The sequence below is a fragment of the Aptenodytes patagonicus genome, chromosome 4 (genome assembly GCF_965638725.1).
Source record: "Aptenodytes patagonicus chromosome 4, bAptPat1.pri.cur, whole genome shotgun sequence".
Classification (NCBI taxonomy): Eukaryota; Metazoa; Chordata; class Aves; order Sphenisciformes; family Spheniscidae; genus Aptenodytes; species Aptenodytes patagonicus.
In genome coordinates this window covers 60,799,600-60,870,977 of record NC_134952.1, presented here as the reverse complement: position 1 = coordinate 60,870,977, position 71,378 = coordinate 60,799,600, and the positions used below count along the sequence as shown (strand labels likewise).

Genomic DNA, 71,378 nt, shown 5'->3' with positions numbered 1-71,378 from the left:
ACACATTATATCCCTGACCAAAACATACCTTCCATCCAAAAATCATGATTCAGCCTCAGAAAACCTCCCCACTCTAACCTGTGCTTAATGCCATTGGTGTTGGGGGAAGACAGAGTTTTCCTGCACCATTGGTCCATAGGTTGCAGCCCCTAACTGGGGGTCTGGCAGGATATGGCTCTACAGGCTGTACAGATGGCTTTCTCAGAGATGTCTACCGATAATGTGCCATGACGAAGGAAGAAAAGCCCCTCCTTAAGTTTGTTTGTATTTTATACTTTTTCCAGCATTCAGGAACAGGTGCCACACATGCAGATGTCTTGCTAAATGGACATTTGAGGCTCTTGCATATAAATTCCGGACAGGTGCACCCATTACCCAGGACTCTGAAGGCGTGCATGGCAAGCCTCTGTACTCTGTACCTGTTCTTATTCATGGTGTATTTCATTATGAGACACAGCCAGTGACAATTATCCACACTGGAAAAACTAGGACAGTCTGTGGCTCTTCACTGCCAAGCAGGCATGTCATTCAGCTGCATCGAAATTACCTCCTCAAGCACAGGGGTCTTGGCGGGCTGCGAACCACCTGGGTTATCTGCCCTCTGCCACTTCAGGCTGGGTGTGCAGGTTAAAGGGAGAGAGCTTTGCACACAGTAATGCCTGTGGCTTTACTCTGGGTGGCTCAGCAGGGCTGTGTTGCCTGTGAGCCTGACCATCCTTGGAGCTGGCCACCGCTGGCGGTCCCCAACCCCTGGGACGACACATAGCGCCCACCTGGGGCTGCGAGTATGGATGGCTGAGATCCAGCACTGCTGGCAGAGGAAAACCTTGGCAGCTCCGCAGGCTCACTTTCACTCACAGTCAGGATTAGGAGCACCTCTCGTCCTCCTTGATAAAGCCCAGCATGGGAGTGGATTTGACCTGCTCCTAAGCCAAGTGTGGCTCAGCAGCCACAGTCTGGCCAGCTCTGCTTCACGCTGCTGCACCCCACATTTTCACAGTTTTGAGGCTTGCCTCCAAAAACCTGGCTGTAAAGTGGCAGTGTTGTTGATGCCACTTCACAGCTTCAGCTCCTGGATAGGAAGAACAGCAGAAGTGAAGTATTGGAGAAGGGGGCATTACTGCTCTTCTGACTGCAGCTAAGACCCCCTCTGGAAAAATAGCTTATTAGTATTTTACACTAGCGCTTTTAATTGGTAGTGTTACTTGCTAGCTTTGCAATACAATAATCCCAAGGAAGACGGGTTCACATTGAGCTGAGCACTGCTAGCTAGCACAAGGTGAGAAATTCCCTGCTTAGAAAGGCTGCCATTTAAATAGATAAGGCAAATTGTAGGAGGAGAAACAGAGCTAGAGAAAAGTGAAAAGACTTGCTCAAGGTCACATGGCAGATCAGTGGCAGATCAACAAAACAGTCTGGGTCTCTGAACTGCCAGTCTGCTGTCCTGCAAAATCTTTGGAAAAAAGTCTCTAATAGCTGTAGCACCTCGTGCCCATAGTGAGCCTCTGCAAATAATATATCAGAACTCAAATTCTGTCATCCCAGAAATGAGAATTCCGTGTTTTATGCACTCGGCATATGATCCTCTAAGATGGCTAATGTGAAAGTGGAATGGTTGGTTGGGTCGGTCATTTATTTTTAAAAATTAACTTTTGGCAAGCATAGTTATCCTGAAGTCTATTTTTTTCCATGGTGAGAGCAACATGCTGGTGACCATAATCTTGGCTAAAATATAGGATAAGGAACTCTTCGTCCTTCCCCCCCATGTGCTATTTTGAGTTGGCATGTGTTTACAGAGATAACATTTGATGTCATAGTTGCCACATTTGACAGAGAAAAGCCTGAGAGAACCATTAACTATAGGACGAGTCAGCAATCTAAAGCATCTTTGTCCTTTGCTAAATGATTAGCTCAAAGCAATGCTTCTTCTGATGTTTCCACCCCAAGAAAATCCTACAAACAAACACTCTAATAGCTATTATAAAATAAGGAATCCTTTATACATAACAGAATTTTACAACTGTGCAAAATCAACTCATCTTTATTGCCCACAAGAAAAAATATTTATTTGTCATTCACTTCTAAATGCATTATAGCAACGTTAACTACAGATTTGAAAGCATCAGCGAATGAACGAATAGAAACTAGAGACAAATAGGAGTCTGGATGTAAGATTTCTTTTTCCGTGCTACCACTTGGTTGCTTTGTAACCCTGGGCATGTCACTTAGCCTCCCCACCTTAATGCAACCATATGCAAAATGCTACAATGATTTCTAATTCACAGAAAAATGCTTCTCCTTCTGCTGTAGACCCAGTTCCTTGACCCTCCCAGGGATCCCACAATTTGCTCATGAAGATTTTGGGAGAAGTTTTTTTCTCAATGAATCCAGGTAATCCCCAAAGCGCTGTGAATCCTACGGGATCGTATTATTCAGTAGATTAGACGTTGCTGTCAAAAAGAAGAATTGCATGGAAACTACATTCCTAGGATGCTGCTGGTCACAGCTGCTTTGAAGACCCTTGAGGGGGAGGACAATGCTGGCCCATGATGAAGCCCCAGACCACGCTTTATTCTCTTAGATGCCTCCAAGCAAGCAGAGGAGCCACTGATATTTTTGCCTGCAGCTCAGTTGGTTTCTGGACTGTAAAACTCCCTCGCCTTAGCTGCGTCCAGGGGAAGATGGGAACGGGATAGGGACAGCTTAATTTGTCTCTGTAGGAGAGGGGAAGACAGCACACAGGAGGTCCTTTGGATAACGGGATCTGAGCAGCTGGGGGAAGATCCCATGCTGAAGCATATTTAACTTAACTGCTAATGGGTTAAGAAGAGCGAGATTATTTTTAACATGCTACTTGTGAAATATTTTTCCTGTTCCTTGAAGAAGCACTTTGGCAAAAGGTGTGGCACAGATGCCTGTAATAGTAAACGCTGTTACTGGGAAACATGGCCCTACATTGCATCCATAAGAATGTAAAGTTGCTTTTTGTAAAAGATTATTTTAGGCACTCAAAATTTTTCCATACTTTCCTTCATACTAAAAACATCCATGAAAGATGTCTATCTTTGGTTGATGATTTATTTATCTTTTGGTTAAAGATTCAGCAGAAATGGCTCAGCCAGCATTTCCAGGGATCAGGAAATTAATCTGTTATTTGGCTCATTTTCTAAAGGGAGAAAAAGACCTTCATCCCGCTGCAAAGCACTGGCTTGTATGCGCTTAGGAGCAGGGATGTGAATTTGCTGACAGGGTTACTCTGATGTCAGGAACATGCCCTTTGCTTTCCTAAATAATATCTGCCAAATCTGTGAAATTCTAGTTTGGACATACTCTGGAGAGACTTGTTAGAGCTGGGCAGCTAAATTCTCTGAAGCTTACACGTGCTGTAGCGCCTGCCAGCTCTCATCAGACTATGGCTGCTGTAGGAAACACGCATTGATGTGTTACAAAGCCAAAACGCTGCAGTATGTCCCAGCCGGTTCCCCGTGATGATGGCGAGGTGGGGGCTGTTGCTTACTTCACTTTCTGGAACCACCCAGTCATCTGTGAAACAGACTCGCAGGCTGCACTTTTGAACCCCAGCTTTCCAGCCCAGGCTCCACCGGGCTGGGCATGCTTGTCCTCGGCCAGCTTGGAAGATCTTAAGGAGAGTTTGTGGCCAAGTGGTGGCTGGAATCGCCACTTTTTGTAAAGCAGAACTTGCCAAAAGAATTAAGTCATCCAGGCCAGACTGAAATTTAGGGAGGGCTGAGTGCTCTCTCCGTAGAGGTGATGGAGAGCTAAACATTGCTTGAGACAGATGTGCCCAGCTGGAGACCATGAAAGGCAGAACAGACAAGGGCACTATGGCATTAGGAAGAGCTGCAATGGGTTATGTCCCCCACAGAATTTGTAAGCATGAGCAGAGGGCAGTTGGCATGGATAAGGGAGGTGACAAGAGTGGTTGTGGTTAGAGGAGTTTTTCATTGGCATGGTGAAGGGCATGCCGGGGAAAGCAGCTCAGCCCGAGAGGCTGGGCCCTGCTGCCTGCATCACCTCTACCATGACCGTCCAAAGCCAGGTGGCTGCTGCTTTCACCCAGGAAGGGCTCAGGGCTGAGGTGGCAGCAGCTGTGGCTGACAAGGAAGCGGGGCTGTCACCGTCAGCCAGACTGGGAGTGACATGCCTCTGTCCCCCGGATTTTGCACACAGGAACCCAGTTCCGGTCCATCCCATTTTCTCTTCCCTCCATCTGGCAAAGCGGGCTGCCTCTGCCCTTGTCTGCTTATCCCGGGAGAGGAAAAGGGTGGTTTGCTACACAGCAGAGAAGCCTCAGGCTGAATCTTTACTCATGCGTGGGGACAGGGGGGCCAAAGAGCAGTACTGGTGTGCAGCCTTCAGCTCCCAGGACGGTGCCTACATGCTTGGGACTGGCAGCACTTCAGACTTCCACAGCGCACGTACGTGTCCCAGTGATGTCCCCAGCCCACGTCGGGTCAGGACTTTGCTGTGCAAAGTTCCCCGCACCTGGCATGGAGCTGCAATAGGCCCCAGGATGGAGACCTGAGGGCATGCAGTGGCTCTGCCACAAGTCAACATTGGCAGTTAGTAGCTTATATCTATACATGAGCAGTTTTATACCTATGCATGGAGATTATGACTTGTTACGATAGCTAGAGAAGGGAGATGTGGGGAGCTGGAGTTTGAGGAGGCTTGTAATCAGATCCTCATGCAACAGAGCAGGAGGCTATCAGAAGTGCTGGCTCTAAGGGAACACTGAACAACACATTTTTCTGCAAAACCCTTTCTTCAAACCCCATTTAGTCCAATGGAAATAATTGCTAGACATGTTACAGGTAAATCATGCCTGTGGGATTTGTACCGTGTAACGGTGAGTACCCAAAGAATAAGAGTGTCACTTCTGAGGTATCCTAGTTTTGTGGAAACTTCTTGATTTTAGCCTCTCTGTGCTCATTTCACCATGTTAAAAATGACGACAATACTTTTCCTTTTTTTCTTCCCCAGGAAAATTTTATTTGTCTTCTAGCCTCAGGAAAATGGAGACAGGAACAAAAGAAAAAAAAGGAAAAACAAAATAAGCAAACAGAATTAGATTTTTTTTCCTTAAAAACTTTGAATGTTTTAAAAACCAAATATTTTTCACAAAAAAAGCTCACATCTGTTATTTATAAACTTCAATTTTTATGTGAATTTTTTTTTCTACTAGCTCCCATTCAGATACCAACAAAACAAATCAAGAACAAGTATTACATGTTGTACCAGTAAGTGCTAGAGTCCCTGAAAGAACATAGCAGCGATTATTTTTTTTCTAAAGATTTGGTAAGGGAGGTGTGTTTGGAGGAGGGATAGAAGGAAGAGAGGTAGCTTGAGAACAAAGAGAAGGGTGATTAATAGAGTACAACCCTCTTTATCTTTGTCTCCAGATACCAAAAATATTCAGGTGAGTAAGGAAAATGGCAAGTAAGCGTTACATCCCTGATGAGAACCTCAGTCAAATGAAACAGACTTTTAGATAAATCCATTTTCTTCTTCAGATGAATATATTCAAAAAGGCACAAGCTTGTCAGCTTGGGCACTAGACTTATTTTTAAACATTTATCTAGTCAGCATGCCAAGCTCCTAGATATGCTCACAAGCAAAATTCTTAAGCCCAGTGCTTTATAACTGCAGAATGGCGCTGTTGTCTTTCTTGGGAAGCACATTATTTCAGCTGGGTCTGCACACAGAAGCCGTGTCGCTTCGACCGCTCGGGCATAAGAGCACCAACACAACCTTTCCCCTCTCCCCCACGTCGTGACTGCCATTATACCAATATAAAGACCCCATACCGATATTATTATTCCTCTCCAGGAAAAGGAATGAATTGCAAGCACCTTCCTGCCACTGTAAGTGAATTGATACCAGGAGCTATAGATGCAGTTAAAAGACCCCCCTTGTGCTCCCCCCCCCCCCCCCCCAGGTCTCCCACACAACCAACACAGTTACACTTGCACAAAATCTAGCTATAGAGTAGGCTTTCATGGACCAGGAGTCTTTACCCTTTTTTAATCCACTTAGATTAACAGCAGTGCACTGCTAATTCACATGGCAAAGAGCAAAGGGCTGTCTGCAAGGCACAACTTTTCTTGCAGCGAAAATAGATGAACCCACTTTCCTCCAAAGAATTGATTACTGGATGCCTTTGTGGGTTCTGTACACCACTCTGGTCGTGTGAATTAGGCATAGTTTGGTGAATGTGAAAGCTTAACCCCCCTTCCTCCAACCATATGTGGGGAAGGAAGGAATTTGTGTTTAAGTTTAGGATTGTAAAAAATACACACAGCTGTATTTTTTTTTTTTTTTTTACACGTAACATTTTTCGTTTTACATGTAATACCAAGTATTTTAAAACAACAGAGATACAGAGCCCTCTGAAGTTGTCCTAAATATCTGTCATGCTAAGAATCTCAATCTCCATTAAACCGGCAACACATTTTAATGGGAAACAAATAAAATCATAAATTTGTTATGCTAAGGGCTAACTTTGTCCTGTTAACATCGCTGCTAGTCCAAAGGAGCCTTGATCCATAAAGAAGTTTCTTATGAGATGGACAACTAAATATTATGGATTTATTAAATAGTAAAGGATTACACGCACTTTACATACAGAACCTGTCTAGATTGGTTTTTAGGCCACTCAGGATTTTCACTAATAGAAATCAAGCAATTCAGAATCCAGGCTATTGCTGCTGCCTCAGTTGAGCTAAGCTGCTAAAGCGATTTTTAGATACGACATGGTCTCCTATGTACCACCTACCATTCAGTTACGTCAGTACTATTTGACCTAATGCAATAAAGATAGGTGCTGCAATAATTTTAAGAGAACAGAAATATATATATACACACAGTGGCAGGTGTCACTAGAAATGATCGTAAGCTGTCGGGGAGGCACATGAAGGCAATTTGTACCCATGTTCATTTAATTTTTTTAAATCTCCTTTAGCATTCAGAATTTTTGTTCTGGAAATTTTCTCAAAGCCGTGGGAGATCCCTCAGCAATTAAATGAAGATGCAAATATTTTAAAATTTCTAACACTGGGTATAAGTATATGAACTAGTCAGTGATATTATTCACATAGTTAAAGTTAGGCTTGTGCTTCAGTACTTTGCTGAAAGAACCAAACAGATTTTTCCCTGCTCGCTTAGCAAAGGAGTTACATTGGTGTTAACAAAAAGACTTTCTGTATGAACTGGTTATTAGTCACATTCTGTCGGTCTGTCAGATTTCGCTTCCTCCTTGCCTGACGCCACATCTACTAAATCTCCATTCACCTGTAGAGTAAGGCAAGTAGAATAAACCAGGACCCGACTTTTTTGCATAAAGTATTACAAGAAAATCTCAGTCTGGAAGCGAAAACAAAAAACTTGGTGGATTAGTAGAGATTAAAACTACAAAAAGTTATTTTCTCCCACTATTCAATCACGTTTGAGGGTAGCCTTAAATCTGCACTCACTTGCACTTGCCATTCTTTTAAAATCTTCCAGTGAAAATTGAGATTTGATTTTCTTGACAGTAAAATGTCAGCGGCAGTATAAGAGAGGCTGTTCTTCCAGGCCGTGATGGAGATCAAGATTGCATGGCCCTTCTTTTCCTCTTCCCTTCCTCAGGCTCTGTTTCAGTTTCTTACCCTGTGATAAATGGCACTTAGATCCAGGCGGATCCTGCTGTACCACAAGCACGGCTTCCTTAAGCATAACATCGTGCTCTCTGTACCAGCACGCGGCCAGAGCCTGGGGTAGTGCGGAGCGCATAACTCCATCCAGCGGCGAGGATATGGGCGTAAGCTGTCCTCTGTGTAAGTCAGAACTGGAAAGTAAAAGACAATTTTTGTTTGTGTAAAGCACAGAGCCAACATCGTCGTCAAACATAACTGTGATGCTGACAATTTCTGCTAATAACAATAACTTCGGTCTAATATGTATTGTGGGGACTAGTGATGTTAACTTGCTTACTAACCTGTAGACCTTTTGAGCTCCTGTCCTGCAAATTATATCACACAGTTGGTCCTCCATAGAGAAAAGGCTCCTCTTTAGCTGACCAGATGGCAGGTTTAGGGTTTTTAAAGACTGTATCCAAAACGCACCAGAGCAAACAGACTCAGTCATTTTGCATCCAGCGACTCTTTGGTGAGTACATGAAACAAAGAGCTAGCTTCTGTACTCACATAGATGCACAAAGCTGGTCATTTCAGCTTTGTGAGGAGGGATTAATTCCTGGTGGCTGTCTCTCACCTGTGGGACAGGGGTGCTCCATATTACTGCACCTTGTGGAGGTCGCTCTGGTTCCCTCCTAGCTCACAGACCCCCTTTCCTCCCTTCAGACTGGGCAGGGCGCAAAGCAGAGTGATTGCATTCCCACATTTCATCCCAACACAGAGGCAAGACATAGCCGAGGCAGACTGCAGGACCCAGGAGCTAAGCAGTACTCAGGGTCAGACTGCGTAAACACAGTCAGTATTAAATCTGTATTATTTGCTTTCGCTGCAGTGCCTCGGGTCTCTGAGAACCTTACTGTGCCAGGCACTGTACAAGTCCAGAACAAACTTACCCCAATATAGACTTTGAATAAGGACAGTATTGAACCATGACAGATTTGGAACAGAGCCTTTAAAGATATCATTAAAAATATTTTAAACCCCTGGGTTTTTTGAGCAACAACCATCTTTCCCCGCCCCCCCCCCCCTTTAGAAGGGAGACCTTGTCAGGCACTAAATAAATGTTTACAGAAAGGTGTTTATGACTCAATATTAAATAATGATTTAAGATGGAAATGTTGACAGAGCCTGAGTGCTAACAATACTTCTAAGATTCTCGATGCATCTGGGAATTTATTTCCTTTTACAGCCTATGATAAAAAAAGAGAATAGCTCTATCCATGTTTTAAAATAAAAGCAAAACTTCACATCAAGGGCCAACCAAAATGATCCGTAATCCCTGAAAACAGGAATCTCTACTGGAAACAGGGACAAAACCTCTACTGTAGATGTTTCAGCAGGAAAAACAACATAAAAATCATCTCCATATGTCACATAGATTCCTTTTTCTGTTTACAACTCATTGTTTCAGAAGTTAGGATTTTTAACTAGTGCTGTCTTTTCATTTCTCTATTCCCCTTGTTTGTCTTTTTATCTTAAAGTGTGTATTTGCTTCAGAAAAGTCGTCTTAATTTTGACCCACTGGTGGCCCGACTAAGCCTGAGCTAATATTGACTAATATTTCAAAATAAATTGCTCCCTCTAGTGAGATCGCAGCAGTACTGATGTCTAGCAGATGTGACTGAAAACTGCTTGAATGTGTTTTTCTGTACTACTCGATTAAGCGGTTGGCTCATTATAGATTTGATTCTGTGCTCCTTACTCAGACAAAACTCCAGATGATCTCAAGAGGAGACTTGCCTGAGCAAGGAGTGCATGATAAAGCCTTCTGCATTTAAGATAATATTATTTACAAAGGCTTATGCCTCCTACACCATTAAAACCTTCCCTTAAACAACATGCCAATTAACTAGCAGACCTTTGGAGAAGCACGCTAGCTCGCAGAATGCTAAAGCTTTTGCTATGAATAGGTTTCATACAAACAATACTGTTATCACTGTCTCCTTCGTTTCTTTCAGCTCCAAGTTGTTTGGGAAAAAAAAAAAATCCAATTAAAGGTAAACCTCACTCCAAACATGAGCCGGATGCTTCAGGATGCTCCCCTACATCCAGTAGCTTTTGAAATAAAATATTAATATGGTATATTTTGTGGCATCTTCAAAAGGCTTCTGAGCAAAAAGACATTAAAAAGGAACAGCATTAACATTCTTTTCAGCACCTTCTACTATGTCAGTACGGTAGTATTAGAAGTAAAGCATTTCATAAGAAAACAGGTGCCCTTTCTCTTTTTGATTAATAATCTACTCTGGGAACACTCGGGAATAACTCTAAGAGAGGCGAGGACCAGGGCGCTGGGACGCTTCTCTGCTAATTTGTGTGAGATATTAATTAGCAGCATTATCCTGAAGCTGGCTACGCAGTCACTGCAAGTGCTGCAGACACCACCTCCCTCCCTGAGCATCTGTGCCATGCGGCCCATGGAGGCCATCGCTCAAGGAGGCCCGGCCCAGGCAGCCTCCCAGCAGCTCCCCAAGCAAAACCATGCTGGTGGAGAAGCAGAAAACCAGTAATCGTGTCTCGTTATCAGCCATCCCGCTCTCTGCTCCCTGCCATCTGCCAAGCAGGGCAGGAGCTGCTGCTGGTGGAGAGCTTGAGCCTGAGCTGCCGGAGTGGCTGGCAGTGGACCTGCTGCTTGTCCCCACCAGCGGGAGTGGGTTTGGGGTAGAGGTTACCTGCTAGCACAGCCAACCCAATGCTGAGAGCAGCACTGCTGCAAAGTGATGCTGGCTGCCACAGGGTGATTTCATTAGCAGCGCAGCCTGGTTTCATTAGCGGGATGATTGGATTAGCATCCGATGAGTGGCTGTAACGAGAGTGGCCCCAGCCACCTGCCCCTGCCCTCCCTCATGCACCAGTGGTGTGGGGGACTCAATCTGCCGAAGGTTTGGGTGTTGTCCAACCTCACGTGGGGGGATGGGGCGCTGCAGACCACACAGTATGGCATCAGGGCCTTTCTTTCTCCTTCTCACAGCCCACAAACACTTGGCAGGCTCCCAGCCCCCTGAGAGAGGTCTCCCTCATGATGGCCTCGGGACAGCCAGGGATGTGTTGTGCTGGGAGGGGCCGTCCCCTCCCTCAGGCTGAGCTCATCCCCAAGCATTGCCGCCATCCCCCACGGTGGTGAGGAGGCAAAGCGGGCTGTGGGTGACCCTGCTGGGGAGAGCCCATGAGGGGACCTGAGGCAGCGACGTCTTTGGGGATTGTGAAGGGACCTCACCGCCCAACGGCCGGCATGAGGTGAAGCCAGAGCTGCCCCAAGTGCTCGCAGGGACACAGCTGCAAGAGGCTGCCATGCCGCGGGGGCCCAACTCAGCTGTCGCCTGGAGCCCAGCGGCAGGGCCAAGCCTTCACCCGTGCTCTCAGGGACAGGCTTTTTACTTTAAAAGAGAAAAACAGCGGCTCGACTGGTGTGAGATGAGTATCTGGAAGAGGCCTCGGCCCCTCAGTCTGTGTAAGAGCAAGGCCACCCCACCGGATGAGGTAGGTGTGAGGGGAGGCAGGAGACATGCCTGAATACAGGGACTTCATGCTCCAAACCCTCATTTCTCTCAGGGCAAACTCTGGCCCGCCGCTGGGTGCAAGGCTTTGTTCACCACAGCTCGTGGAAAGTCAGCGGTGCAAGGGAGGCCTGTCCCTCCAGCACCTTTTACTCCTGGCCTGCCTGCCCGGCTGCCTGAGGGAGAGGGGCTGCACCGCCTGTGCCAGCCACCATCCTCCTGGTGCTGAGGGGACAGGTGCCCGATGCCTGGCTGCTCTCCAGCCTGGGCCACCATTTCCTGGCCTCTTGCTCTCCAGCCTCCCTTTTTAACGCCTGAAAGTGTCACGGAATCACTGAGCTACAGACATAGTTGTGACCATGAGCCTGGATCCATTTTCTGGAAGCAAAGCTTCACTGGCCAGAGCAGTTCTCTGGAGGTCCGAGCAGACCCCTGTGTGCGGGAGAGCAGCCACCACGGGCAGTGGTGGCTGATTCGTTCTTCTGTAAATGAAGTAATGACTTAAAGGCAGGTGCTAGGGTTTCTTAAACAAGTATTTCCTGACTTCTTTTCAGTGGGGAATAAAAGAACATAGGACTTTCAAAGGCAATGGATTAAAAAAAACAAACACAAGCCTGTCTTGGAAATGTTGAGGGCTTTGTTGCGGGCTACTGGCAGGCCTCGGGGGGACACTGCCTCTGGGGGGAAGCAGCTCTGCAGCACTGGCCCTGCCGTTCCCTGCCACACCTCTGGCAGCAAGAGGTTGTTCCCGACTGCAGCGTGGGTCCTGCCATGGCCTCTCAGCATTTTGCTGAGCGCAGCGAGTTACCCGGCATGATCACGGGCAGACACTTGTTTCCACAATCCCTCAAAGCACAAGTGTGTGTGTGTTCATAAAGTCAAGTTTGCAAGCAGAGGTAATATCTTTTTAATGCCTCAGTTGCTATAGGTGAAAAAAGCTAACAAATACCTGGCTCAGGATGGTGTGAAGGAGTTTATGGGCATTTATGATTTCTGAAAATTACACATGCCTCTTTTTGCTAGGAAGCTTTTTTTTTAAGTTGCAAACAACTGCTTGAGGTAAAATAGCCATCATGCCAGAGTCCAGTGCGCCTGCTGTGTACAGGCGTGTATGCAAGTTCATCACGACTGTCTCAAGTTCTGAGTCTTTGGCTTCTTAGTCCTTCGTAGCAGTGCTCACTGCTTTTTGAAACATAACTTGCATTTTCAGCAATTTCTGATGACTCAAATGGTTAAATGTAATCTTCAAAAGTGACATAGAACCTTATTTTATGGGTTGGTGGTTGTTTTTTTTTTCCCCATGCCTACAAATTTTAGCCTTAATGGTTGCCATTTATTCTAGCTTAAGTAGTCTTATGCGATGTTACTTAGAAGCACCTGTGTGCTTAATGGCTGGTGCTGTTCATAAGATCTCTAAGGCAACTTTGTTTTTTTTTTTTTAGGCTGTATTACAATAGTTACGGAAGTGTTTCCGTAAGCATGCACGCTGTGTTAAAGCCTGTATAATTAAATGCAATGGCTACCAACTGTCACTAGAGGCTGCTCTTAATACACGGTAGAGAAATAAAAATAGGGAAAAACTTCACTGCACATCCTCCAACTCCCATAAAGGAGATTTTTTTTCTTTCTTTTACGAGAGGAAAAGAAGTTCATCACCATGATGCATCTGCATGGTTATCCTATTTATTTCCATTGCTAAACCATTTGTTTAACCATAAAATCATTCTAGCTATTACAACCCTGTGAGATTAGGCAATACATGTACAAACCACATTTCCCAGACCACCAATATTCATTTTTTTCTAGTGCACACAGAAAATAGATCAAAATTTTTGAGTTGCATTTTAAGAATTATTTGAGCAATAGCTCCTAATTATAGTAGGAAATGTATGTTTTACTTTAACATATGTTTTTGGAGTAATATATTTCCCATAGTAAAAACTTAATGATACTTCACTAATATGTTTTCTGATGTTTGCTGTTTTCTGTCCTTAATTTTCCCCATCTGATTTGTCTTTGACAGGTTGCATTCATCTCCTATGTAAGGAATCCAAGCTAAAATAATAAAAATCCCTTCAATATTTTGCAAAGAACTGTTAAATATTTTGTGCAGAACTGTTAACATCTAAACCAGGTGTGTTTAAATAAACAAAACACAGGCTGTTTGTGTCACTAGGACATGCCCATCAACCCGCTTTGACAACTTAACTGCATCTCTGTTCCCTTGTCCTGCACATTGTTTCCATCCCATGTTCATTTGGACAGTCCAGAAGGTAGACCAAAAATGTCTTTTTCCTCAGTAAACCCACCCATCCATTAGATCAGAATAAGCAGTTTGTTTTGGCCAAATGAGGTGTTCTCTGTTCTTTCAAAATGCAAAGATGGCCAAACATTTCTTGCCCTGCTCTGTTCTCTTCTAGCCGTGCATCTGCAGACATGAGTAGGGGACATGGGGAGAGGTCTGGCCGGGATGCAGAGCAGAGCAGAAGGTGCTGTATCGGCGTGTTAGCATAGCACCACGCTTGCGTGAATAATGTCCTTTTGTCCTAGCCCAGACTTTTCTGACTGGGCCACTCTAGTGCCAACTAAGACATGCTGTTTGGCGGCGTACCTGCTTTCCCACTCCTGCAATCCGGTCTTAGCCGTGGCTGAGCTTCCCCTCGGTTGTGTTGTTTCAATGCTACTTACACATTGTTGGCGCTGCTGGCTGTTCTGTTTTTGTAATACACGGTGACTGACTCAATGTTCATTAAAACCAGTCCCTGCTTGCATCAGCCTTTCTCAAATTGCGCAATTGTGTGCTTCTGTTTTGTGGCTAGGGTGACACCTGAGGGGGTAGTTTGCTCCAGTTCACCTCCTAGTTTGCACTGGTTCACTTTCATGCCTGGAGCTTGTCTTTCCTCTGTTGGAGTCTAGCCGGGGAGCTCAGCAGCCCGTATGTGAAGCCAACAGTTGTGTTATTTCGGGAGCAATTTTTGTTTGTTTGTTTTTCTCCTGAACTAGGGAGGAGGGGAGTGAGTCTGTGCAGCTTGAATGAAGCTTTGTTTTCTGCTGAGGAAATGAAAAGCTGAAATCTTGTCTCGCCTGACAGAAATGTTCCCTTTCACAGGACTGAGCCTTTTGGTTTGGAATCCTTGAGGTGGTAAAGTAAAAGAAGGGCTGCATTTACAAGAGCACTGGAGGAGAGGAACGCCCCTTACGTGCAGTGGTTGGAGACCTTGTGTGGGAGGTGGAAGACTTGGTGAATTATTGTTTCTGCTGGAGAGAATTTTAAACCACGTCTGCCCTTTCAGGCTATTGCTCGAACCACTGTACTATGGAACGGTGCTCCTCTACATTTCTAATTACTTAGGGCCTATTAATGCAGATCTGAGCTTATTAGCAGCCTCTGTTGAAGACATCCGTCTTTACTTACAGTAATAATAAAATATAAGGGGTCTGGCAACCCTGCGTTCTCAGGTGCTCACGTGAAGCACCAACTAGAAAGTTACTAATTTGCTTTTGATCCTGGGTATTATTTAAGTACCACAGGAGAATTTGGAAGACCAGGCCCAGTATTACTGCCATGTGGAAAAGTTCACGTGCATTTCTGTGGAGGAGGCAGAACTGAGCCTTGATCTGCTTGCTTTCTTTGCAAGTGCTCCAGCCCAAGAAAAAGGGGGTGTGTGTGTGTGTGTGATAACTTTTCATCAGTGATTTTGTAACTTCAGGTCCATAGTGTTTTTTCCAGCTGAAGTTGCTTAACGAACCTGGGTGGGCCGTAATTTCAGTTTGCTGAAAGTGACTATTTGCTAAAATAAATGAATCAAATCAGTTTTTGGCTGCCCACCAGACACCTGGAAAATCTGCTTCTTAGACTGCCACAGCAACTCTTTTGGCTCATAAGAACTTGACCTACGGCTTAACACCTTTTTTGCCATAATATTGTGCAACTTTTGCTCTGGCTAATAGCTACGTTGACTACCCTCCAGAGAGCATCCTGCAGTTTGGTTTTAGGCTCCCTCTTTGCGAAAGACAGAAAAAATACCCCCGAGTTGCAGACCTGCTAGAGGTATGAGCTCTGTAGCTCTGTGGTACGCAGTTCCTGGTTGGAGAGGCTTCTTTACCGACCTGTGGTGCATGAATGCATTCGACAGCAGGCAATACAGAGAGGGAACTCTGGAATGGCAGAACCTCATGACGTGTGCTTGGCCTTGCACTCCTTGGAAGAAACCGTATCAGTGACCAGTCTCTTGTTCACTGCAAACAATTTAAAAAATTCAGAAGTGCTGAAAGGATATTTAGAGGTCACCTGGCCATTTCATCCATCTCCAAAGGAAAAAGAACATTGATGGTTTAAGCTAGGATGAAGGTTGTATGGTGGATATCACATATATAACTGCAACATCTATTTCAAATTAACTTTTGATTCTTACTAAGAATAATGACCCTGTATCCCAGCCTTCCTTTTGAAGAGTTAGACTCCAGTCCTCTCTCATGCCTGGATCTCTTCCTTTCCCTGACTGCCTGGTTCTTGAGACCATCCGTACACATTGCTTCAGCATCAAGCCACCAGCAAGCAGATATCAGCTCGATAGCAATCTCTGGACATCAGTTTGTGAAGAAGAGAGGGTTGATATGACAAGGTTTTCTGTGGGTGAGGGATTATTGAAACAACTAATGAGTGCTACTTAAGAATGGTGTCTCTCAGATACTATGTCATAGTCATGTTTTTCAGGATTTGCTCTTCCCTCACAACTCTTTAGAATATATGCTGGGAAGCCAGAAACTCTCAGACTTATCTGAACCAAATGCATTTCAGATGCTTTTATAAATAGATTTGTGTTTTTTTTCTGAAGCACATCTTGGAAAAGTTCAGATATCCGGGCAGCCATATGAGCCACTGTAGTACCTGTAAGCTGGAGAACATTTCCTTAGTCTCATATAGCTATATCTTTCTGTACCAGTTTTCCACATACAGGCATACATTCAGCTGCCATAGGTGTGGATGTGAAATTGGAATACCTCCAGGTCAACTGGCTTCTGCCTAAACACTTGGGAAAGCAAACACAACCTTGTTTGACTAACTTTCGTAATTGGATACGTATAACACAAGATGAAGTTTTAATCTGGCAGTATGGTATTGCTGCTGATAGTGACGGGATGAGGTCCTATCCTTCTGACCCTGTTTAGCTAGTCTCTCCTGTGCCTATCACAAGCTAACTTTTTCCCTTTCACCTTGAGTCCCAAAAGCTGCTGGAAGGTGCCATCACCCAAAATGATGGTAGCCAAGAAATGGCACTGGTCATTGTGGGAAGACTGGAGGGATACTTCCTAAACATGTCCTATTTCAACAGTAAGACATACCATATGTATATGGCATTTTTTTTATGTCTGCGTGCTTTGTAGCTGCCTTAACTCCTGTTTTAGAAACTGACTCAGTTGGGGAGTTGTAGACGCCTCGGTATTTGCATTGGTGCTATTCATTTTTTGTTCTGTGCAGTAATACAATGTTTTCAGTTATTTCTTTACCTGAATCATCAAGATAAAGCATTTTCATGCGCCTATCAGGTTTACAGCCTCCTGGGGCCCACGGGCTCAGGCTCTATAGGACGCACAGCTGTGACTGATATGAGAAGGATTTGCAGAGCTAGTGTAAGGCAACACTGCAACAGTCACAAGTGGCCCCTCTTTAACTCCACCACATCGCACTTTGATTACTCAAAGTGTTTCTCTACCTCACTGCGTGCAATAGCTTTTGCTATGGTACAATAGGAAAAGCAGAGCCTCAAAAAGCTGTGTGGATCTAAGGGGCCAGCCGGTTCTGCACTCCCTCACTTGGCTTTATCAGTGGAAATTCCTTCCTTGCTGATCGAATGACCGAGGGAAAATTATCTCTTTTTAAAACAGTTCACATTTCTTTGGATTCAGTTTCAAATTGGCATTCTTAAGCTTATCACAGACCATTTGTAAATGCACTAGTTCCTGACCGAAAGATTTAGCATGTACCAGATTTGTTATCCGTCTAGGACAAACAGTCTGAAAGAGGCACATGCCATACAGTACATTCTCCATGAGCCATTTAAAGGTAGCAAGAGCACTGCATAATCTAGAGAACATTATTTAAAATTGACAGAACCTTTACCCTACCATAAAAGCAGCCTTCTTCTGGGGCTTTTGGATTTACTTCTGTGTTCACCTACCCACTTAAGGTCGGTGTAGAAATCCAGCTAACCTTTCTGTAACATCAAAAGTATCCAAGCATGAGCCAAATGTCTCTCTGATCCAGTGTGGCTCAGGCACAAAAGCTGCACATGGTCCCTTCCTGAACAGAGCAAGAATCAAATGACAGGCGGCAATTGCCTGGTTCACTACTTTAAATCCCCTTCTCTTCTCCATTCACTCAGGGTCACAAGCCCAGTAGTTGTTCTTGTCCTTGGCTTCTTGCTCTCTCTTTGCCTTGGTGGTATTTTTCAGTTGTTTCTCTCTGACCTTTTTTTATTTTTTCTACTACAGCGATACACAATACTACCAATATATGCCTTGTCTTGAACAGGGTATGTTTGTGGGATTTGGATGAAGGTTGCTTTTGCTATATCTTTCCAGCACTATAGAAAATCTTCATTACTTCTGTTTTCCTTGATGAAAGCCTAGTACTTTACGTAACAATGTTGGCAAGTCTGCTCCTACCCAGTGGTAGTAGGGGCTACATGTAGCAAAGGATAGAAATCTCTTAAAGTAACTCCTTAATCTTGTATCATTCCCATAGTGCCCATGCCTCATTCTTTTCTTCCTACAGCAAATTGTGGCAGAAGCCTATGAATGGTTAGAGGATCAGTTTTTTCTGCCAAATTTCATTAAATCTTCTCTGAAAGGGAAAGCAACTGAGCTATGTGCTTGAACATCTTCATATCGGTGTTGCATTGTTACATGGCCAGCTGTAGTTAAAAACTTTCAATTAAAACACACAGCACCGGCAGTGCACAGAAAATTTTCCTGAGCTGATCATACTCTTATATAGTCACAGTGATACAACACACTGATAGTCAGTATTACAGTGCAGTGCTATCAAACCTGTTCATGATTCTATGACCTTGAAACCAAGAGAGCTGTTGTTTGGCTTCTGCTCCTTCAGTTCACTCATCAAAACTGTAAAATTGTGAAGGTGGGTTGACATGTGTCCTACTGAGCAGGCAGCTGCTCAAGGACAGCCTGCTCCCCGTGTGCTGAGCTGCTGGTACTTTGGGTGTGGGCAGCAGCTTCACTCTCACTGTCCTCTGTGTGTGAATCTGAGCAAGAAGAAAAACTGGAAGAAATTGCCTGGCCCTTTGCCACCTCTTTACTGTAAAGAGCAGCTGGTATCTGTGGCAAGTTGTAACCACTGTTAGTCAAAATCCTGACATGTTTTGTTCGCAGGAGGCAAATGACTGACATTTTCCCTTGATAGGACAACTGACTTGGTCACTAGATTTGTCTGGGCTTGTCACAGCTATTTGGGAAGAGGCCCAAAACAGTACCAGCCCTGAATTTCCTGGGGGAGTGGGTAAAGTGTTTCCATCTGGGACTACATAAGCTTCTCTGGAGCCCTCTGTGCCATACCAACAAGGCCCAGAGGCAGGCAGAGCCTGTACCCCAGGATTTCTGTACATTAGAGCCATCTCCTCAACATCTCTAGCTTTCCCTTTGAATAGCATTGCAGGATGAAGGGAAGAGAAGTGCTTTTCCATGCTTCTGTCCTCCCATTTTGCTGCAGAGTTTCCCAGAAGCTGTGCCTAATCTCTCCAAGGGCTACTCACTGTGAGATGCTCCATGGTCCTGCTCCCAGGGCATCCAGATGGGGACCGGCCCTAGCTGGTTCCCTTCTGCTGTGCCTTTCCACTCTGGAGACTAGGGAGAAGGCAAGGAGGATGGGGCTGATGCTCATGTCTGCTGCCCGTATGGTGTCCAAGGCACCCCAGCTTCCAGCTTGGGAGGGGCAGGCAGAGTGGCCCTGCTGCCTTCTCCAGCATCATAGTGGCAGAGGGACTTGGGACTGAGAGTTGTTTCTTTGCCGCCTGTATTTCTGCAGTAGACTGAATTGCAGCAGTGGGACTCATCTGCCCCCTCTGTCTGAATTTGCCAATTTTTTTTGTATTTTCACAGAGGAGATAATAGATTTTTCCCCCTCAAAAGTCACTGAAGCTATGTGTACGGCAGCTATGTAACAACTGCTTTTCTATATGCCAGGCAGTTTTACCACTTTATTAGAAAGAGACTGAGATTTCCAGGTAGATTTTTAAATTTTATTTTCCCTAAGAAAAGAGACAGTAAATACCATATGTCTTATTTGCAGTAATGGCTGCCACAAGTTCTTCTTTTGAGAAGATTCAGAAATAAGACAAAAATAACCAAGAAAACCCCTACCCCAAGCTACAGAATCCCAACTAATAACATTGAAAAAGAAACTGATAATATTGATCCCTTATGTACTGATAGTTAAACTTCAAAAATCAATGGAAAGGGAAGCTTAACTGGCCTTTCTGTAGTATCAGAATGGAAAGCTAAATCCCAAATGTAGAATTTTTACAGCTACAAATATAGGGGACAATTTTCAGACAATGTTAAAATCAGTGCTTAATTCCCTTTCCTTCAGGAGAAAGCTCCTATGAGGTGCACTTGGAAAGGAATCCCTGAGTGTAGTAGATACACTTCTCTGCGAACCAAGTAGCTTTTCAGAGTGGTATGCGGAAGGAGTGAGACCAGCTTGATCAGCGAGGACCCCAGTTCTGCCATCACTTCTGCCTTGAGTAACTTTAAACATTTGTCCTGTTTGCTGAGGCAAATTCATCTCAAAATATAAAGCTATTCCTGCACACAAGTGCTGGCAGGGTCTGGGGTCAGCAACTACACAAATATTGCTCTGGCAGTGGTCTCCTGAGTGTTTGTAGAAAAAAATATTAGGCCTTGGTCCTCTAAGGTACCTAGGTGAGAAATCCACATTGCTAAATATCTCTGAGGATCTGAGTGCCCAGAATGAGTGCCTGGTATTTTTAACTAAGTAAGACTTTAAGGGCCTGGCTGTGCTTCTAGCCACATTCTTATTTCCTCCTTGTTTACTTTTAGCCATTCAATGTTGTTCTTCACCTGCTCAATTGACTGACTCCTGGGTAATTCTCCTGCTCCAGCATTAGGATATTTCTCAAAGAAATTTTCCATCTGGAAAAGAGAGAGAAAAAGAATTGACGTAAGTAACACTGCTATTGGGCAAGTGGCTTTTTACAGGGACCTGGTCAAGGGCAGTTTTGGCTGGGAGAGATATTTAAGCTCAGGCTAGTAGCACTGGGGTACTTTTACAGTAACTCATACTGCTTTACACATTTAGAGGATAAAAAGTCAAGTTTCCTGGCCAGTAGATTGTTAAATATATTGACTTAAAACCAAGAGAAGTGCTGTCACCATACCTGCCAAAGCTGGAGCTCAGTGTTGAAGGCTTGGGTAATAGTTATTATTCGACCAAGGTTTCTGTCATTGATAGTGAATCTAGAAAAACAATTTAATATATGATGTTTGATGCAAAACTGTTAAAAAAGAAAAGGCACAAGTAATTATATGAAGCTTAAACATTAAACTGTGCCACAATAAAACAGATGCACTCATGTTTCAGCATTTTTGGAAATACTTGAAAAATAGTACTCCTATACAATATCTGTGCTGTTCTCAAATATGTTTACTAATGGAGTGATCTCTTCTGGGGGATTTTTTTTTTTAATTAATGACTTATTGTCTCATGCTGGAAATTAGGTGCATTGCTGTTCAGCAATACAAATGCCGTCCAGTTCACAGCTCTAGGCTTGCAGGTATGCTTTGCTTCTGTGCCCTCACCAAGTGCTTAGAAAGGAGAAGGAAGGAGAGAGAAGTGACTCAAATAGGGAGGAGCAAACCTAAAAGGTTTGCTATTACTTCCACTGCTCGTCTGTACATCTGCTGCCTGCTGCTACCATTAGAAGGAATTAAAAAAAATTCTATACACTGTCTTCTTGTTATGAAATCAATAGAAAGAGTGGAGACATGACTGACTAGTTTCCATGCAATAACCCTATTTCTATGGCCTTGGTAGAACGTTCTATACTTTTTAATCACCATTTATTGGTAGCGATCATTTAGGGAAAGGATGGGTTTCAAGTTAGCAGCAAAGTACTTTTTCACAGCAGGTGGATATAATTGCGATGAGTTCATTAGCATACCTGTCAGCTAAGCGCTGCCAGTTAAGTCGTATCCAGTCCCAGGCCATTGTTTTCCCATAGGTGTTATACGAGATGTATCTTAGGACTGTGAACACATCTTGGCTTTTGATGAGGCTGGTGTTGTAAATATATTTCAGATACCTAAGGGAAATGCCATAAGAATCAATGAGAGCCTTTCATGAAACACCATGGAAAGCAAATAATAAGTTAACAATTTTGGTGTAGACTTAACTGATGATTATGAGAAATAATGCAATAATAATATCGATATTTCTCAAGTATTTGCCGCCACAGTCTACAGCCCACTTCCAAGCAGGAATATTATTTTTGTCTACAGCATTTTAAAGGTGAAGTACACTGATCTAAAACATAAGTATTTGTTGATAACTGTGTCAAGAGATAGTTGTATTGAAAGAAATCTAAACAGTTAGGCATCTCTTTAGAAAGTAAGTAGGGTTTATGTCTCTAAGTTACTTGAAAATAGCCCAAACCCATTATTATTCCTATATTTTAATCAAGTAATGAAAACAAGATTGGATCAATCAGTAGGCCAGCCTGTTTGGGTAGCCAAGCACCAAAAAAGTAGTAGTCCAAGCTATAAAGATCTTATAGGGACCATGAGTACACACGCAGGTGTCTTGCTCACACTGAAATCTGTGCTGTGTGTTCCAAAAGTCTTATCCACACAAAATGAAAATTCATTTGGGCATAGCATGCCTGCAAGTGCTGCAGTTATACTTCCAGTTACACCAAAAATAGTTTTGACTGACAGAGTGGAGGGATCCCTCAGCACACACGTTTGCAGGGAGATGAGTAGCGTGGTCATGGCTTCACAGCAGCAGCTGCAGAAGAACACGCTTAAGCTGTTGTGTGCTGAGATTAAGGATTGTCTTCTTTTTTCCCATATGTGAGGGACAATTTTCTCAATCTGTTTGCTCTTTTCCCCTTCCTTGTTATTTTAATAGTAAATTAAGAGACAAGTTCTCCCTGCTTTAGGGGGGATTTTTTATTTTCTGCAAACAGAGGCTGATCTAGCTAATTAATTCATGTCTTAATCATGTCAGCGATTAGTTATTGAATGACTTTAGATTATGGCTGTTGTGGTCACAAGAATTTAGGAATACAGCTGCCTCCTATCACTATTTTAATTACTTTAACTCTTATATTTACCCTTCCTGAACCTCCTATACTTCCTTGTTTCATCTTGTTTAAACTTGGAACTCTTCCAGGCAGAGACTGCTCTATCTTATGATGTTTAGATAGGGCTCCAGCAAAGTGGTGAATGTCCCTGGTGAAGATGTTTGCCTGCATCTCTGCTACATGATACAATTACATGCAAAGTTATCAGATAAGCTTAAAGGAGCTAGTGTGTCTATGCAAAGCGGCAGCCTGAGGAGATGCTCGCCCAGTCTGACAGCTGGACCAGCCTGGGGCAGTATCCAGACTCCCCATTACTGCCATGGTGGCATGAATATATCATTTCTGGTTCTAGCTCAAGTACCTCCGCACAGCACTTCAAGGAGCATTGCAACTTCACACAGATGCCTTCATAGGACTGTTAGTAACAATTGTTCAAGGTTGGTTGCCTAATTTTGGCTATTTAGAAGGTAGACATCTAGTCTAAGCAAACTCCCTCTGTAGCCAATGGAGGGTGACTGGCAACACCCAAAAGCAAATCTTCCCATTGATTTTAAGCCCCTTTCCTGGTCTGGGATTAACAGTGCTCTGGAGGTCCTGCCTCCCTTCACTGATTATAGAGGAAACATAGAAGACTAATTTTCTCCTGATGCTTAACTATTAGGCAGCTAGAATTACACAGGGTGAAGGCACCGTTGGAAGAGCTGAAGGCTGTTGACTGTGTGCAGAAACTACCATGTGTTCAACATCTTTCCACTAAAGGAGCAAGGCTTTTTTTTCTACTATAGTACAATCTCAGAGCGGGGGTGTTAGATAACTAGTCTTGAAAATGTGTTGCATTCTTCATGCTGTAATCTGACAAAAATGACAGCACAGGAGAGAGGCGAGGGGAATGAGCAAATGGTGACCAGTTGCTTCTATAGGGAAAGAAAAATCTTTGTGTGTTTAAACCACCTGTCCAAAAGGGTGATGTTCTTCACTGATGCCAGGCCATACAGCAGCTTTTCTTTTTCTTGTGCTAATGAAGTTTCTTGGTATTTCTTGAACATGTAATTCCACGATGACTCATTGCCTGAGTTCTGCATTCCATAGCGATATACCAGGAGTCGGAGATTTGCAGGAATACTAAAATAAAGAAACAGTACTTGAATATTCTTCCCCCTTTCCTGCTTGAGATCTGTGACCAAGTCACATGCTGTGTTCTTCACCAGCCATGAAAGCTGCGAGCACTCACGTTTTCCCTTGTAGCCATTGCTCGAATAGTTGAGAAGCGTTGTTCAAAGATTCTGTGTCATCCATACTGCAGGCAAAGTCTAGAACAGACGCGCGAAGAAGCCTTTAAAAGAGAGGGAGAGAGAGATATTTTCCTACTGCTTAGCATCTTTGAATCCATCAGTAATATGAGAAGGAAAAAAAGAAAGATTGTTCAACCTCTCCAAATGGCCTCCAGAATCATTCCAGTGCAGTTGATCCACAATGGGTTTTACCAGGTGGCGAAAATATTCCTGAGGTAGAAAAAGGGGGTTGGTTACTTGTGTAGATTTCTTTAAATAATAATATATTTGTGTTCATAGTTTATTCTCCTTCATTTTTCCCAGAACTAGCATCTCTTAAACAAAAAGTAACACAAACACGCACATGCATAATCTTTCAAGATCACCACAGCATGCCAAGTCTGAATGCTTGCAATACTGATGCGCAGATAGGACGAAGGCAACCTGCTTCTCTTCAGCCTTGTCTGTGCTCCCAAATGAAGGTTGGGGTACAGCAAGGACGCACTGCCATAACTGTTTTCCAGAGATAATGCTGAGTTCAGGACATACTTATTTTAGTGACCATTAAATCATGTTCAGCATGTTAGGTCAACTAACAAACCTGCTCACCGCCACATTGAGTTATAGCCATCCTTCGTGCTGAGGACAGGTGTCAGAGATTTTGCTGCCCTATACATACTTTACTGGATGCAGGACAGCCTTGACTAACAAATGTCTGTACTGTGACTTATGGTGATGGATTACAAGAATAATTAGGCATAATTTCTTTCCTCCAAGTGCATAGGCCTGAATTGAGAATCCAGGTAATTGAGAGATCAGTACTAAGCAGTTTTCGGCACTTTTTTTAAGAGTACAGTAAAAAAAAGTAAATACTGATAGCTCAGCAACATTAAACTTCAATATTATTGCTGTTACAGATCCTGAACTGTCAGATCCAGTGGTCCCATGCACGAATGCTTTTTTTTGCTTCATCACCTGAAACCGGGGATAGAGATTTGTATCATCTTCAAGCATGTTTGCGAGGTAAGTTACAGATGATATAACTCTATGCCAAGGTAAATAGTGTGTTTCATTTGTTAGGTATTTTGTGAGCTCCAGGGGAACAGAGTAGTTCACGAGTCCAGGTCTGTGGAAGGAGAAAACATAACTTCTGTTATTTTAATTAATTTGAAGAACTTGCTTCTTTAAAGATATTAGAACACTATTTACTTAGAAGGTCTGAAATAATAAATTTTGGGAGGGGGAAAGTGGTCTGGAATGTAACTTGGGAGGTGTTTTCCAAAAAGACCACTGAGGATCACTGTCGGTCAACGCCTAGCCGCAGGATCTCTCACTGCCGTGAGGAGGCTGCTCACATTGTGCAGCAGCCCAGTGTGCCCAGAAGTGGGTAGCCCTCAACTGACTACATTAACTCCTGTCACACAAAAAGAAATTGCTAGCTCTGGAGACATCCTGAAAGGCAGAGGAGATTCAGACTTATAGGCTGTCACAGAAGGTCGCCTAAAGTTTATCTGTGTCAGCATGGTTGGATGCAAGAGCTAGAAGTTTCCAAGCAAGTTTCTAAACAAGATAGCTGACGTGGTAACTTCCTAATGCCACACAATGCATTGCAGGCATGCCTCTGATTTTCTGGACACCTAACTTCTTCTGGAGTACTTCTGTTATTGTTACTTACATGGCAAAAACACCCCTTTCTAAGACCTGTGCAATTAAAGCCCTCTTTTTTTCTGCTGCTGAACTGAAGGGGAGCATTTCTCTTGACTGCATTGGTACTGCAAGTTGCCGATGAATACTTGAATTTGCCCCTTTTGGAGGACAACACAAGCCAATAAACAATTAAGACTTGTAACAAATTGAGAAATTTTCTTTCAACCACCTGAGTTGAGTTAATTCTAATTAATAGGCAATGGAAAGTGAAAAACTTGTGTTGAAATCTCTGCGGGGAATTAGTTTACCTTGCTAAAGAAAAGGCATCATCCAAAATCCCTGCGCGGTCAGCAGGTGAAAAATCCTGTGTGAAAAGAGGAAAAGAGTGATCAAGAATACATAGATTATTTGCAGAAAAAACAGCCTCTACAGACCTCTATAAGAGACCCACCAGACAGGTTAATGTTATGACACTCACTTTGTGGTTGCTGACCAGAAGAGTGCTTAACCTGGCCCAGCTTTGACTATCATAATTCACCCGATAGAATCCAATGTGGTCTGGATTAATGTTTGCAAAAGTATTAGGAGGCGATGCTATTATAATTCCTGCAAAACAAACAAACAGTGATCGGTTTGTGCATCTTCTATGACACAGAACTCACTGGAGATTTCTTGACTGCAAAAGTAATATTTGGTTTTAATGAATATCAAAATAAGATCCAAACCTTAATTTTATTTATTTTTTAAACGGCTGTGAGTAAAGATGAGTTATTATAGACTTCAATGAATGCCAGCACTTGTCTTAGAATAATGAACTGTGGTAATTACTTGCGCCAGCTAGTTTGTTAAATTTAAAATGGAGATCATTGTGATTAGGGTGAGGATGGTGAAAATTAGTGTCATTGCAAAAAGTAAAAAATTGCAAAGAAACAGTTCTTGCAAATATCTCTTTTAAAAGGTTTTTCACCCTCATGATTACTATTAGTTTTAAAGTTATCATATTTTATCCTCCATTTGTTTCATTTTTCAGTTTATTTCAACTAACTTTTTAAGGGTTTTCTTCCCTGTACTCTTCTCTGATTCAATTTTTGTAGCTATAGATAAAGGAATTACAAAACAGGCTGAGACTTTACTCAAGCACTCATGTTTAAGGAATTTCCCATTTAAAATGAATCCTTGAAAAATGTTCCTTTCTCAGAAGCTTGGCCTGGTCCAGTTGGTGGTGCTAGTTATGAAAGTTTTCCTATTGCCCATTGAAAGCAGTGGTCTTCAATCTGTGGTTTGCGGGTGGCTGGAGTTAAAAGCACTTTTCTGTTTGGATGACCCATACAAGGTATTTCAAAATGCATTTTTTCCCTAGAGTTGCTGTTTGCCCTACTAGCCAAGATTTTTACGGATTTAGAAATAAGCACCTAATCATGTCTTTGCAGGCTTTGTCAAGTTAATAGCCCCCTGCAGCCCACCGTAACATCATGTGGAAGTTAGAGAAGGTAAATTTCTTTGTGTTAATCTCTGATTGTATCATGACAAGACTTTTTTGTTTGCTTTTGCATGGATATTAAAACCAACCATGTAAAAAAAAAGTGCAGAACAAAAGACAAATTACATTTTAAATAGGTAATATTCAAACAAGTACAAGAAGAGAAGAGCTGATGGTGATATTTCTGAAATTCCAACACGTGATGAAATTTAAAACATCAAAAAGTCAGTAATGTTTTTCTTTTTTTTCCCCATTTTTTCCTCATTTTTGGCCACTAGAGTTGTAGAATAAGAAACCCAGATTTGACTGCATCATAGAACAATCGTCAAAAATAGCCATGTAGGTATTTCCTCATTCCTGAAATCAGCATTAGAAAACTTGTTTAATCATTTGTAGCTCTTTTTCTTAAACTGAACTCAGATTACCAGTTTACCATGCCACAGATGCGTTCATCAGCCTCCCACTTCACCTCTTTTCTTAGGCTTGACAAAGGGCATATCTAAGTCCCATTGACTTTAGTATGTCATAATTAAGAGTATGCTTAGATGCTTCCTTGAATAGGACTGGATTTAAACACATGCTTAAGCACTTTACTGAATTGGGCCTAAATTGACATAATGTGTGTATAGGGGAAATAATAATCTTATTGCAGAAATGACTACTAACTTCAGCACAACCAAGCTGTGTGCTGGTTCCCGGATCTGAAAACTGAAAAGCATGAAAGTTAATTCTGTATTTTATTTCTTGTTAAGGACATTGAAAAGCTTTATCCATTCATTATTCTTAAAAGAGAAGGGGAAGATTACCTGCAGAATCTGACGTGTTGTAGAAAGTATAATTTGTTGAATTCCCAAGTCTCCATTTCACTGGTATACTCCATTTGTAACTGAAATTATTTAAAGGGAAAGAGAATCAAATGACATTTGAAACCAAATGCTAAAAATAAATCTCCAATGTATCTTTTTATTTGGTTTAATGCTTACATCTTGTTTTATGAAGCCAACTGTGTGCTTATCTACATATAAATTTACCAAATATCCCTTGAAACAAAACATAGCGTTTTACCAATAGCTGTTGTTTATGTTATAAAGATGTTTCTGTGCTATGATACTCTATTCAGGCAACAAAATGTCAGGTATCGGTGTGGTATGATTGGGGCAGTTATATTCCCTGAAAAGGAAAATAAAAAGCGTGAAGTGTCTGAGCATGTTCATGCTCTAGAGATGGGGAATAGCAGTAGCTTGTCTTAATACTTTGTATTTATGAATAGTTCTCAAAATGCCTTTGGTGGACTGAGCAAGGGAATGGAGTAAGATTTTGTCCAGTGTCCGATGTTGATGTATTAGTCAAGTTAATATGGTACTGTGTTAATTACATGCCTAAAGTTAAGTCTGAAAGCTGCACAATTTATCTGGTTCTTTTTTTTTTTTTTTAAATCAATGGAACTGCTAGGGCCATGTCCTTCTGAATGCAGTCTTCACCTCTTGGTATATGCTGAAGAGGGCAATAATTACCCATAATCAGAGAGAGATCACGTGAATGAATTTCCATTGTGCTATACTGTGTAGCTTATTACCACAGCTCTGGAATATGCAGCCCTGCTAATCAGTATCTTCATGTCATGTCATGTCAGATAATAATCTAGCAGGGTACAAAGCAATTAATTTAGTAAAAGGTGATTATATGTGGATGGTTGGTGTCGCTGTTAATGTTGATGTGTCTAGGGCTTTGTGCAGACACCAGTTAATCTTTGCAATGCTGACTTGAAAGAAGTGGTTACGTATTATGAAACCTTTTTTACAGATGGGAAAACTGAAAGAGCTTAAGCAACCACTGTGATACAGTCAGTAGGATCTCTTGCCTTTTCCAGCCTATTTTCCTTCTCCAAGACTACCCTAGTTCCTCCATTATAAAGCACTGGGAGACAAATGTGACCTTACCTCTTGCTTTTCAATTCCTTGATTACTTTCAGTGGGTAGGTACAGGCTCCTCAGCCCAGGACAAAGCTGAGACATTTGGGCTGGAAGGGAGCCATGGCACAGCCTGACCAAGACCGTGACCAGGCAGTCAGGGAAGTAGGACGGCAGAGCATGCCGTGAGCGTACCTGCACAGCCACCTGCATAGGGCTGCTAAAATTATTAAGCCCTTTTGAACAGTCAATAGCTGTTCCATGTTATCATATTACGGTCCATCCCAGGGAGATTTTTCTTCTATCTTAAACCCCCTGGTGACCAGCACTACAGGAAAACCTGGGTCGTCTTTACAACCTTGGATTAAGTGAATGGTCATTAACTTCCAGAAAATACCAAAATGAAGGCTATGGTATCTCCTGCTGCCTCCAGGAAGAAAGATCAGCTATTGTTTTGTATCTTCTAAACAAAAATATCTTAACAGATTTATACAGATTTTTTACTAGGTCTCTTATGGAGCTTACTGCCATGGAATTTAGAGAGGTTATTGTTTGGCCAGAAGCCCCAGTATTGTGTTTCCCCAAGAGAAAGCCCATAAAAGATTTTTTTTTAAACCCTGGTTTTGTAAATGCATTTAATGAGGGGGATTTTATTTAGTTTTCTTTATATGTTCCTGAGATTACATACATAAATACTTTTCCTGAGCATAAGATATAATAGCTGTGTCCTGTTAACTGTGCATATTGAGGACGTGTTCCTGACATGCTATGCTGTAGTTACATATTTGCCCAGCAGCACTATTTTAAGAGCACAAGTTTTTGAACTTCCATTTCTTTTGAGTGCCAGCAGGCAGGAGAGGACTCTTTCAAGCCAAACAAGCTTGAAACAAGCAGGCAGCTCAGGAGAGTATCCCTGCAGGGTTCAGAGAATAAAGCATACACAAGGCTTGGAGTTTTCACTGCTTAAATCAAAACCCCGCACCCGGACATGAAATAAGCCAGTCCCATCTGGGGTAGGATCTCTTCAGGAGCTTCCTCATCCCCATCTGTGAGGGTGGAAAGTGGAGGTATTGATTTTCAGCAGATTGACTTCTAGGCAAGGGAGTAAGTCTGTTCCAGGATAGATGATATAAGCATTATAATATATATTACTGCATTTTATTTTAAAGTAATTTATAAACCCCACATATTTAGAAACAAATTCCCCTCTCACTTTGGGAATAGCAGGGGCAGTGCACAGCTCAGCTTCTTGACAGGTTAAGGTAGAACAGGGCTGGGATTTCTACCCAAGAAATGACAAATGGCAATGTACTGTAAGTCTTGAAGCCATGCAAAAGTGAGATTCCTGAGTCTGCTACCTCAGAGCATAGTGCAATAAGTCAAAATTTTCAACACAAAGAAGTATTTTTTCCTGAATAGTCTGTAACACCAGCCTTCAGATGGCACAGTGCTGTAGTTTGCAGCTAGAGTTGCTTCAAAAGCCTGCAAACTTTTCTGCTTATATGTTGGGAGAAATACAATGTTGCAAATACACGGGTTATTATCTCATCTCAACTCTTTTGATGCTTATCCAAAACTGCCAATACCATGGGCCTTCTCATTGCTCAAGTTTTTTCTTTTTAATCAGAATGAAATAAAGTGACCACAACTGTTTCTTCATTTTCTCCTTGTTCTTGCTCTTTGTATTAAAATAACTGGTAGAAGCTAATGGAAAATTGCATTTGGGTAGATTTAGTTCTGGTTCATACAGGCAAGTTTTATTGGTTTAGTTGATTGGGCGAGTTCAAGGAACGAAACCTTCCTAATATAGGTTTACTTGAATCTCTTTCACTGAAATGTTAGCAAAGTCATATTGCCTCAAAATTTGGGCTGGCTAAGAATATACACAATGCCAGCTCTGAACAGTTATTCAACTGGTTAATGTCATGGTGCAGCCAAGCCGTTTTTCTGTGCAGGTCCACCAACCCACAGGTAGGGTTCATCTCCCCTCAGGTTAGTCATCTGTTAATTAAGAAATATGCTCATATACAGTATCCCACCTGTCTTGAATAGGGTAGATGAACGTCTGCAGCTGGCTGTCTGGCCACATGAGAGCCCAAGATGGCTAGCTTTGACTAGATAACTATCTTTTAGATGGGTAAAATTAAGCAATACCATCCTGAGTTAAATAGGAAAAAATAGCTCTTGATGAGGATTAATAACATTTATACATGACTAGCTATTTCACAGTAACTCACATTTTTAAGACATGTAGAGAAGACCCTGTATTGTATGCGAAGACGCTGTGATGTATTATAGATCCTATACCATATAGGAAAAGGAATAAACTATTATGGTCTAAAACACCTGGATCATGGTATCTGATTTCTGGACAGAGACAATTTTGTGTCAGTTTTCCTTAGTCTGGCAGATTATAATTTGCAGTGGTTCAACGGATGACTTGCAACCATCTGAGCTGTCTGTGTGTGGAAATAAGATTTTCCGAGAGACCCTGTCCAATTTTACTCTGCTGTGTTTGAGAAAGAAACCCTGAGACAAAGGGCTGATGGTGTCCTAAATTTGAAATATTTGTATCTAACTTCCTGCTGGTTTCTTTTTAAAAACAGATGCTGAGAGTAAGTTTAGCAAGAATGGGTATAACACTGCCTACGTGTTATGTCAGTTGAAGAGAGTATCTGTACAGTATTTCTGCCTGTTTTGGATAGACATTTACAGCAGGAACTTACCCAAGATCAGAAGGAGGATGAGAAGCATTTGCATTAGGATCCAAGAGAAAACGTTTCTGTGTGAATACTGAATTACTTCCCATCTCCAAAACAGGGTAGCCCATCTGCCTAGTCCATGTGTCCATGACTTCCTTCACAGGTTTATTACTTGCCTATGAATGATGAGAGAAGGTTGCAGTGAAAAAGCAAATTCAGTCCAAAAAGGGAAAAAAATAAATATCTCTGATATTGAGAGGAAGAAGAGCAGAAAGGGGTAGAGGAAAGAGCAGGTTCAGCACAAAAAATACTCCATTAAATACTTTTATGGTGTCTGTCATTGAAAGTAGGAATGAGCTGGAAACTTGAACATGGACAGAGGAAATGAGAAGTATGTGGGCAAGAGACTGGCCAGTAACATGGACAAGAAATACTGAGGAACCTTTGAGGCCTCTTGCATGCTCTAAGATCTTTCAATTTTTTCTGAGGAAATAACCGAACAGGACAGAAAGGACATAAAGAGACTTCTCAAAGCCCGAAGGCTCCTTGCAGCATGCCCTGTTTTGAGTGTGAAGGAGGAGCCAGTATTAACCACCAGCAGCTACACTAATGTAAAATTTGATCCATTCTGTTGACTGTGAGCTTCTGTCCTAGAGACTGAAGCTGGAGAAAGCTGCCACTGCCTCCCCAGGATGCCACCTGTGAAGGAAGGGAGCTAGGGTCACTGTTTCCTTCTTCAGATGAGGTAGATCACATGAAGATGCAGAGCACCAGTGAAAGAGCAGGAAGAAGCCCTGCTGAGCGGGAAAAAGTCTGGGAGCAAGGAGAAGATGGGAACTTGAAAGGAGACACAAAAGTGCAACTTCGGCTGTGTGAGCGTTCGCAGTGGTGCAAGGAAAGGAAATATTATCGGGGAAGAACCTGGTAGTATGCAGGTGGGCTTTTGGGGGTAATGAGATAGATGGAAAGAAACAGCCCAGCCTCAAGGAAAAGGAAAGATCAGAAAATCGTGGCACAGAGGATGACCCAGCTGAGACTCAGAAGCTAGAGACGGAGATAAGCACCAAAATTACTTGGGAATGGATACTGTTGAGAGCTTTCAAACAGCTGAATCTGGTTAGAGATAAGGGAGAGTATAGGGTGCATGTGTGTGGTGGATGAGGGATGTTTTCACCCATGAAATGAGTTCAAGTTGCGGGGGGAATGTTTCAGTAGCAGGCTGTTTGATAGCAAGGCCTCCTTTCTTGTTTCTTATTCCACTCCCACAGTCTTATGTCAAGAAATGAGGAAATAATATATATTTGCTAGAAATAAGATGTGTTGGAATATACTGGGAAGCTGCCTAGCTTGTGATCTCTCATTGACAGAAGAGCTACAGAATATAAAAAGTTTGGGAAACTGAAATGAGTGGGTGAGATATGAAACATTTATTAGCAAGGGTTTGGGTTGCTGCAGAACGTACCGCTTCCAGAGCTTCCCAAAATTGTTGTGTCTTGGCATTCTGGAAATGGTGTTTCTTCAAATATGCCTAGAGAGAGGTAGAAGACTGTGAAAATACTACCAGGTCTTTCTTCTTTGCCTATGAAAACAATACACATATTCAGTTGTACAGAGATACAGAGAGTACAGATCAGTTGTACAGAGTATCTATCCATGGGCGGTAGTCTTGTGAGTAGGTGGTCAAATGGATCATTATTCAGCTGATGAAGCTCCTTTGCTTTCCAAGGCATCCCGTAACGTTAAAAGTCAGCATTTTCCAGTGTGACTTGTTAGTATGAAATAAATTTGTACTCGAAGAGTTCTTTGTATTTTGTTTGAATGGACACCAGCATACCCTGTTGCAAATTTCTGTCTAATGTAAGAGGTTTAGAAGAAGGAAGCTATTTCAGGAGATTTCACTAGCTGTGGACTCAGAGTGGAAGTAGGAAAGTCTAGTCCCCTCTAAGCTGTGATCAAAATGACTATTACAAGGAATAATGGTATTCAGCTAAGTGTTTGCACCTCCTAAACACTATTCCTGTCCTGTGTCTTACCTGGCTGCTTAACGAGTGCTTTCCTACCCTGTTATCTCGATCCTGGTGATGTTTAGTCAGTAGATGGTGCTGTTTGTTTCACTGTTAGCCACAGCTACCTACTTTAATGTTCTTGAAGGCTCTGAGTAGAGAGGAAGTATTAGTCTCTTGTGGACAAGGTAGCTGTATTTTGATATTTGATGTCCTGATTGAATATATGAAAGGGAAAATAAAGGAAAATACAACTGTCTTGTAGCAGCCCACAAATGTGCTCTCCATGAGGCAGGGAGGTAAGAAAAAATGTGGTAAACCTGCACTGCAGCTCTTCAGAGACGACAGATGTTGGTTCAGAGGAAAGAGCAGATAACCTTCCTCTTTCTGGGAGGGCTCCTTTCTCCCATTTTTTCTTTCCATAATTTTGTAGCATCACATTTTTTCCTCCATGAGAAAGGACTATGAACTGTGCCATACCTCGGCTCTCTAGGGCTGGGTGTCCCTGCATCAGGGCATGGATGATCTTATGCCTGTAAGTGTCCCTGCATAGCAGGCTTGGGTGGATTGGAGGATTGTGGCCATATGAAGCTGCGGAGATAATTTACAGCTGAATGAGGGGATCCTAGCTGACAACAGAATAACAGTGGGGTGGAGGAGGTTTCTCCACTAAAAGCTGTCATGAATTTAGGTCCTCACTGGCAGGCTATCAAATCTTAATGCAGTTCACATTCCTGCTTCAGTGGGAGCATGGAACTTCTTCCCCTTGACATTGTCCACTCAGTACTGAAATGCATTAAATACTTTTGTTACTAATACCAGGATCTCTGGTATTAACTTTTTGAATAATGGCTTTGCTACTGTCACACGAGGATGGGCTGCATTTCTGGCATGTTTTGGTGCCACCCTTACCTGACAGCCTTTCTGGAAGAGGTCTGGTGTAATCCAGTCTCGAAGCATCCTGAGGATCGATGCACCCTGAGGACAAAGGGAAAGGGGAGAAGGTCATTCCACGCTGCTCTAACAGTGGCTTTCCGTTCATCTAAAAAGCAACATGTGAACGAATATTTTATAAGGCAAAAATAGAAACCATCCATCTGACTAAGGAAGTGGTTTTTCTAATTCCTTCATGGCATGGCATGCCTGCCTACCGGAGCTTAATTCTGGATGTGAGCGTTGGTCTTTAGCTGTGATCAGACACCCATTTCCAAGTTCAGCTGTGCCAGTGGAAGGGCTCCCAAGCCCTGCTGCTGGGGATTACTGTCCTGCCACTCTACCAGTTTCTGTGAGTGGGGATCCCTGTTTCACTTTGAACAGGACAGGGGTGAGGGCAGCTGGGGAACTAGCCCTGTCCAGCAGCACAGCCTGATAGAGGAAGTGACTTCTGCTGAATGCCCAACAGGTAGGGAACTCCAAAAATGCTGCAAGTTTGGGGCTTTACATGTTGGGGATGCCATCTCAAGATTCAGAATGAGCTTTGCTGAGGACTGGTGTAAGAGCTTTGGCCTCTGAAGCAGGGTAGAATTGGGATCCGGGAAGTTACTTGGGTGTCACAGAAAAAAAACCAATTAGGACCTTGAAGGAAGAAAGAAACAAAGGGAAGACAGGAGAGAGAAGTAGAAGAGTCATGTGGAACAAAGAACAGGGTGGGCACAAAATGATGAAAAACAAAAGCAGTACAAACCCAATCTAAAACGCAAAATATGATTTTAGGATTAACATGTTTTCATTTTCCGAACTAAATCAAAGGGCAGCTGAGAGCCTAATGCTATGAATGGTTTAAAAATCCAGTTGTCCCATGAAAACAAGAGCGTTATTTGAATTCTCAGTAAATCTTGTCTCCCCTATTTACGTGTCTGAGAATAACAACTTGACTGCATGAGTCACAGCAGAGTGACTGTTTGAACAGATATGCCTCAAACTGCTTTCCGGACTATTGTTGCAGCATCAAGGTGGTCAGCAGATGACTCTTTTCTGACACAGTAATTTAACGTGTTTGCCATGAAATATGTTCAAAAACAACTCAGTAAAATTTAGGACAGATATCCATTAGGGGTAATCATAAGGCTGCTTATGATTAATGGTGATCATAAGGCCACGTGTATGCGCTAGGGTACTTCCGTTCCTCAACTTTGTCTATCATCAGCCACTTCTTATCTGATATCACCTCTCATAGACCATCCCCTTCCATTTATATTAAAAGTTAGAGTAGAAATACGCACTTGTGCATGCATTTGGGAACAGCGGAGATTTCTTTTGCTTTAAATTGCAATGTATAGTTAGCCCCTTGCATCTTCCACTGCTGCTTTTCAGTCTCTTCCCCCTACTCTTGTCATTCCTCTGTAGTCCATGGTGGAGTGCGTTTGAGAAAAACTCATCCTAACAAAGTCACTGGTTATAGGAACTCCAGTGTTTTAATAACTTTCCTTTCTTCAACTATTTGGGGAGGTTCAGGAAAGTGACCTTGATTTGAATAGCTGACTTTGCCCGGTGGGGATGTCGGGGGGAGTCTTTTATCAACACCCCCATAACTTCTCCTAGAGAGTTGTAGTAATTGCCAAGTATATGACAAGATTGTATGTGGCAGAAATGTGGAACATTTAATCCTAAACTTCTTTAGTTAGGAGGTTCCAAAAATGTGGGGGTCCAAAAGCAAATTTCTAGCAGAACTTATTTAAGTATGTTTTCTGAAAAGGTAATCAATATTTGAACTCCAAAACCAAAAAATCTCATTGTTACTTTAATAGAATCTTTCAAACTGAGAGAGAAGGTTACACTGGGAAAAAAGTGAGATGCAATTACTTTTTAAGAGCAGATTAAAAAAATTATATACATTAATTTTGTAGTCACCAGCTCTACTCTAGTACAGCTTTCCTAGGTGCATAATGCCCTACCGATCATACAGCAGTTAGAGGTTCCCTTACAGAATACACTGCAATGACTCCACAGACCCTTAGGCAATTCATCAGAGTTTTAGGATTGTATAAACCCTGTAATTGCTCTGGTAAAACTAACAAAGACCATTCCAAATTATGCTTTATTTGTTTAGTGATGAATATTATCATGAGGAGATTGTTTTTATAAGAAAAATGCAAAAGAGAAGCCAAAATAAAGCCAAAAAGAAACAAGTTAATTTTGTCATGCATTTATATATAAATACCAACAGTAATTTGAGCTAAATCTACATGAAGACTTTCTCATTCAAGCCAAATTATATCCCAAGCAGACTGTTCCCAAACAATGCCCAAGTCCTCAAGTGTTTTCGCTTAAAAAAAAAATGAGTTCATGTAGCAATTATCTAGGCACAAAGAGATGAGTATAAGCTAGGATTTTTTTTCTCCATTGTTTTTTCAGATCATGCAAAAGTATGTCTCTTGCTTAGCTCACCACTAAAATACATTTTGGTCCAGAGTATTTGATTTAGCTCTGTATGTTTCTTGACTTTTGTTAGTTTGATTTAAGAACAGTGTTACACAGTGCAGGTTTTCACATGGTTTATGATTTGACTGTGAGGCATTTATGATGCAATAAATACTGGTTGTATTGTTGGATAGGGGATTTAACAATTGAAAACAGAAAACTGATGGAAATGGATGGATCAAGTCTAGCCAATAAAAGTAATATCTACGGCTACAGACTCTAGCACAGCTAAAGCTAAAGTCAATGCAATACATACTTCACGTTTAGCTGATAATGGCAGCTTGGAGAGAAAGTAACAAGCAGGATTTAATGATGGTGGATTTTGTGTGTTCGGTGGAAACTTGTTATGGCATCAGATAGGAAACACTGACAGAGTCATACAAGAAGCTGTCAACACAAACATGGTGTATCAGGGTCAGAAGCAACATGGGAGATGGCTGGTTGAGGAGAGAGTGAGCAGAGTCCCAGCTCCTTCCTCACCTTGGTGGCATATGTGTTGGTGAGAGGGAAGAGGGACAGGGGTGTTTCCTCCTGTGTTTCTTCAGACTTGTCTCTTAATGCACTGAAAAAAATAACTAGAAGCAACAGTGTTGTCAGGATGCCTGAGTCAAGGGACTCCCTGGTTAGATACCAGGGAGTCTGGGGGAGACCTGCTTTGTTCTGTGTCTAAGGGTTGTCTAAGGACAAAATGGCTTTGGCTATATCTGATATGGAGGGACATGAGCCAGCTTCAGCCTCCTAGCCTGGATCCTGCTGACCACATCAAAGTGGCGACCCTCAGCACAGCTGCTGGCCTCTCTAATGCTCTGGACCTCAAAGCACTTTTCCACAAGTGCTGAGCTCCTGGCTGCCGCCCCACACAGCTAGTACTACCAGCGGCCGTGGGCTCAGGGAGGCCTCTGTGCGCCCTGGTCACAACAGCGGTTGGACAGCACCAGCATCCTGGCGTCTTGCTGCTCAGACAGACCCAGGGTATTCTTCCAGTCAGTTCCAGCTGGCTCCTGAGAGAGCCTTTATAGGCACAGGTCCCCACCGCCACTGACAGGGACAGCCCCAGGATGAGCAAAAATCTTGTCAAATACCTAATGGGATGTCCTCTACCACCTCCTGGGCTACAGACTACTGTACTCCAAGTCAGTCCTGAGCTCCACAACTCTCAGTGAAATGTGGAGCTAACTCATCTCCCAGTTTAGGGCCAATGCCAGTAGAGGCTGGTGTAGCCCATCTTTGCTAAGGCTTCTTGGGTGGCTGGGATACTGTGAGCAACATGAGACAAAAAGTTACTTTCCTGTTTTCACTGCTTGGTTCCCTGCCTTGCTTCCTCAAAATAGAAGTTATACTGCCCTGAAGGTGTGATGGGGAAGTGAGGGAGAGGACACCTGGACATCTGCCCTTCCATCATCTGCCCTTGCATTAGATTATGAGGCTTAACTGGGCTGCATCAGCACATGAGGTGATGGGAGAGGGATGTGCTTAGTATCTGGTTTAGGATAATTTTAAAACTGACAACTGTAGTGGCAGAAGCTGCTGACACTGTGATTTCCCTGCACCTCTGCATGCTGTGAGCAGGTTTGCATGGTGCACAGTGGCTGACCGAGGCTCTGGCTGCACTGCTCCTCTCACAGTTGCTTTTGACTGAATCATCACTGACAACAGTCGGGAACGTCCCAGAAAAAGGATCTGCACAGACACAGCCCAAGTGGGTTAGGAGTTATGATTACAAGCTCCCCTGACTTTTATCTCTTCTCCCAAGCCTCCACTTTCTTTGCATTCAAAGTCACAACAGGAGGATATCCTACCTTACTGTAGGATATCCCATCAAACACAGAGGTGATTTCAGCTGGAGATGACACGCTGACCACAATTGGGTGGGAAGACAGCAAAGAGTCATCCTTCATTACAGGAAGCACATCATCAATTAAAACCTGTTCAAGCTGAGAAAAAGAAGATGTTAGAATAGAGACAAAGGCAGGACTATACGCCTAACTTCACAAAACAAGTAACTTGAACTGCAGCTTCTCTAGGGGGAGGCAGTTGGAAATGGAATGAAATTTCACCTCCTCTAAAGAAGGACTTGCAAACTCTTACTTTATGTCTGAGAGGGGAGGGATACATTTTTTCCTTAATTAAGATAAATTGCCTTTTGCAAATCCTGTTTTCTTGTGTGTATCATAACACAAAAACCCCCACAGCAGGCAAAAAAAGGAGCCTGTATTACCAATTTCAGCAGTGTGACAATATCTGCAAAGCATTATGGGCTTCTCTTGCAAAAGTGGAGCTGGGGAGGAAGGGAAGGAGGGGGGAAGGAGGGAGGAAGGAGGCAGGGTTCCCCATCCCAAGGTTTATAATTTTTTTAAAGTGATTATAATTGTTTTAAAAGATTAAGTGGCCTGCAGTCAAAATCCCCTTACTTCCTAATCAATATTGACCAAAAAAGACTAAATTTCTATTTAATTTTCCTCTTCTAATACTCAATAGGATGCTAACACTGAAATGGCTTTGGATCTTAAATGAACATAGTGTCTAGATACAAAAAGGTCTTTTAAATTTTAGTCTCAGTAATTAAAATTTTTCTTATGTAGTTAGCACAACAGATCCTCTAGTTCAAACTGTAAAAGAAGTGACCTAGGAATGATTTTGTTCTCAGCCTCATATGACGTGGATGAGAAGAGAGGTTCATGGGGAGCGGGGAGGGAGGCAGGGGAAGCACTGAGTAGGCACTGCCTGCTTCTAAAGTCACTAGGCTCAGGGGCTAGCAGATTTTGACAACGGGCTCAACCTATGCAAAACCTGCTTCCTTCCACTGGCATATGTTATATACTTTCTAGTAGCCAGAATCTCATTACACCTGGACAGCTGGGGGAAATACGCCTGCTATGCGCCATCACATCTGTTTGGGAAGGGAGGAAGGAGAGAGCAAGAAACCTCCCTTTATTCACACACTGTTATTGTTCCTCAGAGTATAATGCATATTTAAGGCTACCCTCTTTGTCTGCAACCCCCTTAAAGTGACTGGAGTTGGTTTTGCTGCACAGTTAGTGCTGTGGGCCATCCACTATCACTACCTATTTTTGCGCTGTGCGGAGTAAAGGTTGTCTGAGTTGGAGCATTTAAAATGACACTTAAAATGTTGGCAGCAGCTGAATGGGGGATCTGATATTTTCCTTGACGAATAGCCCACGCTGTGGAGACAGGCCCAGGTTCCCAACCCTCACCAGGTCGGATAACGATCCTAAGACAAGTCCTGTGAAGAGACACTACAGCCCAACTAAATAAATAAAGGGGAATCTCCATCTTCCAGGGTTAGACCTTTAAACAACCTTGCAAAATTGCTAAGGCTCTGTCCAGAATGCACCTAGGTATTATTTGCCATAATAATAACCAAACACTTGACTCAGTTGCTAAAAAAGAATGACTCTTCCCTGCAGACTAAAACCTTGCAAAGTTTATTTTGACTAGTTTCAAACCATAACATAGGTAGGTGGAAAAGTTTAAACCAACTTTTTCTTTGTGTTGCACTGCACTATGTTAGTTTTCTATAGATATACTTCAAGTTTTCATCATCCTTGTCTAATTTTTACTCCCTTCCAAAATGGTCCCCCCAGCCCCACCAACCCTCCATAAGACAGAAATAATTACCATTTGCCAATCTGGTTCTGCAGCATTTACTCCCAGGAACTCAAAATAAGTGGCAAATCCTTCATTTAACCACAAGTCATCCCACCAGTCCATGGTCACAATATTTCCGAACCACTACAGTTGTAAACATTGAAAGATGTAGTGTTAGCTAAACGGTAAATGTACATTTCAGTATCTCACATCTCCACACAGAACATTCATTTGTTCACATTTCTTCCTGTTGCGAGATGAAAATTATCGTAATTCTGGGGTTTAAATAGGAATTCAGGCATCGCCTTGTGTTAAAACATCACTTTTATTATAAAATTGCACATTACTGGGGAGATTGCTAATGATTCATGTGCCACTGAAAATATTTTTAGTTTCCTCCTCTTGATTTGATGATTTGTGCTTGTAAGGAGATGTTTTCAGACAGCCTCCACAGTGTATAGTTGTCCCTATTTGCTTGCCCAAAAGAGACATCTGCACATGCAAATTAGTTCCTTTAAGACATTTCAGACAGATTTTCATAAGCTGGCTCACGGTCTGGACCCAAGCATCTAACTTCCTGAGAAAAATTCAAAGGCGTAGTTATGGTACTTTAAAGCCCTAACGGGGAACTGTTTTAACATGATATTTTGCAATCAAATTGTGAGCACACGTAGAAGATTCCGAGATGGAGTTAATGACAGTATTTTCAAGATTAAAATGTTGCGACTACACATTTGAAGCACTGTAAAAATGATTCGTGTCCTAAAATGTACCTGATGAACGAGTTCATGGGCTATCACAGCAGCTACTCTCTGTTTGTTGGAAGTGGCCGACTCGTTGGGATCATACAGCAGGTTTGTTTCTCTGTATGTGATCAGCCCCCAGTTCTCCATAGCACCTGTCCCGAAATCTGGAATGGCTATTTTATCTGCGTTGAAAGAAAGAGAACATGATTACCACTGTATCCTTTAAGCCACTTAGCTTGTCCTCTTTCTGCATATTCACAGCCTGTTTTGCTTACCTTTTGTGGTTCTGGCTTACTGCTGTGGACTGCAGTCTACAACCTGTGTTTAAGAAGCAGGGGACTGGCCTACAGCAGCTGATAGCAAGCGCCCTGGCTCTGCTGAGATTAATAGAGCTAGGATCACTTGCACTAGCTGAGGATCTGTCCTGTGAGGTGATGCTATGCCACCTCCTGGGAGCGTGCATATCATACATTACTTAATTTTGGGTCCAGAAATTAATGGTATTGTCTGGGGATGCGGTGTAGGCAGTAAATCTCCTGAAACTATCCATAGCATAATGAAGCATGACATTGTTTGTCACACTGTTGTATTAAAAATATTTATTGACATGTTAACTGAAGTAAATCCCCCATGCAGTGAACAACATCTGCTTCTACTCCTGACAATTTGTGGGGGTCACTCATTTGTGGTCAGTAATCAATACAGGTTTAAATGAGAATTGCAAACTCAATTGGACTGGCATTTTCTTCTGCAAATAGTGACCACAGCCTTTCTATGTGGGTTAGTGAAAAAGTAGAGATGGATTTAAAACTGAATAGAACAAACAACCCTCACTCCACCCTAACAGAAGATAGGAATTACTTATTTTAATTTAAACAACTTGATTACAGAATCAAAGCTGATAGTTTGGCAAGGGCTTCACTGACAGTCAAAATGAGGATCACAAGGAGAACGGCAATGCCAGAAGTCATAAATCAATGTGAAATACAATGTTTAAACCATTATGCAGAAACTGATTTGATTCATCAGGTTTGATCTAGATGACTTCTAATATTGAAAGAACAACATAGTAAGTCAAGATTTGTGATCCAACAAATAGACATTCTCAGAAAAAGAGTATAAAATCTACAAGAGCATCTACCCTCTGATACTGCTGACCTGGGGTTACCAGTCCACCCTGTAGTGCAGACAGGCGCCTATCCATACACTGACGTGGCAAAATCATAAGGCTTTTATGGAAATGAAAGTTTGAATATGAAGCATAGGTAAGATACAGTCCCAATTATTACTGAGGACCAGTGTGCAAAAGAACATCATATTGTACTGATTTCCCTAATTCAGTTGTCATTGAAATGCAAACAGATATTTACAGTAAACTCAGATGATGTTTTGAAAGGAGGAGGTAAAAATCTGTTGTTAAAGTAATACAGGTTAGCCTAATAAGTACATGTGTGAATAGCCCATAAAAGGTTTGCATAGCATCGTTAATCGTCTTCAAAGTTTTGGGTTTTTTTTTTCCCCATTACATTGCCTTAACTTGTTTGTAGTTAATGTTTTTCCATCCTTTTAAGTTCATGAACGTAACTGAATTACCTCTTTGGACGTCTTAGGAGGGGGCATGTCCAAAACTCTGATTACATTCCCAACTTTATTAGTTCAAACTGCGCAAATCAGATCCAGAGTCCAGATAGCCAAAGCTAAAGGATGCCCAACTGCACTACTTTTTCTTTGCTTATTTTGTAACCACGGGCAAAATTTGATAGTATGCCACTCTTGTTTAACTCTGGGTCTTTTTTTAGCCCAGCAGTAGAAACTACAAATTATACGCTGGACCACATTCATCTTTCTAAGAAGTGGATACACACCCACTTTGCACTAGGGTTAATAAATAGCATGACATACTCTCTGGCAGTTTACATCTTCACTTATCTCACTGCTGACTTTTGTCCAGAAGTTCCCATGGAAGTGGTACATGTTTTTCTCAAACTTCTTCTGGCTCTATTTTAGCTCACGATGTTCCTTTGCTGATGATACCAATGCTTCCCCTGATTTTCCACAAGACAGTTGAAAATAACCATGCCAGGACCAGTGCTTCAGTTCAGCAAACTGAAGTTACCAGTGAGAACTGGTAACTAAACTGTTACTGAGACCAACCCTCCCTCATGACATTTAAGAACATCTTGAACTACATGGGTACAGTTTTAAAACATCCTGACATAATATCAGCAGTTAGCAACCAAATGCTTTCATGCTCCATTTTCCCCCAAAGCACAGAGACTTGTAGGAGAAATGTAACCATGACAGTGAATTAACAAAATGAAAAATATAAGTATTAATAATCACCTAGTTTTGGAAGAGAATAGCTCAAATTAAAGTACTCTTCAAAGAAGTCGAATACAATTTTTGTTACATTTGCTGCATATTCTGCCGTGTGTATTTGCAGTGGCTGGGCGTAAACTCTTAGCTGTAAAAAACAGAGACAATTAAAACAGTCTTCAGTTAAAAGAAATTAGAAGGTGGCAAGCACTGAAAAGTCATTTAACATACATGCCTATAACACTGCAGGTTTTCTCTAAGAGACTGGCCTGAACACTGAATTCTGTTCCCTAACACATTTAATCAACAAAGTTTTTCAAATGCTGTACATATGAAAGACCAAGTAGCATAATCTGTGCACGCTTTCCACAGTATGCCTAAATTGTAAAACTGGCAAGACCCGTGTCCAGAAGCTCACAGTGGCCAAGCTTGCAACAGGGCCTGGGTGCATACCAGTCCCTCCTGCCCCAAGGCCTGGTTTTCTCAAGAAGAAAGGCTGGGCAAGAACAACCGAAGGAAATCCACTTGTTCTGAGCAGTTCATTGATCTGGACTGATCCCATCAGACCAATCTTTAGGAGCATATCTGTCCTGAAATGTGTCTGAAGTCCATAACACCTTATTTTCTTCAGTTTCTTCCTACCTTTTCTACCTACTATCACCATAATTTCCTCTTGTCCTTGTATGTTTGAAAATCTCAGACCCTTTGAAGATAGTGCCTTTACCAGATCTGTAACTCTTCCCAGACATGCTGGCCCATGCAGGTTGAGTGGCTGTTTGCCCAGGACCTCAGGCCGTACAGCCACCCAGTCACAGCTATGGTGCCTGCTGGGCTGCTGCGCCTCTGGAAATCCCAGACAAAAATCAGCTCTCTCGCTTCCCACCAGGCAGGTCCAGGAAAACTGGCATGTTTGGTAGCCCTGTGTGCGATCAGTGACCATTTCTGTGCTCCTCTTGCATATCTGAGCATGCTCTTTTTTTCCTGAATGCAAAAAATGGTGTGTTGAGTGCTGACCTTTCCGTCTCTGCAGCTTGGTGCCTGGGCCTGCTTTGGCTATTACTGTCAAGCAATAGGAAACCTCAAGCCCTGGAGGACTAGGGGTACCCATAACCACGATGAAGAGGCCTACAGCTTGAAAAAGCTTTTTGGGATGTTATCTCCACATTGTGAAGACAAAGTGTGACTCAGAATTTATGGAGTCTTTTGGGGGTCTTTTCCTCAATCTGTTTGTCCCAAAGCTCACACAGATCTCTGCCCCAGAGCAGAGTGTGCTGGTTTTGGCTGGGATAGAGTTAATTTTCTTCATAGTAGCTAGTATGGGGCTATGTTTTGGATTTGTGCTGAAAACTGTGTTGATAATACAGGGATGTTTTTGTTATTGCTGAGCAGTGCTCACACAGAATCGAGGCCTTTTCTGCTTCTTACACCACCCCCCCAGCAAGCAGGCTGGGAGTTGGGAGGGGACACAGCTGGGACAGCTGACCCCAATTGACCAGAGGGATATTCCACACCATACAACATCCTGCTCAGCATATAAAGCTGGGGGAAGAAGAAGAAAGGGGGGGACGTTTGGAGTGATGACGTTTGTCTTCCCAAGTAACCGTTACACGTGATGGAGCCCTGCTTTCCTGGGGATGGCTGAACACCTGCCTGCCGGTGGGAATTAGTGAATGAATTCCTTGTTTTGCTTTGCTTGTGTGTGTGGCTTTTGCTTTCCCTATTAAACTGTCTTTATCTCAACCCACGAGTTTTCTCACTTTTACCCTTCCGATTCTCTCCCCCATCCCACCGGGGGGGAGTGAGCGAGCGACTGTGTGGTGCTTAATTGCCGGCTGGGGTTAAACCACAACACAGAGCCATAGCGCTGCAGTCTCCATTGTCAGGAGCTGTAGGCTGTCCTCTTCACTGTCCCCCAAAACCTCCCATGTGAAAAGGAAGAGATCTTGGTACAGAGTGAATTTTCCGGCTTTGGGAAAACTGATCCATGTAATTTTGCAGGCTCTGCATCCCTTATGAATGGGTCACATTCTTCTGGCTGCATTGGTGTGGCTTGTTTACTCCTCAGTCCTGCCTTCAGCCAGGAATTTAGAGTCCAAACTGAGCAAAGGAGGTGGCCTACTCTAAGGAGCACTCTTGGAGCCTGACAACACATTGATTTCAATACCTTGAAATTACACTTCCTCCAACGAGAGGGGAGGATGGGAAAGTGGTCAGAAATAAAGCTAGAATGAAAAAACAAAACCAAAAAACCACTTATGAAATTCAATCGGGAATCCATTCCAGCCAGGGGATTTCCCTCAGGGTCAGTTTGCAATTACAATCTGCAATTTCCACTTCAGTAAGCTCTTTACCCAATTTAGCAGTCTTCGGTCCCCTAGCTGATCCATATTAACGGTTTCCAAAACCTTCAGCATGCACTAGAACTGACTTTTGGTTTCATTTGTATAATCTCCTTCTGTGATTTTCCAAACCACACATTTGGTACCTGACAGGTAATCAGCTCAGGAGCATCATTTCCAGCCGTAGGCCCATTGCTCACCATCGATTCCATTAATGTCTTCATTAGGGCAATGGTTTTCAGAGCGAATGGCAGAGTTTTTAGATAATTTACTGTGTCATGTGAGCTGTATGCTGTTGCTGTTGTTTATGAAAGCAATATATGGATCACATGGATACTTTCTGCTGGATGAGGGATTTATTGCTAGCAATTTATACAGCAAACTATAGAATGTTCTTTTCAGCAGTTGGTGAATCTAAATACCTCATTGTGCGGCTGGGCTTCAAAGTTTTTGGAAAGGACTGTTTGGTTAGGAGAAGGACTTTCTAAATATCTGATTAAAAGCTCTAAAGATAGCCTGGCTTTCCTGGGGAAAAGTTAATTTTTAGTGATGGAGTTTATGTGGCTCCCTTAATTAAAAACAATCTGTCCTGGTTTCGGCAGGGATAGAGTTAATTTCCTTCCTAGTAGCTGGTACAGTGCTGTGTTTTGGATTTAGGATGAGAACAATGTTGATAACACACCGATGTTTTAGTTGTTGCTAAGTCGTGCTTACACTAGTCAAGGACTTTCCAGCTTCCCGTGCTCTACCGACTGAGAAGGCTGGAGGTGCACAAGAAGCCGGGAGGGGGCACAGCCAGGACAGCTGACCCAAACTGGCCAAAGGGACATTCCATACCATGTGACGTCATGCGCAGTACATAAACTGGGGAAAGCTGGCTGGGGGGGCCACTGCTCGGGGACTGGCTGGGCATCGGTCAGTGGGTGGTGAGCAATTGCACTGTGCATCACTTGCTTTGTATATTATTATTATATTATTATTATTATTTTATTTCAATTATTAAACTGTTTTTATCTCAACCTATGAGTTTTCTCACTTCTACTCTTCCAATTCTCTCCCTCATCCCATCGGGGGCAGGGGGGGAGTGAGTGAGCGGCTGTGTGGTGCTCAGTTGCCGACTGACTGAGGTTAAACCATGACACAATCTTACACATATGTTTTATATTGGTAAAACTCTATCTATACTAAGAGGAAGGGAATGGTTATGATTTTAACCTCACTTAAAAATGAAGTTTTCTAGTGCAGGCAAGTCCTCAGACAATTGTTTAGTGAATAGCATTAATAAAATATGTAATAATCAAGGCCTGAACTGGAAGACGTTTCTTCAGGCAACCTCTGTACTGACACGCATACCCCTGCTTCTACACATACATGCTTTAATTACCACATTTCAGTGAATACTTCTTTCTATTTAGAAAAGCTACAACCAGTCAGGAACATTGTGGGCTTTACTGTTTCACTTGGGGAAAAAACCCCAAATATTGTCCTCAGAGCCATATTCTGGAGCGTGGCATGGACAAGCAGAGAATGTTAACTTTTGCATCTACAAAATAAAGAGTTTTACATATGTCTTCAGCACGTTTTTTTTTCCTACCACACTATGTTCTACAAAAGCTGCACAAATTCTGATTCTCAAAATAACTAAACTCTAGAGAATATCTATCGAGGCCAAACAACCAAAGTCCTGTCCCTGATAATGAATGGAGCAGCCGCACTGAAGAGCATCTGGTTAACAAAATTGTGTGGCTGGGTGGCCTAAAACGTTCTCCTGTTTTGCAAATTATTCAGCCAAACAGCAGGGATATAAGAATATTACATTGCTATCTCAAACCAGGCTCCATTTGCTTGACTAAGTGTAATTTAGCCTTAGTTATTTGTCAAGAAATAATATGTGTACAGCATGATGCTAGCAAGGGTGTAGAGGAGGGAGGCCTCCGCACAGTGCTATGCCAGGAAGTCTGCTAAGAACTGGATCAGCACTTTGGAGATTTATACAACGCAGATTTTCACATCAGTGGTCAGCCTTAAGTAGGGAAGGATTTGCCGAGCTTTTTTGGATAGAGAAACTCAGAAAGAGCTTACTTGCTAGGGGAACAGTGGTCTGGCTGGGGCCTTGCTCTAGATGCCCTGTCCATTGGTGTCACTGCCTCCAGAAGAGGAGGAAAGCGGTGCCAGCTCAGCTGAACCGCAAGGCAATGTGTTACAGCCCTTAGGGGAAAGAAGGAGAAGCAGCAAGAGCATACAGCTCTGGGATCATCCTCTGTCTCAGATGTAAAAAAGATGTAAACCAATAAATAATTAACAGTGGGTTGAGCATCCCAGACTAGATTTGGGCTAAATGAGGAGTTTATGTTGAGGGGCAAATTGTATTTAGGCTTTCAGGTTGTGATTCAACATAATGTCTTGTGATCTCCTTATGTCTGATCAGCTGCACCGTCAGGAGATTTGAATCTAAGTGAGAACTGGATTGGACTGCCTGTTGCATCTAAATAAAGGAGCTATTTCCATTTTATGGATTCAGATTCAAACATACTCACTTCATTAGGGCACCTACCAAATATCCAGCTGTTGAGGCAGGCACTATCACTTCTATACTTATTTGTAAAGAGCTTACACTGGGCAGTTGCCTTTAGCCACTGTTGTAAAATAAAGAATATTAGAGCCAATACATAATGGCATATGGCACTGTAGTCCTATGTCTCCATGACTGTAAACAGGAAGACATCAAGTGCATAGATTCACACCTTGTAACTCACAGAAAACTGTAAAGTATTCGTATCCATGGCCTGTGAATCTCTTGTACCCCTGGACTTGTACACTCCCTTAGACTCTGGGCTTCAAGTCAGGGGTGAGGTTGGAGAAATAGTGCTCCTTCCTCACCCCTGTGCTTGTATGGGAGGTACGGACTGGGATCTCACCAAGATGGGAGACAGGGAAGGACTACAAAACACTGTATGTAGTCAAGGTCAGAGGGACCACTGTGAACACCTAATCTGATAAAATAGGCTGCATAAAACAGGCTATAGGAAAGGGAAAAATACGTTCCTGTTTGTATTATAAAAAGAGATGATTCATTTTTTTTAAAATGCGAATCACAGTACATCTGTCATCTGAACCATGTTCAGGCTGCAACAGGACTTACACGTTTTCCGCTAGCGGATGTTCTCTCTACGCACTGAAACTGGTGCACCGCAAAGCATACCAAGTAAGTGCTCATGGGAACTGACTTCTCAAAAGTTGTCCGAGTCCAGCCACCGTCCAGCTGTACAGTTTGCTGCAGAAATGGAAAAATAATTAATTTGATTTTTGGAATTGCAAACACATGCAGAAGAGGGTACAACTTTTCTATGAAGGCTGCAACTACATAGGAATGATAAATCACCTCTCCAGGTTTACCTCTTCTGGCATCACATTGCTGATGGCATGAGAACAGACAAAATGTTTTTTCTGCAATACTGCAATACACGAAATGGGACTTTGTTTTTCTGCACTAAATAAGTTCACCTGGTTCTAATTTTGCATCAAGGATTTGACATCATTCACATGCACAGGAATTTTGCCAACAGGAGTATTTCAGTGTATGCTAGTGTGTTTTGTTCTTGAAATAGTTGCATAAAATAACATCACTTTGGACAGATTAGAGAAGAGACTGGATTCTCTCCTCTCTTAAATACATGCATCATGTAGGAGTCAGGGATTGCAGAGATGCTACTTAGGATAAAGACCAGCCTAATGAATCTATCCTGAACTCATTCAGATACAAATTAGCACTGCTAATTGGTGGGTTGTTTAAATGTACATAAGGTTTAGTGTTGATCATAGTTTTTATTTTGTAAATCAATTAAAAACCATTCCTGATTTTCCCAAATGTCCTTAACTCTCAGCTGAACTGTATGACCAAACCTGCAACCTGTTGTATGTGATTCATCCTCTAAATATTTATTTCTGCTATTCATTATCTGCCATTGCCCGTCTGATAATTTTTTTATGTTTCTGAGTGGATAACTGACTTAAATAGGACAAAAACAAACAGCATATAAAAGACACTAATCTTCTACTAGGGATACAATATTTCGGGAGGTTTGTTTGCTATAAATACAATATAAATAAAGCACAGCTAGTGAATGTTACAGGTAATATGATTCCATGAGCAAAAAAACCTTTTCACAGATATATTCACAAACCCCTTTTCACAGAGATATTTGCAATCTACTTTTCCATTTTTTGACTCATTTTGACTCTATTTTGATATCTTTTGTTCTTTCAACAAAGTCAGAACTTCAGTGAAAAAAAAGTAAAAAAAATCACTGCAGTGAAAAATGCAAATTAAATGTACAAGTTTCAGATTTTGCTGAGCTGATTTTGCCATGTTGATTACAAAGCTCCACACCACCAAAACTACTACAGGATCTGTAACCCACAACATGCCTTGCATTTACAACCTATTACATTTCCAACTGTTGAAAAGATTTCCCAAAGATCTTTCCCTACTAAGAATAGAACTACTGATCTTGTGAGCACACCAGATGAAAAAGTGCCTTGCTATCCCCCCTTAGTCAAACCTGAGTATGAATCCAGCATAATCTACATTTGAATTTTAGCAAATTAATTAACAAGTGGTAGCTAGCCCTTTGAAAGCTTAATTTTGTATGTCCATACTAGAGGCAAGGTCCACGTGTAAAGGTGTAAAGTAAATCTCAAAACCCACTAAATCTTGATATATCTAGTCTCATCTCTTCATGTTTCTTGCCAGTACCTTCACTTATCTGAGGTCTGTGAGGAAAGGTACAGCAAACACTCTCCTTTCATGTGTTGTTCATCAAAGTGTCTGGTGAGCTTTCAGGTATCATAGATATATTTTTAATAACGATAGGTCAGAGCTTTAAATTTGCAAAGGGTCTGGGAGGCAGCTGTATCAGACTGGTAATAGTTCTCTCAGCTGCATTGCTAGGGGATAGTTAAGGTTTGGGGGACTCTTTAAATAAAACAGTACACAGTAAAGCAGACCTTTGTTTTCTGGGTGGGGGAATGATTGGAAAGATGCAAATGTCAACAGCCTGGAGGCTGGAAGCTCTTTTTTTATTTTTTCTTTTTTTTTAAATCTTGGCACTTTATCTCCCACTTCAGAACATATTCGTTAGAAATTATACATTGGACTACACATTCAGTTAAACTATTCATTAGAAACTCTCTCAGCTGAAAGTCATTCAATCTTCTTCCAGAGGCCCCAGAGGTAGATAATTGATGCCATTGAATTTCATACAAAACTTGGAATTTGACCCACCAGGTCCAGAAATAGATTATTTAGGAAATTACAGTCATGGTGAACTAACAAGCGTCCACACCCATGAGCTGACAGATGGGATTTCAGATCCTGTGTTATTAGAAATAATAATCCTAGACTTTCTCGCTAGCAGGATCCTTTGCCATTAGATTGTCATCAGCAGACCCCTGCTTTGGAACATTATGTAGTTTCAGTGATTATTTTACCCTTCCCATCTGGGAAGCAGCTGCCTTCCAGAGTATTCCTTCTCAGAGTCCACCTGGTTTGACTGAAGAACCTGCCATTACCTATTTATAGTTAGTAGGGGATGCTCATCTAGAATATCTGAATAGAGGGCCAGCTAGCCAAAGACAAAAGAGACGTTTCATTTCTGCTTTGGATTTGGCTCTGTATTGCCATGTTGTGTGCTGGTGGACCACTGGGAGTCCTAACCAACCAACCAGTCCTGTTTTATGGAATATTTATTAACCATTAGCTTTACAGTGTCTGGATGGTAGAGTCTGTGAATGCACAAGGACCTTGCGATCCATGCTACCTTTCCAATGGCTTTACAGAACCATTCCACTTAGACAGCAGAGTTGGGAAATACATACCTGTACTGGCATGTTTGAAAGTGCTTGGTACGCGTCTTGATGGATGATAGATATGTTGTAAGTTGCCTTTTTGTTGGGCTCGTCAAAGCAAGGAAATGATTTCCGTGCATCTGTTGGCTCATGATCAGTAGCTGCAATGCTCCTTAAACAAACAACACATTGGCAAGCCTTCATTATATACCTTTCAAATCTTATCTGCAATTTCTAAGCATATTTTTTTAGCAATTTCACAAACTAAAGTCAACTACAAATATTTGTGTGTACTTGCCCATTCATAAAAGTAGGTGACATCAGAAATGCACAAGCTGACATCATATAGGCACATATAACATGTATACCTCAAAGTCTGTCATCAACATCCTCTAGGTTTCAGAGCAAAAGGTAAAGCCAATTGCTTACCATGAAATACCTTAGGAGCCAGGCAATAAGATACAAATGACCCCTCATGGATGGTAAAAATTTTGCTCACCTTCCTGATGATCTTTCCCATTGATTTTTGTGCCTAAAATAAACTACTGGTGGTATCACCTGAAAGGAAATTAAGGTCCTGGTATAGGGATGTTTACTTAAGTCACTCCATGAATTGTTTACCCACTAGAGCATATCTTGGGATTGGTGTCTTGAACATCTCCTGAGAAGACACCCTGGAATTCCATAAGTGCCGCTACAATCTCATCCTGCTTGTGTATTTCTTTTTCTACGGTTACCACATACAGTTTTCTGCTGGTGCTGTTATGCTTCCCTGACTCCATTAATGAAACTGCTGGAGAAAGCATGGAAAGTTCAAGTGAACATCCTAGTACATAACTGATGCTATGCTAGCTGCGTTGGGGGGTTTAGAAAGTCATCTCAGTTATGCAAAACCAACTGGAGGAGCTAGACAATAGGGGCCACATTAAAAAATAAGGTGAAGGTTGTGAATGTTCGTATCATGTGCTTGTTTCTCACAGTGACTTCAGGCTCCCCCATTAATGAACCATACAGTGGCAGAGTGTATCCTCCAGTGATTGATGGTGAAAGGGATCACAGATGCTTCTTCAATTAATCTGGAATGTTGAGCATTTTCTGACAGCACTTCTACAGCTGCTCCAACTATATTAAGGTAGTTTTTCTTTCCAAAAAGTAATTAAAAGTGTACATCATAAATTACAGATCTGCAGCAATCCTACAAGCTCACTTGACAACCAATTTTTCAATGTTTCAGTTGCCCTTGGCATTTCCCTGTGACGGTTAAATACTAAACTGATCATTAGGAACTTGTAGCAGCAAGGGTCATTTGCAAGCCTGATGGAGGTAATATGTCTGGGTTCTTACCGTTCATGTTCATTGGAATAGTAACTCAAAAGTTCATGGGCAGAAAGCACAATGAACATTCACCTTAACATAACTTCAGGCTCAGAGTTTCTTTTGCTTGGTAAATTGTTTGATGTCACTCTCTGCTTTTTGTAGGATTTGAAAGCTATTTCACAATTAAGTTAACTTCAAGTCCCCAGGGCAATATTTCACAGCTATTGCTTAAAAAATTGGCTATATATTTTGACACATTTATATCTTGTTCCTACAGACTGATAACACTGTGATATCTCTGTTGATTTATAAGGTGATAATCCATCTATCCTCATATATTTGTGGAAGCAGACAGACATCAGCAGTGCAAAACCTTAGCACTACCATTCCTATGGGGTAGATGATGAGAACTCCAGGCTATGGCATGCATAGAAGTGGCACTAGAAACATGAAATGCTATAATTTCTCTTCCAAACTGTATAATGTAGTTTTTAGGTAAGATTTTCTTCACTGCTTGGTGGCTTCTGCCCTTCTACTTGCTGTTGATGTCCAGACCTTTAAATGTGAACTAGAGGTGACAGTTGTAAATATCATAGTAATAAGAAGTGAAGATCTGGCTGAGACTGCATCCAGCTGTTGTTCCCAAAATAAAACAGTGCTGCATTTAGAACCATGATGAATTTCCCTTTTTTTTTTTCTCCCAAAGCACAGAGGGTTGGTGCAAAATCCCATCCCCTTGAGCTATTTAAAGCATTTTTCTCCTAGTCTTTCTCTAAATTCAGATTCATCGCTGCTTCTGAGAAAATTTTCTCCTTGAGGAAGAAATCCAAGAGTGCTACTTCTGTACACTAAAGAATATTTTGCCTTTCCCTAATCAATAAAATCCTAAATGCAAGTCTCCCTGTTAGAGATGTGCCCAGCTGAGTATCTTTTCTAAGCCTCTTGTTCTCCTCTTATGGAGGACAGCGAGAATTCCTATAAAAGGGAAGCCATACCTTGTCACTAATAGTAATGCAAAATCAAAACCAGCTGCTGTGACATGTTTGTATTATGTGTAATATTAAGGAGAAAATAAAAGGGGGGTTTAGCACATTCCTTGAGAGGAACTAATGAGTTAAAAGAACCCCTTACACAAGGCAAGGACTCTTGTTGTGCTCCTTTCCCTAATGTCTGAAAATAACACAATTGTAACATATTTATGCTCACTGCATCATGCAAAGTAGGGAAGGACTGTTATTTCCCTTTCATCAATGGGGAAATGAAATGCGCAAACAGAGGAATAGCTTTACCAAAGGACTTCAGTGCTTACAGCTGGATTCAGGCACCCACAGGAGGATCTAGGCAGGTCTATGTCTAAAATCTGCGTTCTCAAAGTTTCTGCTTTCCTGATCCCTACCCGCACGCACAAGTCAATTTAATACCTTGTGTTCCCAAGGTATCTCAAGATCTGCTTCTGGGCATGTCCAAAAGCACCTTTGTCCTGATGGGGATTGTGTGATCTGTCTGAACAGGATTCCCAAATGAGGTGTTCTTATCCCTAAGCATCCCAGCGATCCCAGACTTGCAGGCATGTTCAGCAGATGTCTACCTGTTTTCCACAAAATGTGGTGGGAGAGTTGAATCTAAGCAACAGCAGAGCCTGGACTTGTGCCCAGTTTGTAAACAAAAGGCATTATAGCAATGCTTTGGCAAACCTTTGCCTTCACAGATAGACAGCTGGGGAGCAGCTCAGCCCTGGGAGCTGACTTTCCAGTGTTATTAATTCTCTCAAAAGGTCCCACTGCTTCTAACACTGCCCAGAAGGGATGGGGGAGTAGGTTAATTACACGTTGGCTCTCATTTTCACCTCAGCCCCCTTCTCTCTAACATCCGCTATTAATAGTCTTGCTTGACTTTTGCTATTACCTGATCTGATTTGTATTTACTTACAACATGACAAAAAAGGAACTATTTGGTTGAAATTTTCCAAGGGTGATGTCTGCCTCAGGCAAAGGTGAAATAAAAAAACCTAATTCCAGTCAGCATTGGTTTTGAGTAGAAAGCCAGGGGAAAGTGCAGTTTTAATAAGTAATAAAACCCTTCCCTCACCGTCCTTCCTCACTCCATCCTATCACCTACTCTCATGGTGCATAGCAGCAACTTGGCTGGTGGTTGCTTTCATTTCAAAGCTGTACTTATCACTATCATGTACATCGCCTCTTCCACCCCCACAAACAATCTGCCCAAACTTAACAAAATGAAAAGCATTTCAGAAATCACCATTCACTCATTCTTATTAGATCCCTTCTCAAGCCTAACAAACAAACTCACATGCTCAAGTTGCTTTCTCTATTGAGTGTTTTCAGACTGCTGGCTAGGATCATCCTTGCAATTGTAGATTCCAGCATCCAAACCAAGAAGTAGGAACCCTCTTGAAGTGAGCTCACATTTTATGCTTTCTTTAGCTTATGAAGTTCTTTCTTCCTGACGTCAAATGCTTGGTCCTTGTCTTCCTACACTGTCTGGATCTGAGGGATGGGCACTCACCTCTCCTGCTCTGTGACTCAGGAGACCTGTATTCTGGTCCTGCTGTTCTGGAGTTGTGACAGACCTGGGGCAATTCATTTAATATCTAGGTATCCTTCACCAATAAAAAGGAAGTAATACACCTCCACTTAGAAAGATGCTAAGAGGTTACACTCTAAAACTGCTGTGGGGATGTCAGATGCTCAAAGTATAAAACCAAAGCACCTTCTGAGTCAGAGCAATACTGAGGTGTAGATGGAGGAAAACAAGAGGGAAAGAGCTGGCAGGGGTTCAAGCTGTTCTCTATATGGCTTCTTCCCAGATCAGATACCTATATTTAAGTATGAAAAATCAATGCTTGCTTTTTCCTCTGCCTCTTGGATTTGCTGCTGCTGGTGCCTCTCGCTGCTGCTATTCCTGGCATTGCCTGTGAGAGGCTGAATGGAGCTGATGCGACTCTCACTCATGACACCATTGTCCCAGGAGGGCAAACAAGTGCTGTGAAAACACGCCAGTGTTTGTCTCTGTATTCCTGCTACAGGGCCTTGGAAAAGTTTAGCCAAGTTTATCTTCTAGCCATAAAGGCTGGAATTAGTCACTTCAGAAACGTGAATATTGGAAAATGGATGAGTGTCCTCTCCATACGTTAACTGCAAAGAAATGCCTCTGAGCAGCGGGCAATGGCTTTTTCAAGCTTCCACCTTGAAGTAGTGCAGACCTGGGAAGTGGAATGGGTTAAATGAACTGGCAGAGGCTTTGTAATCTTTCAATAACTATTGATATATTAAAAAGGAAGAGCTGGAGCACAAAAAACCCTAGTCAAAGATAACCTTCATTGTTTGGACTTTCCTACCCATAATTTAAATCAGCTGCAGGAGGGACAGGAAAGTTCTGGTTTGGATATTCCTCAGGCTTACAACATCAAGGAGGCACGATGTCAGGAAAACTATCACAAGAGCATTTTGTACTGAAACTTTTACCTTGGGGAGTGACAGGAGAGAGTGGTGAGAGCTGTATGCTATTTATTGTACTACAGAGATAAGAAAAGGCCTCAATCCCTCCAGCTTTCTGAGGGAGCCATTCGTAAAGCTCAGAGGTAACCTGGGACCAGTAGAGTTTGAAAAGGTTTTTCAGAATAATAGTAACAAACCCCTCATCTCTCCACCCCACATTCACTTGTCAACAGGTTTTGAATGCAGCATCTTCCTTAGGGAATGAGAAAATTAAAGAACAGCCCAGAAATGTCAGCAAGTTGGTGAGAGACAAGACTGAGAAGCTGAAACAGGAATAGAGCAGGCCTGAGCAAGTAGAAATAGAGAAGAAAGGTTAATAAATAAAACTGCTTTACTTGATCTGTCCGTTCTCAGTGTAGGTGGTCCTATAAAACCCAACCAGGGAACCATTCAGCCAGCCTTGAAACTTCAGGGTGAGTATATAGGGATCACTTTCATCAGTGACAGAGAGCTCTGCTTCTGCCTTCATCACTATGTACTCTTGCGGCTTGTACCCAAAGCAGTCGTTCAGAGCAATCTGCTGTCCTGAGGATTTCCGGAGTGTGGGCATTTCTGTAATCTTGGTCTCTCGCAGGTGGAGCCACAGGTAGCTGGTAGATTTTTCCAAAGCAATAGAAATACTGACTGTCCCAGTGTAAATGTCTGTCTCCATTTTAGGCTTCATTTCCAGATCATAGTGGACAGGCTTGACATAAGTGGGTAGCCTAAAATGTCTCCAGTCTCCAGTCTCATCATTTTTAGGAGGACAGGGACCCAAATCCACTGGGGGAGGAGGGTCTGTTGGCTGATCTGTTCCCTCTGAAGGTTGCTGAGATTTAGGTCTGCTCAATCCCACGCCAAGCCCCACGGCAAGACCTACAATGACCACGACGCCACAGATGACAGCCACATGCTTTGTCTTCATGCAGTACCTCTTGGACTTCTCATCCTCAAAATTCATGCCCTCCATCTCTGTTCCTGGGTCTGTTCTCAGAGCAAAACATTAACCATAAAAAAGCTTATTAGTCACTTCAGCACTTGCATTCAGTAAACTCAGCAGACTTGGTTTGTATTTTAATTGTGTAGCTATAGCTGTTCTCTGCCCGTCTCCCCCACCTCGCTTTCCACAAGACACTCAATTAATTAAAGACAACATGCATTTGGAGGAAATGTGAATGATCAAAAGGAGCGCAGCTGGGCTGGGAGACGGAGGGAACCAACACAGAAGAACATTGTTCCTGCCGTGCTCCCCTTATAAGCAGCGCAACCCCACCCCCAGCCCCTCCTGCTCTGGCCTGAGTTAAATATAAAACAGTGCTATGTTAATCAGCAGTTAGGAGATGATCAGATGCCAAAGCTCTGTCAGCAGCTTTCAGAAAGAGTTTGCAGATAGAGGTGTAACTGCTCCAAACCCTCAACCTTTGCCACTACCTCTTCCTTTTTTTCCCCTGCTGTGTCTTGTTTGGGTTTTTGAGGTTTGGATTTTTTTTACTTTTTCCCCTTACTAGCAAAGATTTCCTTGAACTTCCACCCTATAGTTTGTGAAATGACATCTCCAAAGTCTCAAAAATCCAGCAAAAATCACATACATCTTTCAAGGCCTTTTCAACTGTTTCCCCTCTTTTCTAGGCTCATTTACCTTTGCCGAGTAATTCGAGGCAGTCATGGGCAGAAGAGTGCACAGTGGAACAATAAATTTTGATCACTGACTTCAAACTTTAAAACATGTCTAATTCCTCTCCCCCTCTCATAGGGCCAATTTCCAGGAGATTGCTTATAACCATGCATGCAAGCTGGTAGTGTGGGATAGCATTGCCTTGCTGGTCAGCGCAATTACAGTGCTGCCTGTGAACCCTTGCTTTGAGGGACACTTCTAAATATGCAGTTATATGATTTATGTACTAAAGATCTAATTTAGCATTTACTGCATGTCATCATGATGTGGTGCTTCATCAAAACAAATTAATTGCATAGAGCCTGATTCTGCTTGGGGGAACTTACTGTAAGTAAGGCCTTGCTAAGCCTGCAAGCAAGATGTTGTTAATGCAGTATGAAACAGTACAGCAGTAGTCTTGACCTTGTTTGATGCTGAACTAAAGGAAAACAGTGTAGAATAGAAACCCCAGTCCCCAGATCTCTTAACACTTTTTCTTCACTTATGGAGCCCACTTGAGTAGATTTTTAATCAGGCACATCAGTTTGGCTTCATGCCTCCTGTTTTAGTTTATTAGGAGACAGATTAACATCACTCTTCACATCAGTTACAACTCTCTGCCTCCTTAGACTCTTTTTTTTTTTTTTTTTTTTGAGATGGATGAAGTTTCACCTGGATGGGTTGACTTGGGCCCTAGAATCAGTCAACACATGCTCCGAGTGAGATGCATTGAATCAGGGAAGGAGCTTTTCCAGTATAGACTTCATCCAGTCTGTTTAGAAATGAATCTGCTCACAAGCTTTATAAGTCTCCCTTTGAAATATCGCCAGCCACCACGGGGAGCTTTAGCCACCCAATCCGCATCAGCACTCTTACAGCACACTACTATTTATATAGCATCTTGTTTTAAAGGCAAGGTTTTCCAACAGGAACAGAGAAAAGAAAAGGTCTTTTTTGCAGAGCATCAAGTTAACTCTTACTCAGATATTTTCAGAAGCGAAAAACCAATGCAAAAAAAAATCAAGCAGAAAGCTAAAAATCTGTTTCACATTATGTCTGTTTTTATTGTTTCCCATTTCTCTGCTGTGATCAAAACTAGATATGACATGGGAAACCAGTGCCCTTTAATGGATTGGGTAAGAATTTAACTTCTAGCAACAGAGCCAGCATTGAAGATCATGGTCTTAACATTTAAAACCATTTCAGCTTTTCTTTTGTTCTGACTGGAGAGGACAAGGAAAAAGAGGGAGAATAAATTTTAAATAAGACATCTTAAGCCAGAGCAGGCCATAAGTGATGAGATAGTAAATGTGTCTTGATTTCAGGCATGCTTTTTACATCACTCCCATTTTCATTCTCTTTAGCTGTGAGGTTTTATGTTACTTTTTTAATCTGAAGATGAAAAATGCTGTTTGAGCTTATAGACTGCAGAGCAGGTTATTTACTGTAAATATGAAGAGAGTTGCAGATTTCTTCACTGGTAACAATTACCTCCCTCAGGAACAGCTAGAAAACATATGTGGATGAGCTTGTCCTAAACAGCAAAAATATATGTATTTCTTATCTTAAGCCTTAAAAACAACACTAGCAGTAAAAGCCATTACAAGCCAATGAGGAGTGACAAACAAATTAGCTCAACAAATAGCAGAGATTATTGGTGTCTTCTGCCAGTCAAGAGCAGTAGTGCAGTTATACGCAAGCTCTAGCATTGATCTTCTCTTTATAAAGACTGAGGTTCAAGCCTAGTTGCAGCCAAAAATAGGTATAATATATTTCTGATAGTGGTAGTTATGAGCAGACTTATCCCTGCCATATCAGAAATATGCTTTGTTCCTAGCTGACACCACTGGGGTCAGCTAGCAGTGCTAAGAAGCTGCCTAGCTGCCAAGGCAGCTAGGGACCAATGACTCAATATACATGTCCAAGGATAAGACAGGGCTCAAACTATTAATTCCTCTACACAGGAGCAATAAAGGAGGGCAGAGGTCCCAAAGGCAATGCCAGTGCTCCCTCTGCTTGCCTGTCTCCAGGCAGAAAGGGGCAGGGAACAGGATCTGCCCCCCCGGAGAGGAGAGCACCATGGTCTTCATCAACAGGGTATAGATACTTTGTCTACTCTCTCCCCATGGGCATAAGATGATGAATCCCCATGTGGAAACTGGAAGAAAGCTCACCCCAAGCTGCTCCAGCATAAACCACAAGCATGACTGCAGGCAAGTGCTGGCCAAGCTTGGAGGGGTTTAAATTGCTTTAGTTTAATTTCTAAAAAGCTGAAAAGAGATTAAAACAATCTTATCAGTCACCTGGACGATGCTAACACCTGCTATCATTTGTTTGGTGTTGATTTTTAATTGAAGCAATTTTGCCTTAAGTTAGGATTTTGTTCTTAGTCTGCACCAGAATTACCACACTAGCTTAACCCTGCCCCTTTGGCTACCTAAAGTGGAGAGGGGTATGAAGTCATCCTGCTCTGTCATGACATTGCTGGTGGGGACATGTACGTGCCTGTAGGAGCAATATCCAGATATCTTTTCAGACAACTACCAGGAATATAAATGAATCCTAATTTTTATGCCCAAATTGTCAGCCATTCATTTCCAATATAATTTCCAATTTTAAGTTTGGAAAATGGAATAAAATTTCCACAGGTGACAGCCAGGATCAGCACTAGCACAGACCTGCTGTAGGCATTCAGGGAGAAGTCACAGTCCCAGGAAATCCTTAATTGAAGCTGACAATGAGAAAAGAGTTGCTCTAGAAAGCATCAAAGACATGTAAATAAATGAAGTATATTAAAAAAAAAAAAAAGAAAAAAAACCCCCTCCACTGCAACTCACAACAAATGAAACTCCTCCAAGCCAAGTCCATCCTTGGAATAACATGAAACACTTACTGGGCCTATGCCAAGGAGGTCTTTGGCTCCCTGTGTCCAGGGACATTAAGGTGACATGAGGGCAGCAGAATCTAAGGACCTCTGATTTTCTTCTGTTCTCTGAGCTGCCCCTGCTACAAGATTTAGGGATACCATAATAAATGGAGCCTCTCTGCCTCCATCAGGAGGAATCTGGCTCTCTTTATGCTAAACTAACACTCCTTGTTAGATTTGTCATTGCAAAAAAAGAAGGCATGAAGCAATCTGCTGTAGTGACTGCTTTCTGGCAGAGCTGCACTTGTAGACTTCTCCCCTGTGGCCCTCTACCAAAAAAAAGTTTAGGACATTAATTTGGGAAATGTGAAACCGGTTGTGGTGTTCCACCAGGTCACAAATGAACTGTGTCAGAAATAATTCCCTTGTCCAGTGTTTTCCTATGTCTGTAATGACTGATTTTGTCTCCATCTTTGGCTTTGAACACCCTCTAGCAACCATTATCCCCTAGAGTTCACAAGTCTTAGTAATTACTGGCTTGCAGTGGTCCGTGTTCCACTCACAATCTTTTCTATGACAGTTTTTAACTACAAAACAAGTCCTTTTGGTTTGTCTTGTTTGGAAATGCAAATGTTTTGAACTGATTTGAGAAAGACCGTCAGGATTTCTTCAGTCGTAATTGTTTCCCCATTTAGATCTTTGAAATCTGGCCCCAGCTGTGGGGTACTGTCAGCTTCGGTGCCTTGGCAGGACTGCGTTATTTCCTGCTGCAGACTGACGGGCTCCGTATATAACATGTCGGTTGAAGCACAGTGCAGTCCCACCACCTATACTGGGTTCTGCTGTGTTCCCCCAGCAGGTCAGTGCTGGATGTTTTATTTATCACTAGGGTCAAGGCTGAAGCGAGTTACCTCGAAGACTCTTCACAAGGAAGTACTGTGAGTTACCTTTAGTAGAGACTTTATTTCCTTCCATTGTTTTTTTCCTGTTTCAAATTCCTGGATGTAGATTCTGTGCCTTAAAATGTGAATGTCATCTCTTATACTATTTGTGTAAACAAAGCAAGTCAAACTGTATTCATTTGCTTCGCCATATCATATCATATCATATCATATCATATCATATTTAATCTTCCACTGCATTGCTACCAAGATGAGCTTGCTTGGGTTCTTTCATTCTAATCATTAAGCTTTAATACAAAACCAGAACAATGGTCTGGATCCTGGTGAATACAGTTCCAACTTTCCAATTTGAACATGTTTTATTATTTTTACATTTTAGTACCCCATTTCTTGTCAACACTGGTCATTAAAATTGTTACAGTTTATGGCTCTGTACTTCAAAGTCTATCTTCCAATATGAAATTTCCTTTTTGTCTTAAAAAACATGCCCGAGGAGAGTTCTACTGTATCAACAAAATACAATTTAACTTATATGGACATTCTTTCAAACTCACTCAACATACATCTTGTGTAACAACTTCCTAAGCAAAAGTGAGAAGAGCAACAAGCTTTTATAGTCTAACCTCTAGGATATGTTGGGACACCAGCAGGCCCACAGGAAAACAAAATACTGCAGTTTAGAAATTCAGTGGGAAATTCCCTGAAAACTTCTGGAGGCATTTTATCCTCTTAGAATGAAAAACTTGCTTACCACTCTCTTAACTTTTTTTTGTGAGGGTGATACCTTAGAAGACCTCCTCTCTCCACTTGCAATTCAGGGCACTACTTCTAATCTATCTGATATGAGTTGCAGTTCCCTGAGGTGCCACCTCTGCCCTTGAGCACTGCTGTGTCATTCGGTACCGGGTTATATTGATCCGTTTGTACATCTAGATAGCAGGGCATGAGAAGAAAAGCATTTTGATGGAGGAGAGATGTAAAATTTCCTTCCTACCTTGACTGGCCCCAGCCTGAAACTGTTAACCTTCAGGGCAGGCTTATTTGTACTGCTTTCTCCTTTAGAAGCAGGAGGAAGTTCAGAGGCTGAATAAATGATAACGAAGCATTAGTCAGCCCAGTAATGATGTCTGCTCAGCATGCAGTGATAGTACTAAATCCAAGTATGATACTAGCTTCACTGAGCAGGTAATGGAGATTACTGTGGAAAACAGTATTTTCAGTTGAAGGCATGTTTTCACTTACAGTAAATTGTGGGTTTCTCATCTTACTGAAAAAGATATAGTGGAAATAAAAGAAGGCATCAAACTAACTGGCAAGACAAACAGAATGGAAGGATTAATCATCCTTTTAATCACTAAAAGAGATTAGGACACTGAATCTTGCTCTGTTACAACTGTGTGCACTGGGAGCAATTCCATAACAGTCAATAGCAAAGTGCTTGAGAATCTGCAAAAAGAGCAATAGGATATGATAACAGTGTAAAAATAATGGGTAGCTTAGATTAAGATAGTTTACCTATCCCATAATATAATAGCAAGGAAACTCATAGAGCTTTCAAAGGCAGTAAATTTGACACAGATTAGAAGAAAACCTTTCATGTTAATCTCTCATATATCTCTTTCATAGTGGCATTCATAGTGATGCTGTTTATGAAGCATCCAATGCAAGCCACTGAGAAGCAGAACAGTAGACCGAGAAGATTTCTGATCTGTTCTGCTATATAAATTTATGTGGTCCTTTGCTGCTGAAGGTGCATCAGAAATCATGCTGAGTCACAGAAAAATAATTTCTCGCATGATTTCCAGCACTAGAAAAGTCTCATAAATGAAACCAAGTTAATGGAAGAGATGACAGTTAAACATTTTTGCTCAGTTGGAGATGGAATCTCAGAGGAATTGTCTGTCAACATGTATTTAGGTTACTTGCAAGTCTGTTACCTGTTTCATTTTCTTGGCCAGGGTGATGAAGCTGATAAAAGAGAAAACAATTGCAGCGGCATAAACTGTTTCATTTACTATTATATTAAAAAAATCCTTTTTTCCTCCACTTTGTAAACAGGATTGTAGTTATATTAAGGCATTTGAAAATGAATCAAGAGATTGGGGGATGAAAGAAAGTCGACAATTATAGATCTTGCTTCCTTCCCTTCCTCCCCCCCAGTTGAATCTATTTGCCTGCAAAATGGAAATAGAACAAGCTATGTCTTTGGGACTTCAACCACATTTACTTCATCTGTTTTGCCCTGCATGGACTATCTCTCTCTTTCAAAGACTAGCTCTGTCTTCATCAGTCCTTACCTCCCCACAGCCACTGCCAACAGCTGCTGCAGTGGTTGAGAAGATAGACAGAGATCAGTTGACTGATTCCCAGGCAAGATCGTAAATCACTTGCCACACACACTTTCACAAACAGGTGTGTATGTGAGGGGTGGTGAGGTATATGCACTGGAGTACCAGTTAGCAAGTTTGCCTGAAAGGGAGTGTCACATTAGGAGGAGGGCTCTGACGCGAGTAATATATATTTGATGTTATTTGGGAGTCATGTCCTTCAGAGCAACAACCAGCCAAATGTTTTCACACAGAAAGAATGCTATAAAATATTTTGTTCTGTTTTAGCAAAACCAAGCTGATCTGGGAGTACAATTTTATTGGCCAACAGTAAGTCCTTATATCTAAATTATTTTTTATTACGAGCAGCAGCAACCAAAATAGTAGGTGTTTCTACACAAGGATGAGGACATCTTTATTCTTCAGGCATATAACATGTTATTTTGAGCTTGTATGCAGCAGTACAGGTTGCCAAGAGCATAAATGAACATACCAGGAAAATTTAGCACTTGGTAAAGATTGCACTGAAGAAAAAGCAGCACAAGCAAAATCAATGAAACCCAGGAATTTCAGATCTTACAGATGATCAAAGCAATATTTCACTGTTCTTTTAAAACAAGCTAAGGAGTTGCATCTTTTATATCTAACACCAAATGGAGCCAAAGAGGCTTAGATTTGGGGAAATAATCAAATAGTGCCTTGGGCTATCTGGATCCAATTCAAGGTTTTAACCCCTTGTCCAAGATCTTCTCCGCTGATAAGCAGATGTCAAATGAGATTGGATCTTATGCACCAATTCACTTTTAAGTTTGTAGGATCACTGCCTCTGCTGTCCCTGGAGAAGTTTAAGTACTGGTGTTTTACAGGATAAGCTACAGGATGGGATATTGTTGTACAGCCAGGTATTTCCTGCAGAACCTTCTTTCTCTTCTCACTTTAATTCACCTTTTTCTTTTCCTCAAACGCCAGTGATAGACTTGAGCAAGAATCTTCCTTTACTAAAAAGAACTTTCTTCCAAGAGCTTCTGGCAATAGAAGCCACAAAAAATACCAACAAACCTAATAAATGAAAATGGATATAAAAGGCAACTTTTCAGCCTTCTGTCCTAATGTCTTTTAGAAATACATACTACTACTTGTATATGCTCTTTTCAGGCTATTTCTGGTTCCTTCTGAAGTCAATAATAACAACATTTCTATTCACTGTAGAGAGACCAAGAAGTAGAGCAGAGAAGTGCAGGCCCACATTTATTACTATGTCTGAGGGGAACGTTTAGACATAGGATGCTTCTTCCTCACAGAACTTTTTTCTATTTATATACTTACATTCAAGAGCAGCTTAATGGCTTTAGACAGAGTAGAGGCTTGGTCCTTGCCCAGAGAGCGCATCTGCTGGTATTAGACACAAGAAAAAAGTAGGGCACTAAAAAATGGAAAGGGAGAATGAAATGAAGTGATAGGACAATTATATCAGCATAGCCACGTACGCAGGTAGGTATGTGCTATTCATCTTGATTATTTGTAATCTGTTGTGGTTTAACCTCAGCCGGCAACTAAGCACCACAGAGCCACTTGTTCACTCCCCCCCCGGTGGGATGGGGGAGAGAATTGGCAGGGTAACAGTGAGAAAACTTGTGGGTTGAGATAAAGGCAGTTTAATAGGTAAAGCAAAAGCCGCACACACAAGCAAAGCAAAACAAGGAATTCATTCACTGCTTCCCATGGGCAGGCAGGTGTTCAGCCATCCCCAGGAAAGCAGGGCTCCATCACACGTAATGGTTACTTGGGAATACAAACGCCATCACTCCAAACGTCCCCCCCTTCCTTCTTCTTCCCTCAGCTTTATACGCTGAGCATGACGTCATATGGTGTGGAATATCCCTTTGGCCAGTTTGGGTCAGCTGTCCTGGCTGTGTCCCCCTCCCAGCCCCCCGTGCACCTGCAGCCTTCTGTAGAGCAGTCAGTAGAGCATGGGAAGCTGAGAAGTCCTTGACTAGTGTAAGCACTACCTAGCAACAACTAAAACATTGGTGCGTTATCAACATTGTTCTCACCCTAAATCCAAAACACAGCACCGTGCCAGCTACTAGGAAGGAAATTAACTCTATCCCTGCCAAAACCAGGACAAATCCAACATATGTAATTCATATTACATGTAATTCATATTACATGACAGGCTCTCATTCTGTTGGTTTGCTTCTCATAATGACACATGACTTTAAATGAAGTTCTTTTAAATGAAATAATTCCATTAAAATATCTGCTCAGCTGAGAAGAGCACTTATCGGACTTTCGGACAAAGCAATTGCCAGCTGCATTATCAGGACTCATACCTATGGTGCAACCAACAATGTTTTTCAATTCTTGTGAGTCAGTCTAAAGATTAAAAAGTCAAAGGACAAACTGTTCAGTTTTACAATGATCATAGCTTACTTTTCCAAGAAAAGAAATTTGGTTCTGAAGCATATACTTAGGGTACCAATAAAGCAAGGTGCAATCTACTTAACTCCTCCTCACACCTTAAGTTCCATGTGATTTTTAGAATGGAAATGACATTTTTTTGAGGAAGATACACTACTACAGTGATACACAGCAACAAAAAGCTCTCTCAGAGACAGAACTTTAATAATTTTCTTAAGTTTATATAAAAATTTGCGCATCAAGTTGACTATGACATGAGGGCATCTCTGTACAAGATCTGAGTCTGTCTACTCCAGTTGGAGGGTCAGCCATTTTTTTCCAAAAGCTATGCCACCCTCTTCCTTCCGTCTAGTTTGGTCTGTAACATCTCTATTACTGACAGAGAGGTTCACATCTTCAGACACGGCCCATAGGAGGGAAAAAATTGGAAAAGGAGCTAAAGCTACTCACAAGTTATGGAGAGGCTCAAAACAATGCTGTCTTTGTAGTCAACTAGAAAGTCGTTAATGTAAAAGGACACTGAAACGCCCAGTCCTTCCTGCTTACTATTCTAATTGTCCGTTATCCCAGACCAGGACAGATACCTGAATTGCTGATATTCTGGGGATATTTTGCCTGGATTGCAAAGCAATGCTTCTGACTATGTGGAACGTTTTAATGGTGCTGTTTTAACAGTACCAGGTAAAAAAACCCTAAATGTTCTAGACAGAGAAATAGAAAGGGCTTTTTCTGCTTTGCCAAGGTGGGGTTTGGTTTTCTTAACTCTTATCTTCCTATAAGAGATAGCTGCACATTTAGTGCTAGAGAGAAAGAGTTCATAGCCTTGCCTTCATGCAGACTCAGTTTAACATGCTGCACAAGCTGTTCCCTATTGTTCTGTGGCAATATTTTGGCACACACTCAGCTGAGACTCCCAGATTCACATGGAGCATTTAAACAAGTGGCCCAGTTTTTCAAGTGCTTCCTAGTGAACTTAAGCATCCAATTTAACTCTGAATCTTCAGGAAAAAAAAAAGACGACCAAAATTGTAATTTAATTTAATATTTTTTGTGAAGAAAAAGCAAGCAAGAAGATAAGTAGTAAAAAAAAGTCAGCGCATGCTTTCCAAGGTTATCCTGAAAGCTTATATGTATTACAAGCTGCAGCTCTGCACTCCTGGAATCCTGTCAAAAATGGTGTTATACCCCTGACTATATCTAGAATTGCAGGCAGAAATACAGCCTCATTTTAACAAAAAGATGAGTTCTGGTTATGCTTGTCTGATCATTTGGATTATTTCCATCGCCACATTGAGCTTGGTGTCTGCGCTCACACCATGCCAGCCCTTCCCTGCAGTACAGTAGGACTCAGGACTTTCTGTCTCCTGCAATATACTGAAAAAGTCCTGCAGAGAGGAAAGTTGCTATGTTGTTTCAGGTCATGCACGTGACCAGCAGCGGTGTCCAAGCAAATTCTCTCTATGGCCTATTAGTGCCTTTTATCTGATGACTGTAAGTGCAGGGCTCAGAGGAGGACTCTGATATCTGGCTCTGTCATTCCACCAGCACTAATCCGCAGCCTCACCCAGGGCAGAGCACCCAGCGTAGCAGGGATTAGAGCAATTCTCCCGAGCGGTGCTGATCCCACATATCAGCCCTGTATCACAGCCCCTCTGAGCAGCCAAGTGGGATACTGTCTGTCCCGACAAGGGATACTGTCTGTCCGTGCTGTCTGCTAACCAAGTCCCTGGGAACTAGCTCAGTTCAGACAGACCATCATTTCTACTGTCTCTGATTCGTTTCTGCAACACAAATACAGTGTCTCCTCAAACCTTTGCATTCCTCTTTTGGGGTCAGTAAAGACCCTCACCCATCAATGCCTTTTGCAAGAGGAAAATTCTAAAATTCAGTTTCTCGGGTGTTTTCCAGCACACGTTTGCAGCTTTAGGAGTGTCAGAAATCATTGTAACAAGGGAAAGAAAGTGCTTTTATGCAGCAAATCACTAAAGCCGCCTCCCCCCTGGGAACAGCATGAACTAGTCTCTTAAATACAGTTCCAAATCCCTTGATCTGCTGGGATTTACGACCTCACCCAGAAAGCAAGGGGTGAAGCCAGGCAATGACCAGGGAGCAAAGGAAAATGCCTCAACTGCTTTGAATAAAAGGGCTGGGAAGAGGGTGGCCAAAGGAGGTGGTGGCTAAAAGAACTTGCTTTCTAAGGTGAGGCCTGATGACTGAGTAAGATTTCTGTATATCTGCTATGGAGGATGGATATAGGTAAAAACATTTCCCTGGATGGGCAGTTAATGAGGCAACCTGGTTGGTTTTGGTTGGTTTATTTTTGGCACCTGTGTGACTAAGTGACAGATGTATAACACTTCAGATTCAATTTCCCTGTGCTAATGTTATACACGCAGTGCCTTGTGTCCATCTCCCATCAACATAGAAGCAGCCAGGACCAGACCTGTGTTTATGCCTGTCCCCAGAGCTGTGTGATTATTTCTATACTTTAGATAATTGAATTCCAAAAATTGTGAGCTAAGCGACCTGGCAGCAGTGGAAATGTGGCTCTGAAGGATTTTTTTATCAGATTATGATTTACTTTCCTGTTCCAGCAAGTGGAAACCCATGCTGCTTTCCTGAGCTGCCTATCTTGAAAAGGTACTTTTGCTATTCTCATGAGGACAAGCTTCCATTGTCTTGCTCTGTGGCAACTTCATTGCTCATTTATAAAAAGGAACAGATGTTTCACTCACATACCAATGAAGAACAGGTGTGGAGAATAAAATTATTTCCTCCTGATTTAATATTTTTTCGCTTTCTTCACACTAGCTTCTCTGTGAAGATAATCCACTCCCCTATTGGCCAGCTGCTCAGACTGGAGTGGAAAAGCCAGGCTGTGCTCCCTCCCATGCATGCTGCCCTGAGAACATCTGGATTTAACACTCCTGTTCTCTTCAATGCCCAGAAGTACAAAACAGATGACTTTTTGCAGCTGTATAAAGGTGGCAGTGAGGGAACCTGAATCAATATGCCTGATTACGCAAATGGTGTCAAGGTACTGTCCTGTTTTAGACTTGTACTGATAGATTTGCAGTGTTTTGAGTATAGGTAGCCACAGCTGTTGGCTCTAAGAGCAGCATGTTGCTTAAATGGAAACTGGGTATTCATTTTCAGAGGGATTCCTGTACTATAGTACTGCAATTAGTCTTCTAGTTAAACAGGTTAATAGTTTACTCAGGATTCACCAGTATGTTTTGAAATGCTAGAAATGGTTTATGAAATTATGAAATTATATTATATTATGAAACAATATTATGAAATTATTTTATAATTATATTATATTATAATACAACATTATATATTATATTGCATTATATTATATTATGAAATATATTTAGAAATGCTAGAAAAGGAGAGTTTATGACCTTTGGAAGAAGGGGCAGGCAACTCAGGAGGACTACAAAGGTGTCATGTGGTTATGCAGGGAGAAAATTAGAAGGGCCAAAGCCCAACTAGAACTTAATCTGGCTACTGCCGTAAAAGACAATAAATAATGTTTCTATAATATATTAGCAACAAAAGGAGGGCTAAGCAGAATCTCCATCCTTTATTGGATGTGGGGGGAAACACAGTGACAAAGGATGAGGAAAAGGCTGAGGTACTTAATGCCTTCTTTGCCTCAGTCTTTAATAGTAAGACCAGTTGTTCTTGGGGTACCCAGCCCCCTTAGCTGGAAGACAGGGATGGGCAGCAGAATGGAGCCCCCATAATCCAAGGGGAAATGGTTAGCAACCTGCTACACCACTTAGACACACACAAGTCTATGGGGCTGGATGGGATCCATCCAGGGGTACTGAGGGAGCTGGCGGAAGTGCTCACCAAGCCACTTTCAATCTTTTATCAGCAGTCCTGGCTGACTGGGGAAGTCCCCATTGGCTGGAGGTTAGCAAATGTGATGCCTATCTACAAGAAGGGCCGGAAGGAAGATCCAGGGAACTACAGGCCTGTCAGGCTGACCTCAGTGCCAGGGAAGGTTATGGAGCAGATCATCTTGTGTGCCATCACACGGCACATACAGGACAACCAGGTGATCAGGCCCAGTTACCATGGGTTTATGAAAGGCAGGTCCGGCTTGACTAACCTGATTTCCTTCTATGACAAGATGACCCGCCTAGTGGATGAGGGAAAGGCTGTGGATGTTGTCTACCTAGACTTCAGTAAAGCCTTTGACACCATTTCCCACAGCATTCTCCTGGAGAAACTGGCTGCTTGTGGCTTGGACGGGCGTACTCTTTGCTGGGTAAAAAACTGGCTGGATGGCCAGGCTGAAAGAGCTGTGGTGAATGGAGTTAAGTCCAGCTGGCAGCCGGTCACAAGTGGTGTTCCCCAGGTCTCAGTATTGGGGCCAGTTTTGTTTAATATTTTGATCAATGATCTGGATGAGGGGATCGAGTGCTCCCTCAGTAAGTGTGCAGAGGACACCAAGTTGGGCGGGGGTGTTGATCTGCTTGAGGGTAGGAAGGCTCTACAGAGGGACCTGGACAGGCTGGATCGATGGGCCAAGGCCAGCTGTATGAGGTTCAACAAGG

General features: G+C 42.1%; 1 protein-coding gene across 2 annotated transcripts; it reads right to left on the bottom strand.

Moving 5' to 3' along the window:
- Positions 1 to 19,444: 19,444 nt before the first annotated feature.
- On the bottom strand, positions 19,445 to 57,843 carry ENPEP (glutamyl aminopeptidase). 2 transcript variants are annotated; one of them, XM_076336900.1, is made up of 20 exons: positions 56,994 to 57,843; positions 51,854 to 51,995; positions 49,119 to 49,250; positions 43,665 to 43,785; positions 41,349 to 41,503; positions 40,606 to 40,719; positions 38,766 to 38,900; positions 34,459 to 34,524; positions 33,006 to 33,071; positions 31,568 to 31,719; positions 27,738 to 27,817; positions 25,930 to 26,057; positions 25,760 to 25,815; positions 24,780 to 24,930; positions 23,962 to 24,035; positions 23,765 to 23,866; positions 23,485 to 23,655; positions 21,394 to 21,534; positions 20,611 to 20,689; positions 19,445 to 20,365 (listed from the first exon to the last, which is right to left on the bottom strand). In XM_076336900.1, exons 1-20 carry the CDS (start codon positions 57,605 to 57,607, stop codon positions 20,216 to 20,218), a joined length of 2,829 nt encoding a protein of 942 aa, XP_076193015.1. In that variant the 5' UTR covers positions 57,608 to 57,843; the 3' UTR covers positions 19,445 to 20,215. The 2 variants fall into 2 exon arrangements, with proteins under 2 accessions (XP_076193015.1, XP_076193016.1); XM_076336901.1 differs by lacking the exon at positions 20,611 to 20,689 and having other exon boundaries at positions 20,229 to 20,365.
- Positions 57,844 to 71,378: the final 13,535 nt, after the last annotated feature.

Excerpts from the sequence above, each read along its gene's own strand:
- ENPEP (XM_076336900.1), bottom strand. The coding sequence starts at position 57,607 with ATGGAGGGCATGAATTTTGAGGATGAGAAGTCCAAGAGGTACTGCATG. Across the intron at positions 49,251-51,853 it reads TTTCAAACATGCCAGTACAG|CAAACTGTACAGCTGGACGG; the intron begins GTATGTATTTCC and ends CCATTTCTGCAG. Across the intron at positions 33,072-34,458 it reads TCTTCCAGAAAGGCTGTCAG|GCATATTTGAAGAAACACCA; the intron begins GTAAGGGTGGCA and ends ACCTCTCTCTAG.